General features: G+C 39.8%; 6 protein-coding genes and 1 long non-coding RNA gene across 12 annotated transcripts in view; 5 read left to right on the forward strand and 2 right to left on the reverse strand.

Moving 5' to 3' along the window:
* The first annotated feature begins 676 nt into the window (after positions 1 to 676).
* On the forward strand, positions 677 to 1,504 carry LOC103151958 (beta-crystallin S-1-like). The gene is made up of 3 exons (XM_007572251.2): positions 677 to 784; positions 851 to 1,093; positions 1,182 to 1,504. Exons 1-3 carry the CDS (start codon positions 776 to 778, stop codon positions 1,449 to 1,451), a joined length of 522 nt encoding a protein of 173 aa, XP_007572313.1. The 5' UTR covers positions 677 to 775; the 3' UTR covers positions 1,452 to 1,504.
* An 899-nt stretch (positions 1,505 to 2,403) lies between these two features.
* Positions 2,404 to 4,418, forward strand: LOC103151960 (gamma-crystallin M2-like). The gene is made up of 3 exons (XM_007572252.2): positions 2,404 to 2,511; positions 3,714 to 3,956; positions 4,059 to 4,418. Exons 1-3 carry the CDS (start codon positions 2,494 to 2,496, stop codon positions 4,329 to 4,331), a joined length of 534 nt encoding a protein of 177 aa, XP_007572314.1. The 5' UTR covers positions 2,404 to 2,493; the 3' UTR covers positions 4,332 to 4,418.
* Positions 4,419 to 7,222: 2,804 nt separating this feature from the next.
* LOC103151961 (ETS translocation variant 5-like) lies at positions 7,223 to 15,630 on the forward strand. Of its 2 annotated transcripts, none has more exons than XM_007572253.2 (13): positions 7,223 to 7,343; positions 8,716 to 8,781; positions 8,870 to 8,951; positions 9,042 to 9,089; positions 9,237 to 9,287; positions 11,291 to 11,399; positions 11,603 to 11,845; positions 11,933 to 12,210; positions 12,317 to 12,379; positions 12,936 to 13,004; positions 13,141 to 13,292; positions 13,386 to 13,493; positions 13,589 to 15,630. In XM_007572253.2, the coding sequence occupies exons 2-13, from the start codon at positions 8,734 to 8,736 to the stop codon at positions 13,820 to 13,822; spliced, it is 1,485 nt and encodes a 494-aa protein (XP_007572315.1). In that variant the 5' UTR covers positions 7,223 to 7,343; positions 8,716 to 8,733; the 3' UTR covers positions 13,823 to 15,630. The 2 variants fall into 2 exon arrangements, with proteins under 2 accessions (XP_007572315.1, XP_007572316.1); XM_007572254.2 differs by having other exon boundaries at positions 13,386 to 13,487.
* A 2,654-nt stretch (positions 15,631 to 18,284) lies between these two features.
* Positions 18,285 to 19,968, forward strand: LOC103151963 (uncharacterized). The gene is made up of 2 exons (XR_001658656.1): positions 18,285 to 19,016; positions 19,118 to 19,968. It is a non-coding gene; the product is annotated as an uncharacterized LOC103151963 (long non-coding RNA).
* Positions 19,969 to 20,541: 573 nt separating this feature from the next.
* On the reverse strand, positions 20,542 to 37,301 carry LOC103151962 (voltage-dependent L-type calcium channel subunit beta-4-like). 3 transcript variants are annotated; one of them, XM_016660772.1, is made up of 14 exons: positions 37,124 to 37,301; positions 36,012 to 36,095; positions 29,576 to 29,746; positions 29,324 to 29,446; positions 29,071 to 29,198; positions 26,668 to 26,744; positions 26,209 to 26,228; positions 25,273 to 25,353; positions 24,911 to 24,969; positions 24,047 to 24,156; positions 23,782 to 23,933; positions 23,531 to 23,626; positions 23,151 to 23,336; positions 20,542 to 22,936 (listed from the first exon to the last, which is right to left on the reverse strand). In XM_016660772.1, exons 1-14 carry the CDS (start codon positions 37,184 to 37,186, stop codon positions 22,676 to 22,678), a joined length of 1,611 nt encoding a protein of 536 aa, XP_016516258.1. In that variant the 5' UTR covers positions 37,187 to 37,301; the 3' UTR covers positions 20,542 to 22,675. The 3 variants fall into 3 exon arrangements, with proteins under 3 accessions (XP_016516258.1, XP_016516259.1, XP_016516260.1); XM_016660773.1 differs by lacking the exon at positions 26,668 to 26,744 and having other exon boundaries at positions 26,209 to 26,227; positions 37,124 to 37,300; XM_016660774.1 differs by lacking the exons at positions 36,012 to 36,095; positions 37,124 to 37,301 and adding an exon at positions 32,946 to 33,442.
* Positions 37,302 to 44,205: 6,904 nt separating this feature from the next.
* LOC103151964 (semaphorin-5B-like) lies at positions 44,206 to 61,170 on the reverse strand. Of its 3 annotated transcripts, XM_016660783.1 has the most exons (23): positions 60,992 to 61,170; positions 55,002 to 55,127; positions 53,580 to 53,768; positions 52,904 to 53,003; positions 52,787 to 52,832; positions 52,373 to 52,435; positions 52,185 to 52,283; positions 51,851 to 52,064; positions 51,450 to 51,735; positions 51,176 to 51,311; positions 50,143 to 50,350; positions 49,847 to 50,054; positions 49,361 to 49,478; positions 49,095 to 49,279; positions 48,803 to 48,946; positions 48,557 to 48,704; positions 48,160 to 48,385; positions 47,379 to 47,600; positions 46,923 to 47,093; positions 46,096 to 46,245; positions 45,948 to 45,983; positions 45,329 to 45,540; positions 44,206 to 45,132 (listed from the first exon to the last, which is right to left on the reverse strand). In XM_016660783.1, the coding sequence occupies exons 3-23, from the start codon at positions 53,722 to 53,724 to the stop codon at positions 44,971 to 44,973; spliced, it is 3,279 nt and encodes a 1,092-aa protein (XP_016516269.1). In that variant the 5' UTR covers positions 53,725 to 53,768; positions 55,002 to 55,127; positions 60,992 to 61,170; the 3' UTR covers positions 44,206 to 44,970. The 3 variants fall into 3 exon arrangements, with proteins under 3 accessions (XP_016516269.1, XP_016516270.1, XP_007572319.1); XM_016660784.1 differs by lacking the exon at positions 55,002 to 55,127 and having other exon boundaries at positions 61,000 to 61,170; XM_007572257.2 differs by lacking the exon at positions 55,002 to 55,127.
* Positions 61,171 to 66,506: 5,336 nt separating this feature from the next.
* Positions 66,507 to 69,452, forward strand: part of kpnb3 (karyopherin (importin) beta 3) — a 13,592-nt gene continuing 10,646 nt past the window's right edge. The window contains exons 1-2 of the mRNA XM_007572258.2: positions 66,507 to 66,584; positions 69,080 to 69,160. Coding sequence (XP_007572320.1) covers positions 66,507 to 66,584; positions 69,080 to 69,160 — 159 coding nt within the window. The remainder of the gene's footprint in view (positions 66,585 to 69,079; positions 69,161 to 69,452) is intronic.

The following is a 69,452-nucleotide window of genomic DNA, read 5'->3' on the forward strand; positions in this document are numbered from 1 at the left end:
AGTGATGCCACACTTGCAAGGAAAATGTGAGTAACGAGTAATGTCTGTTTAGATGAAATTAAGGTTTTTGGCCACCATGCAAAACGCTGTATGGTCTAAAACTGACCACACACGATGCTGAACGCTAGGGTGAAACATGGTGGTGGCATGATTATGCTGCATGGATGTGTTCCTCCATGGCAATTCTGGAAGAGGTTGCAAAAGGTTTAAGACTGAGGTGAAGGTTCTCCTTCTGGTACGAGGACAACCCTAAACATACAGCCAGACCTAAATCCAATTTGGGATCTATTGGAAAGTCTTCACTTCACTACCAAGCACTATTTTCTCATCAATTCAGTAAAACTTTAGACATATTATTTTCTGTTTCCAAGTAGAAGTCAACGGTCAGACATGTTGAATGTAAAGCTTTTATGAAATAGCTGGCCCAGTCCAGGGTCTGCACAGCCTCTGGTGCCTTCCTACCTTCCTGCTGGGTCACTGACTCAGCTCTAGGCGCTTCACTACAACCCAAATGTCCTGCGGTGCCCTTGTTTTTGTCAGCACTCTCTACTGGATCCAGCGGCTTTGGGCCGCTTTGTTCGGGGAAACAGGAGTCACTGCTTCAGAACAATGTGATCCGCCTGGATCAATTTTTGAATCGCTGATTGAAAAATCCACTTCGCACAAAGCAAAAAACCATGTGCTTGGCTTTATTGTTCTTGCTCTGTATAAAGAGCATATCGGAGGTGGCAGGTGTAATGTTTTATTTAGCACACCAAACTTATTGATATCAACTATGGAAAAGGTAATGTGATTATTTAACATATACACATGTTAGAGTCACCGACTTAACCTGGTGTTTGTGTTTCAGATCATCTTCTACGAGGATAGAAACTTTCAGGGCCGATATCATGAAAGCGGCAACGACTTCAGCGATCTGCACACGTACGTCAGCCGCTGCAACTCCATCAAAGTCCTGGGCGGGTTCTGGGTGGTCTACGAGAAACCGAACTACATGGGCCACCAGTACGTGCTGAGTCCAGGAGAGTATCCAGACTACCAGTACTGGCTGGGTATCAACGATGCAGTCAGGTCTTGCCGTGTCGTTAGACATGTAAGTGGTTTTTCGATCACAAACAACACAAACGAACCACTTCTTCGGCATTTTTTCAGAGTGGATTTTCGTTTTTGACTCTGCCAAGGTGGGGAACATGTGGCGGATGAAGATTTGGGAGAAGCCAAACTTTGAGGGCGAGTCTGTGGAGCTTTCGGACAATATGCCCACCTTCCATGAGCGCTGGCAGAGCCACGACGTCCAGTCCTGCAAAGTGTTCGAGGGGGCCTGGATCTTCTACGAACACCCCAACTATAGGGGGCGCCAGTACCTGCTGGAGAAGGGCGAGTACAGGCGGTACTCGGAGTGGGGAGGCAGGCAGCCCAGTGTGGGCTCTGTGCGCCGGGTGAAGAACTAAGCTCTAAACTGCTCTGTATGCATCTGGGGAATAAAATCAGAATGAAAATGTGATGTTTTTTATTATCAGTTGTTTCAAATTGATGTAGTTCATAACATATATCAGCCAACAAGAACAGAATAAATTTATAAACTTCTAGTTTAGCAATAAAGGTAGCTATATATTTTTGAGAGTCTGAGTCTTTGCCATCGCTGAAGGGGAATTTTGTCCCACTTTTCCTTGCACAATTATTTTAATTTAACCATAATAGATCATTTTTGAGTGTTAGTTACTACATCTCAATCATATTTTGGTCCAGACTTTGACTAGACCAATCCAAATTATTCACTTTTTAAATTTTATTTTATGTATTCATTTATTTTTAACCATTCAGAAGTGGATTTATACATAATTGACGGTCCTATCAGCTACAAGTATTATTTGTTCTTAAGAAGTGAAAGCACCCCAGACCATCACACTACCACCACCATGTTTGACACAAGGTGCTATGTTGTTGTTTTGAAATGTAGTGGTTTTCACTTCAGATGTAGACATAATGCAGCTTTTAAAAACAGAATATTGGAGGCTGTTTTTGCCCTGTGCCTTTCTTAAAGTTAAATTATGAACTCTGACCTCAACTGAGACAAATGAAGCCCACAGTTCTTTGCAGATGTCTCTTTGTGTTCTTCTGTGATGTATCTTTGGATTAAGTTCAGCTCCATGATTTGTGGGAGTTTTATTTTACCTTGTTTTGCTGGAGTCCAAAAGCCTCCGGAATGGTTTTGTAGTGATTTCCACATTGATAGAAGTTTGTGATTTGGATGGATGTTCAGAGTTCACATCTTTTAGGCGAAATATCAGCATCAACTCATCAAAAACATGTCAGGAAACAACTGCCGAATCAGCTGCTGCATTAATCGAGAGCTCATTTGAATGACAGCAATTGTGCTGGTTTTGCATTTCATCAGCCTTTATATAAAGGTGGTGGATCGGTGATGCAGTGTGAATTAGGTGGGGGGACTTTCATTTGATCTGCCTTGGAGGACCAAAACGTTGCCTAATCATGGAGCGCACAGGGAAGGTGAGTACAGGATCTTTTCTGCTATATTAAAGAGCTTTTTTTTTATTTTTTATTTATATTCTCCACCATGGTGATCAGTTTACCTGGTTAATTGCTTTAAACCACCATGTTCCTGCTGATTCTGGGGTCAGTGACTCTGTTTTAAGTGGGAGAAAGTTCAGAAAAACAGTTGAGTTGAATGAAGAAAACAATATTTTTGTCCTAAATTATGATTGTTTCTTTTTTTTTCTTTTCGAAAAAGTCAATATGCATCATGTTTCTTCAAAATAGTTTCAGAATAATCTCAAATATAGCAATGAATTATCTCAGTTTATTCATAAGGAATGAGCTGTTTCATAATTTTGTAATTAATAATGGAAAACAAATTGAAAAACAATTACATCTAATTTTTGTTAGATCATGTTAATTATGAGTTAAAATTTTATTTTAACTATGTATAATGTAGATATATAAACTACATTATATATCTACAATATCTATATAGTTTATATAATTATAAACTATATATTTTAGTTTATAATTATCTTATAAACTAAAATAATTATATATATATATATATACATAGTTAAAATAAAATTTTAACTCATAATTAACTTAGTATTTTCAAATTAGTTGATTATTTAATGTTTCAATTGTTTCATTAAAGTAGTCAGAATTAATGTAAAGTTATATTTCATGTGTCTGAGAAATTAATTAAGTATTACATTGTGTAACAAAGCAAATACCAAGTGTTTCACTGTTTTCAATGTATCAAATAGAATAGAACAGAAATATTCTTTATTGTCCCACACCGGGGAAATCCAGGTAAAGGTGTAATCGCATTCGATGTGGCATTTTTGATTTCATAACATATACATGTCTAAACCTGGTAATTCTCCTATTTTACCACTAGAGGGCGACATTATACTCTAGTCTAGCTTGAAATCTATTCAAACAGCATAGTTCATTCGGCACAATTTTAATGAACACATTTTGCTCAGTGATCACAGAAACACACATGTAAATGCAATGCTAGTAAAATGTCAGTGCTAGAGAAAATATAAGAAACTTTAAACTTATCTTGACTTGTTGGGTAAAATCTTTAATGCTCTTTAATTAGTGTTTGCTTGCACTCTGGTACTGCCACTTGTTCTGGTACTGGCAGCCATTGTTGTGGATGCAGAAGTTAATCAGGTATCGCTAACTCAGACTTCCACTTTTAGATTTTCTTCTACGAGGACAAGAACTTCCAGGGCCGCTCCTTTGAATGCAGCAGCGACTGTCCTGAGCTCAGCTCTCACTTCAACCGCTGCAACTCCATTCGAGTGGATGGTGGGACCTGGGTCATCTATGAGAGACCTCAGTATATGGGCTACCAGTACATACTGTTTAAAGGGGAATACCCCATCTTCCAAAGTTGGAATGGCTTCAATGACACCATCCGTTCCTGTCGCCTCATCAGACATGTAAGTCCTGGCAGATGTTTTAGGAAAAAGCTTTTGATTTCTAATGAATAACAAAATAAAAGTTCTTATTCTAACTGATTTCTTGATTGTTTACCATGCAAGCCACCCAGCAGGTGCAGGATCCGCATCTATGAACGTCCAGACTTCAGCGGTCAGATGATGGAGTTCAGCGAAGACCTCTCTGACCTGCAGGATCGCTGGCGCCAGCAAGAAGTCCACTCAGCCCACGTCCAAGACGGGCTCTGGATCTTCTACGAGAATCCAAGCTACAGGGGACGGCAGTACCTGCTGGAAAAAGGTGAATACAAGCGCCATTCGGAGTGGGGGGCCCTCCATCCGGCGGTAGGCTCCATTCGACGTGTCGTGGACTTATAGGCCTCTGCTTCAGCTGTGTGATTCCCTTCTCTTATCTTTCACTTCTAAACCTTCATACTAATAAAATATAGACAAACTGCAACAGAATATGGGTGGTTTTTTGTAATTATTTTTCATTTAAAAGTCTTAAAAACGTTAATGTTTTCTAGAGATACCACAGCACCACTTGTGTGGTAACTCTAATTGAGTGACCTGCAGAAATACAAGAAGGTGAAAGGTCAAATCTGGCGGGTTTGTGTGCACTACTGCAGGTATGGGTAAGTTTAGATGTGTGTCTATTTTGTTGTAGCGTCAACACTCGTCTGCTTCACTTGACTGGCATGAGCTCTGATCGAATTAAAATTACAGTGTGTCGCAACTCTAAACAGGAAGGAAGGAAAGAGAGAAACAGATTAAAAGAAACTGAACATGCACATAAACAAATGATTTTTAATAATGGAGATGCTTAAATGGAGAGACAAAACGTTTTTATCCATCAAACTTTTTTATCTCACGAGTTTCATTATGCCCATTTCTCAATTGATTACAACATTTTTTCTTTGATGTAGTCACGGTGAGCTTTGTCCATTGGGAGGTCGCTTATCTGATGTACAGCGGTTCGCTAAGATCACTGTTATTTAGTTTCCACTATCTAGAAGACACTATCTATGTTAAACCAATCAAATCTCAAATCAATATCTTTGCCTTTCTTTTTTCCTTTTCTTAATTTGTAAACAAAAACAAGCGGCGACTTAGACGTCCAACAATAAGGAGGAAAAAGGTCATGCTTGCATCACAATCTGCAGATATGCTTGATAATCAGCTGCGAGACGACAGAGTGCAATTTCCTGTGACAGGATATGTTGTTATATATCATGCTTGTTGATCTGCCAGAACGGAAGAATGAAACGGGCCCATGTGGCGTCGTGCACAGGAGTCGACGTGTGGCGGCCGAGTAAACAGGAGACATTGCAAATCAGTAACAGAGCTGCTGAGCTCAGCTGCTGTTCGAACTGGGACTTTTATCACACGCAGATTCGTTTCTGCCATCTCCCGACGCTGAGCAGGCATTTTTTTTTTTTTTTTTTTTTTTTTTGCGAGGAGGGCAAACGATCAGTGCAGCTCTACAGAGGAAAAAAAGGGGGGGAAAAGTCCACTCAGGTCATCAGACAGGATTCACAGACTGGGAGTTTTTTTGACCATCTATGGGATTTTCAGCTACTAAAATCCCCAATCAGAGCCTCCTCTATTCCTCATTACACAATTTGAATACAAAGTGTAAAGATTCAGCATATTGGAAGGACTCGAATGAAATTGTTTCTTATTAAAGTGTTACCCTGGATGGACTTACAGAGAGGTTAAAAGGACAAAAGTTATGTTTTCCCTTGGCTGTAATCAGTTGGTTCTCTCTCGGTTCTTTATTGATCAGTGGCAGGAACTGAGGATTTTCTGGTATCGCAAAAGCCGCAAAAGGAACATTGGATTGTGCTGCATCATAGCTGCAGCTGACCTTTAATCTTCTTATGCACATATCTGGATTAAAGTCTCCCCTAACTACAGTGGGTTTGTTCTCGCTATTGTGCAGAGCCATCAGTCATGGAGGGGTTGCTGTGTGAGATTTTTTCCCCAAATAATCACGTGAAGCCTTGGCTGATTTCGCTGCAGCTTATGGAAATGAACTGGAAACAGATCAAAGCAGAACTAAAGGGGGAGAAATTCTGCATCTCACATGGCAAAAAGACCCTTCTGCAATACAGGAATACATATTGTAAAGTGTTAAGCTATGGATTATTACCCTGAGTTGCTCCTTTATATGAATTACATGAAACAACCTGTGAAAATCTGGAAGTTGCACAACTTTTTTTTAGGTTTTAGATCACAATAGTTCAATATATCACCACCTCTAACTGACGTAATAAAGCACAACACAACCAAGTACACAGTCAAAACATTGCACCTTGAATTAAAGCTTGAGAAGTGTAGATTTACATTATATTCCTGCAAGCAGTGAATAGGTGATTGAAATAAATTGTGTCTCGGAGTGGCTGCTTGGAGAAAATATAAAACTTTGAGGGTTTGAAACTTCTCTGTGATTTGTCACAGAGGGGAAAGACAGTTTGAGGCCAAAACTAACATTTCAGACACCAAGTTCTGCCAGGATTCAGGAAGATGTTCCCAGTTCTGCTCCAGTTCTGATACCAATGGAAGTCAACTTTCCCACTTCTCTGAACAGCAGAGTCACCAGAAAGCTGTTTTTTCCCCTCCTTAGCTCTACAGTGGTAAGTTAAAACAGTATGAGTTCAGACACCCAGAGGAAAATCATCTATGTATTTACATGGCTTCACCATCCACATCCGTATCCTGGCTTGAAGCAGTAATTGGAAACAGAATCACATATAAGGTAAAGCCCCTTGCAGCTCAAATGCAACTTGAGTAAAAACTAGCTCGCCCACCACAATGTTTACAAATGCCAGCCGGGGAGCACAGTATTTGTGTTTTCTTGTGACGTCATCGACTTGAATACACGCAAAGCAGAAGTAGGAGTTATTTTCATTTTTGCACTTTAAAAAAAAAGTATTTTGTGGAACCCTGGGGAAATCTTCTTGTTTAAATGTATAAAATTATAACTTGAGTTGTATTAAATTACAGTGTTGCGTTGTTGTTCCACTGTGTTATATGAAGATACATATTCAGTCGAAAGATGTTAATTTACGCACATTAATTTTTTTATTTATTCAAATTGGCGGCTCTGGCCCTTTAAGAAAGCTGTGAATTCATGAATGAAACGCAGTCATTCATAAAAAAACAGAACGTACGGACGTCAGAGCTATGTTGAAAGTGATTGGCTCAATTTTCGATTGACTCCCTCTTCAGCCAATGGGAGGGCTGTACTCTGCTTAGCTTATCTGTGAGCTCTTCATTGAGAAAAATCCACAGCCGAGTGTTTATTCGTGGAGCTGCAGGCGATGTAGGGGGAAAAAACTGCGACCACTTATTTTAAATCACTCTTCCAACAATAACTTCACTACCCAGGTATGTTTTGCATTATATTATTGATGGGTATATAAAAGTTGGTCGAAACGTGCTTGTTTTTTCCCCCGTCTATCCAGGCAAACCGCAGAGTCGCGGTTTGTTGCTGGCTGTGAAGGGAGCAGATACTGGTTAAAGAGGCGAACGCCATTTTCTAGCAATCAAAGCCAACATGCGTCCATTTCCGCGCATCTGTCGGCCCCGCAGGACGCTGTTTCTGTTTGCATTGACTGTTCTTTTTATTATTATTATTGTTGTTATTTTTCGTTTTGTTAGCTTTATGAATATTTTTTCCGTTCTCTCTGGTAAATTTCTCAATGGTGAGCTGCCCTCCTCTTCTCCTCCTCCACCTCCTCCTCCTGCTGAGGATCAAGTTTCACTTCATTGAGAAAAACAAGGAGGTCCCACAGCGGTCAGCGCCAAACTCCATTCACAATTTGTCCAATTTTACGTTCGGCTCTCTCGCTTAGTAAATTTGAGTAAAAACAGTTGGTTTTCTTACAAGTATGTCGCAAAACTTAAATACATACTGTTTACGTCGTTTTGAAACGACGTAAAACAAGTTGCCCATCACAAATTATCTGCTTTTGCTGTCAGTTCCTTGAATCTGTATTGTATTTTATTGGGATTTTAGGTGATAAAACTAGCCGAAGGTGGGGCTAAACCTAAGCCGACGTAGATATTTTCCGTATAAACTGAGATTAACTCGTCATTTTGATAAAACCATTTGGAAATTGACTTATCGGGAAATTAATTCCTTATCTCGAAAAAACCATGAGGGGAAAGTATAATGCGAAAACGTCCACTCTCGGCTTCCTTTGGGCTTACATTTTGAAGTGGAAGGGAAGGATAAACAAGAACAAATCTGAAAAGTGTGGTGTGCATTTGTACTCCCTTCAGAAGTCGTCTTGTTAGTTAATCGTGAACATGTTAGTACTTTACTTTCATTAATACAACTGTTCTGTTGTATTTGTGAGAAACTGTATCATGAAGAACAATAATCATGTGTTCGAATGGCCTAGTCAAAGTCTACCCCTAAATCCTCTTGTGCTGTCTGGATATAAATATTTTTGCTTTGCCCATTGACAGTGAGCATTTCAAGGCCACTGTGAACAAAACCGAAAGACATCATGCTTTCTTGCTTTCTCTCATGTTCATAACTCATGATGTCACACAGCTTTTGTTTGCAATGAGGCTGCTAGAGGCACAGCTAAGCCCTGCTGTCTGGTCGCAGAGGTCAGAACAACATAAACCAATTGAGTCACTTTAAGGGGATGATTGTTGTATGAATGGAGGGTTAAATCAGGTGGAAACAGCCGCAGATCTGATGCATTGAAGTGTTTACCTAATAGCGCCCGCTTGTCCTGCCCTCCAGGGTGAACACCGCTGCAACATGGACGGCTTTTACGATCAGCAGGTTCCTTTTGTGGTGCCCGAGAGTGTGAGTTTTTAACCTGCCGATTTTATGTCCCGTTATTTATCGGTTTGTGCATTGCAATCTGATTTGTTTTTACTGCTGCCGGTCGCAGAAATGCCACACAGAGGGGGAGAGGAGTCTCGGCGACAGACGGAGGAGGTTCTTGGACACAGAGCTGGCTCAGGACACAGAAGGTACAATCACCTTGGTCGACTCTGTCTCCGGTGTTGATGTTTCCAAATGCAGCAGTTCACGTGTAAATTTACTCTGCGTTTGTCTTTCAGAGCTTTTTCAGGATCTGATCCAGCTCCAGGAAATATGGATTGCAGAAGGTAAAAAGCAAAGCAAACATTTATTTAAAAATAGCAGCTACAAAAGCTACCTGCTATTAATAAAACCGAACACGCTGCATGTATTGATTATTTTTGGCTCAGCATTTCAGCAAGTCCTTAATCATCCTGTCTTCTGCCGTCTGACAGCTCAGGTTCCTGATGATGAGCAGTTTGTCCCAGATTTCCAGTCCAATAACTGTGAGTAACTACTTCTCCTCTCGTATTTATAGATGTCACCCACAGTTACACAAGCAGCATTTCATAAAAATGACAGTGATTTATTATGCAAACATTTATTTTGGTTGAGAACCCTACATGCAAATCACATTTGCTTATGTAACAGAGCATGATTTTTGTTTATAAACTATGAAAGGCAAATAATGGAGCCATTTTGTTCCCTGCGTGGTGGCGGCTGTGTATATTTAATACTATGCTGTTGTTGCAAATTGCAAATGAAGACGTGTGAAAATAGTCTGAGCAAACAGTGCTGCCCACTCACTTGAGGAAAATAAACTGCTTTCCAGATAATGAGTTTGTTCTATTTATTTTTACCCTGGGTGTTGGACTGCAAGTAGTGTGGAGGAGAAAATTATGTTGTTCCAAAGCTGCCACAATGTAATAAATAAACCATTAAATCAATATTAATCACGTAAGTCCTTAAATGTTACACTTGTACACAGTATTCAAATGTGTTGTTCTTCAGGAAACCATGAGAAAAAGTAAAATGTCAAACATAGTTAAATTAAATTACGATTTGCTCTGTGAGAACTGAATACTCCCTATTTCCATTCATTTGTTGTTGGTCCCTTTTTAGGTCAAGTGGAGAATAAACTAAAACCGACTCAAACCAAAACCACAAACCCCTGACAAACCGCCAACCCATAACTACATTTAATTACAGTAGAAGATTTGATTGTGTACAAAAACTTCTGCTGCCTCTTAATGCATTATTCTTTAAACTTTTCTCACGCTATGACTATTGTTGTACAGACATTTAATGTAAATGTACTGAGATTCCCCACAATCCCACCAAAAAACAATAAAATTTGTTGTAGAATCTGAACATTAGATTATAGAAAATAACAGAAAGCTTAAGTGTAAATTGTGTTCCTTAAATTATTCAGTATTTCATTCCCTTTCCACACATCTTATTACTTTTATATTGATTTGGCTGAATTTTGGCACTTTTACTTCCCCATATTTTGACAGTGAATTGCAGCAATTTTAGCGCTCTATGCTTTTTCATAGAGCTCCAAATTAATCATTTAAAGTTTTCCACTGTTAGAGGTGCATATTCTTTATGAAACTACCACTTGTAGACCTCCATACATTCACCGAATTTTGGCACATATTGCCTTCTATATATTTGATCCTTTTCTGAGATGAGACTAATAGAAACTGATCCAGGAATGTCACACTAGTTTACAAATTGCAGCAAAAGGTATAAAGAAGCCATAAAGGGTTTTGTTTTCTAGAGATCTATATAAAAATATTATGATTACGTGCACGAACAACTGTTATCAGGAGTTGTTTGTGCACAATAATCTCTGTGGGCAGCTGTTGGCCTTTAAAGCCATCACTGCTCCCAACACATTCAATGTTCCATTGTGATATAGATGAACCCAGTCGACCTCTAAGGATACCACTGTACTCTGCTGTGTTTCCAAGCAAAGATTACGCCACATTACCCAGAGACACACAAATGTGTTGGAGCTTTGCCAAATCAGTGCTAGTAGTCACAAGAGCAGGAAATGAGGGGGGTTATAAGACGGCATCTGGGGCCGGTGTATCGATGTTATATCGTGACTCAAAGTAGGTACATTAGGTGCCGTTCCCACACACGTGGCGCTCGTATTTAGTGCCGCTTTAATGACGGCTCCCGTGACTGAACGTCTCCAGGCCGAGGCCATAAAGCCGCCTGCGAGCGTGTCGCACATGGAAATGTTTGTGGCCTGTTGGCGTCACGGCAACATGCTGATGGCAATCTGACGGCTCCTTCCAGGAAAGTTGAGCTCGGATATGAGAAAAACACACAGAGGAGAAAAGGAGAGCGAGCTAAAGAGCTCTGTTGAATCCGAGAAAAGACCTCAGAAATCGTGAGGAATGGAGAAATCTTATCCTTGGACATTTTTTTTCTGTTGTTGCGGGAGCATAAAAAAGTCAAATATACTGAAACATTCTTTTGTAATGTCTGTTTGCAGTGATGCTTCATGGACCGCCTGTCAGCAAAGTGAAGCGGGAGCCCAGTCCGTCCCAAGATCTGTCCCCCTGTGGGACTCCCCAGACTGATATGTGCCTTTACAGTTACAGGTACCAGATAAATGTTTGTAAACGGGATTCCTCTGGTCACTTTTACACATTTTTATGTTATCTTACTACCATACTTGTCATATTGTGAAGAGATTTTGGGAAATAACTATGGAACCAACCTCCAACTTATTTATATTTTGAAAAATAAAAAAAAGCCATGAGGATTGAATAAACTACACTCTTTATGTCATCGTCTCCCTTAGTGCCTGTGAAAACAAACCGGGACCAGCCAATGCACCTGCAACACAGTGTAGCTCCATCCACCCTGCCGGACCCCCACCCTTACGGAGGCAGCTGCAGCCTTCCCCACCTCAAATGAGCAGCCGAGCTCCAACTTCCAACCCCTTCCACCGCCAAAACCTCCCGCAGGCCAGCCAAAACCAGCAGTTTGCGCTGCCGCGTACCCCCATGGGCTGCTCGGCGGCGGCTTTCAACACAGAGCAAAGGTGAGCTCTGATTTTTACCTGAATGTTTGTTTTTGTTTTTTACGTGCATCTCCACGGACGACTCAGACCTTCCTTTGGTCCTCCCAGGTTCCACCGGCAGCTGTCCGATCCCTGCCTGCCCTTCCTGCCTCCAGAGAAAACCCAAAACCCGTCGTACCACCCCTCCAGTTGCGACAGCCGGCCTCTGTACCAGCGCCACCTGTCAGAACCCGTCGTCCCCCTCCCTCCCCGCGCTTTCAAGCAGGAGCTGGTGGACCCACGCTATCCCGACCCGGGGCCAGCCGGTCCAGGTCTGGCCCCGCCCCAAGCCAACTTCAACCACGTCAAAATCAAACAAGAGCCAAGAGACTTCAGCTTTGAACCTGGTATGTTTAAAATGCTTGTTTTTTTTTTGTAATATGCATAATAACTTTTGGGCTAAATAATTTGTGCCAGAAGCTTCCTTGGATCTCTCACTTGTCTCTTTTTCAGAGGTTCAAACCTGCCAGTCGACATTTGGAAAGTCTCCAGTTCTGTTTCAGAAAAACAACGCTGGTGAGTTCTAGTTAATGATTTGCTATTCTGCCTTACGGGAGTCCAAACTGCCACGATTTAATAAGTAAACACAGAGAATCGAAAAGTGCCCTAATTTAGCACAACTGAAGGAATGAATCCATGTTTCAACTGATAACTTAAATAATTCTGTGTTTGTAGTTATTTCAGAACTTGATGATTGGACAGCATCACTTTTTTGGGACTTTATGTTGCAGAGGACTATGAGATTATTAGCTAAATTAAAAGTAAAATAATTATGAATGCTTAATTATGAATTAATAAAATTATGTTCTGTTAACTTACTTTCATATTAAATGTTTACTTCTTTTCTATTTATTTATCGATTGAGTTGTTGCCCATTTGACCGTTTATATGCCACAATTTAAGACATTAATAATATCCGAAATTCCAAAACTAAATGGTTAGTTAGATGCAACTGAAAGATAATGTATTAAAATATTTCATTTATGTCAGCAATAGAAAAAAAATATTCACAAAAGAAAATAGTATAATGACATGCATAACTCAATTTTTTAAAATATTTTTTTCTCCACAGGATTTGGTCCTGACGGAGAGCCTCTTCGGTACTTTGATGACACCTGTGTTGTACCAGAAAGACTGGAAGGTAGGTTACTGGCACACTGCTTAAAAACCCCCTGAATAATTTCATTTTATTCTCAGCCATTAGAAATAAGCGGAATCTGATGGTTTTGGAGGCCGAAGCGAGACGAGTGAACTCAGTGTTTGTCTCTCGCGGCCAGGTAAAGTGAAGCAGGAAGGTTTGCCGTACCAGCGCCGCGGCTCCCTGCAGCTCTGGCAGTTCTTGCTCACGCTGCTGGACAATCCGGCAAACAGACACCTGATCGTGTGGACGGGACGCAACATGGAGTTCAAACTGATCGATCCGGAAGAGGTGGCGCTTTTAGTCTGAAGACTACCAGTTTTAAACCATTTGTAAGAATAGTTCTTTGATTTGAATAATTTTACTGTCTTTTTTTTGGTTCAGGTGGCTCGCCTTTGGGGCATCCAGAAAAATCGGCCAGCCATGAATTACGACAAGCTGAGCCGCTCGCTGCGGTACTACTACGAAAAAGGCATCATGCAGAAGGTAAAGGCGAGTCATCCATCTTTCTCATCTACACAGCTTCACACGATTCTCTTTTCTTTAAAGATTGTTTTTTTTTTCAATACTTTTATTTCCTCCCGCAGGTTGCCGGGGAAAGGTACGTCTACAAATTTGTGTGCAACCCCGACGCGTTGTTCTCCATGGCATTCCCAGAAAACCACAGGCCGAGTTTAAAAGCCGACCTGGACGCGATCTTGCCCCCCAGCGAGGAGGACGGCTTCCCCCTGCCCAGCTACGAGGACGAGGGTCCGTACCTGATGGACGGAGGGGAGCAGTGCGTCCAGGGACTGGCTTTCCCCGACAGCTACCCGTACTAGCAGCTGGAACGGGGGAAAAAAAAACTAAACAAAAAAAAACACAATATTACTGTATTTTACAAAACCAGGCGAAACGTAAAATTACTGAGCAACATTTCAGATAAGCATTTATTTTATTTTATTTTATTTTTCTCGGCAAGAAGTTTAGTTTTTTAAAAAAAATGTCAATGCAACCAGAAAAAGCTGGAAATCTGAGTCACTGAGACTGTTAAACTTGCTTCTTCAGCGAAGAAAACAAACTTTAGTTCCCCTTCAGATGATTGTGTTTACAGGCATTTCAAGGGTATTTGTTTCAGCCGGCGTGGGAAGGGTTGCATTTTTTTAGAGGAAAAGTCAGCTGTTATTAAATTGGGACATGTTGTTTTGCGTCTGCACAAAATAGCTGCAAGAAACCTTAACATTGAAGAGGAAAACGCTGACCAGAAGATGCCCAAACATTTAAAGATATGGTTTTAATTTTAAATAAAAGAATTGCCAGTTTTGCCCCATAAATATTCAGTGGCGGTTCTTGATTACTCGGTGGGCGAGCGTGCATGCGTTCATTCCTTTAGTCATCGTTTTTGTTCTCAAATACAATATTACTTGACTTTCAGAAATCATTTTAAATAATGTTATCAGTATTTAACTTTTCAGTTAAACTTTGTATATACTGTGGTTTTCACGCTTGTCTCAACCTCAAACGTCAACTTTTTTTTTTTTTTACTCTTCTCTAACTGTCGCAGCACTAAATTTGTTGAGGGCACAGTGGACTTAATTTTATTTTTGTTGTTGTTGTTGTTGCCGCCCCCTAACAGAGTGATACCCTGGTTGGTAAGCCACATTTGTCATATCAAAAACCGCCACTGCTGTTAAAGGAATCTGAACAAGTAAGGCCAGATTGTCGGAAACAATGTTCTTTTAGCAATTTCTCTTGATTGCATGATTGAAGCTGTAACTCTACAACTAATGTCTGTAGCATTTTCTTCTAAAGCTGCAGCTGCACTTAAGCACAGATATGCAGTGTTTTGTCCCTCACAAACCTTGTCATCAACTTTTTCTTAGTGTTTCAGTTGCAGCTTTTTCTTTTTTGTTGTTTTCTTGGTCCTTTTTTTTTTTTTTTTTTTTTTCCAGCGGTGGTAATTTTGTAGCATGGCCATCGCTTCTGTTCTCAAATTTGTAAACTCTGGGACCTGTTTGGCAGCCAAAAACAAAAAATAAACCTTGAAGCCATGGCACTCCTTTTGCTAATTTAGTAAACATATTACCCAGAGTGCTCGAAAGGGACGCTCTTGTGTTTTCTGGACCGTATAATCCTGAGACATCTATATGTTGAAAATGTCTTTTTGTGTACATTTTTTTTCCCCTTGGGTTTTAAAGCTAATATTTTTAGCATTATATGGACTTGTATGTATTTCCTATAACGGTTTATGATGAAAGTATTGCTTATATTTTTGGGGGAGAGATCCTGTACGACTGCCACTCTTATGCTTATGAAAGGCATGTTTTTTTTTTCTTCAAAACGCCTCACCATTTAATGTACCGAGATAGTTTTCTGCATTTTTGTATAATTTGTTTGCTTCAGTGTGTAGAGAGAAAAAAAAGTGTATAATTATATATGGATATATTTTTGCAAAAGGCTGTATTTGCTTGCAAATATGTTGCATCAGCTTTCCAAGGAGGAAGAACTTTCTGAATCCTTCAGGCAGAAGATGTTCCTCATATATTTTACTATAGATCCTGACGCTGGTGTGACTTTTACCCTCAGATACTGTATGTGTGCCTTCTGTTTATCTTTACTGATAAAAAAAATAAACTATTTTACTCTTTTATTTTCGCCTCAGTGTCTATCACAAAAAAACATTACGCAAGCCCACTGAGGAGGAAGTTCTTGGATTCTGTGGACATCCTCCAGGGGGCGCAGCTGCTGGGTCAGAGGCTACATAAACTGAAGGAGGTGCATCTCAAATTTTATAATTCAGCAGTTAATTGAACTTATTCAACTAAGCTGAAATTTCATGCTTTTATTTATGCTAATTTAGATAATTATTAACTATAAAAGGATACAACAACTCGATGTGGACGCAATAGAGGCTTTTGCCCGCTAGAGGGCAACCAAACAACCACACAAACGCCCATTCCCTGAAAATATGCTTTTAACAATACACAAGCTATTTATCGTGTATTTCTATATGAAAGTTTGAGGTTTTATTTTTATTTAACAAAAGAAGGGGATAACGTTATTATCTGGATATATTTATTTTATGAAGTTTTGCGCTCGCGTTGATTCGTTGTGCTTACGTCACATCCGGCAGTCATAAGAGAACACGTTTACATCCGGTCTGCGAGACGTGGTCTTTATCCTTCCGTTTTAAGGCATAAGCCCTAGAAAAACAAGCCAATCTTTAAAAACGAGCATAAATTAATAAGTTTTAGCAACGCACATAGCATTTCTTTTTTCAAAGTATCACTTTGGACATTAATTTCGAGAGTGCAGTAGTTGTTCAAATTGACATTTTGCATTTCATTTGACGAAACCACTTGCTGGATAACCCAATCCAAGGTGGTGGTTGAATAGTGTTTGTGGAAAATCCATGTTGTCTGGTGTGACCAGCCTTCCAGAAACATCCCTCTTCTGTTATTATTATTATTATTATTATTATTATTATTATTATTATTATTTATTATTATTATTTCCACCAATCTCAGTAAAAAGAAAACAACAGTGAATACAACTGCTGAACAACTTCTTTATTTTGGAAAAAAGAAAGCCAAATGTCACTTGTTTTGAATGGAATACGTGGATTTCAGGTATTTTCCTCCTTCTTTTCCTTTTTTTTATTATATAAACCCAATTGTACATTATGCATGCAATACTGTATTAGCCACTGAAGATTTCATTTCCACAGAAAAAAAACAAACAAGTAACAACACAAAATTCCCTCAAAAGTCCAGATGAAGCTGCATGGAAAAGGGTGGTTTGGAGAAGCCACAGCATGAGGCCATGTACACAGTTTGCGGTTGTAGTACATGTTCCTCATCTTTAAAACAGCATGCTGCTTTGTATTGCACATTACTGAAACTTTGTATACTGAACCTCGCCGTTGTCCCACGTGAAGTCTAGTCTCATTTTAGCACATGTAACAAATAGCATCTCTCAGAGAAAGAAAATCTTCTCCGTGTGTTTCGTCTGTTGTGATCATCTTGAGGTTTGTCTGTTTCTATCCAAAAGCAAAGTGTATATATATATGTGTGTGTGTGTGTGTGTTGTTTTGTTGTTGTTAGATTCTTTTCTCTTATTGCTGTGATCTCAACAGGCTGAAGTGTACCCTTAATAATTATAAATTTTTTGTTTTTCTGTACCCTGACTCTCATGTTTCTCTTTTACTTTTGTCACTTTTACTGAAATCAATTTTAAAGTCATGAATTTATTTGTAAGAAAATATATTTCTGTTTATGCACCTGTTTTACACCTGCACTTGAATAATTATAAGTGAACAGAAGGAGTGACGCTCTGTGGATCTGCTTCTAATTCACACTTACAAAGGAAATATTAATTTAAGATTAAAAGAGACAGAAGAGTTGGGAAATAATATTAAAGAGCAACAAGGTCATCATTAGCCAATCAGGAACAGGAAACCAATAACTGCTGACATCTGCCATCTAGTGGACACAAATAGGAACTGCCACACAATTTACATTGCATTTCCTTCTACCTGAATTCATCTGTATATTAAATTTCTACATAACTCATTACAACTCCTGCTGTTCACATAACGCATTTAATTTTTTTAATTATTTTATCAGAAAACAATTTAACAGCAATTTAATAAGAATGGGTCAATATTTGGTTTGTAGCTTTAGATCATCTGCAGTTACCCCTGGCTGTCATTAAGAGGAAGTAAAACTGTAGATATAAACATAAACATTGAATCTGTGAGCTCAGCTACTTTCTATGTCACATGCTTTAACTTCAGTATCTATATGCTACATACTGAACGCTAAGGGACCAACGACTGCCTGACTCTTTAGTAGCTGTTAAGGTGTAATTTTGTTAAGATTACTTACCATTCACATTTTATGTCCCGTCACCAAAGCGAAGCAGCAAGCCCTGCAGTTTGGTACAGAGTCCTGCGATAGCAGGGAGTCAGACTCATATGCTTTAGTCAGCGCTAACCATTAGGAAAACATCTTACATCGTCTTACATTGTGAAACAAATTTAACGTCAAAGCAAAACTTTGATTCATAAACAAAAACTTAGAATCGCAAGCAAAAGTTTGAGAAGCACAACCAAAAAATAGAAGATTGCAAGCAAAAGTTTGAGAAGCGCAAATAAAAGTTTATATTTTGCAAATAACTCTTTTACTTCATGAGACAAAAATTAGTGATTTTAATAACAAATATATATAGTTTTTAAACACAATTTTTTGTAAAAAAAAAAAAAAAATATCCTGACAGTTCCAAAAGTTTTGATCACAATTTTATTTTATTTAAATTGACATCAGTTTTTTTTTATTGAATAATTGTGAAACAAATTTAACTCCATATTTTCTGCTGCAGTGACTCGATAATGATGTCGTGATACACGAACCACAGCTTCCCTCTGCCGCCACCTAGTGGATAAAAGCTTGACGTTTTACCGCTTCTACATTGCAACTCAGTGACGCATTGGCCATACCTCGAAACTTCTGAAATGAGGACCTTTTAACATCTTTAAAGCAAAATGAATATCTTATACGATATAAATTAACATCTTTCTTGAGTATAAATCCAGGGCGAAGACCAAAGACTACTTTTCAGCATTTTACGTTGAAAAAACGGGAAAATGACAGCACAAAAAATAACGTGACCTGTGTCAAGGTACAACTCAAACAGTCGCGCGGCGCTTCTTTCTCACACAGCTAACTGCTAGTTTACAATTTTTATTTTTTGGCTAATTAGGTTTTTGCTACAAACGGAACAAAAAAAAATTCAGGACCCTGAAGTTTTCGAGTACCGGGTCCCGCCATGAACTGTTTGTGAAGTGATAAATACGAAGTTCCACATCTGCCGACTGCTTGCGCTACTTCCAGTGAGCGATTCTGTGTCTGGAGCCTCTGACTCGTGTAATAGGATCCATCCTACAGACTACAGACGATGCTGTATTTATCGTCATTGCTCCTGTTTTGTTCTCAACCAACTCTGTTGTTTATTTGACCTTTTGGGAAACATTTCCAGGTAATTGTCGTGACAGACTATATTCTACAACACCTCAACCCCATATTTTTAGGGGTATTTCTGATTCCTCCGAGTACTAAGACGTTTTTCCGGGTTAACAGTTTTTCAGAATATACGGAAGACTGATGTCCCACAGCAAGCAGAGAGCTCGGTGACGGTGGAGGATGTGGACGCGCCTCTCAGGCACAGCAGTGACGGTGGTCCTTGGACAGTAGGACAGCACTGGTGAGTTTGACGTGTTCTTAATTTAAATGGTGTGGTGTCTATGTTAGTTATGGACACAGCTGTTTTGACCGGCTTCTTATGTAGCATTCAAGCGCTAACCTCGTGGTGCATTAAAGTACACCTCGTCGTACATTATAACGTTTTAAAAATAATTTTGCTTAAATGATTTAATTCACCACATTGTTATTTAAAACTTCTTAGCTAACATGATTAATAATGTTTATTCTGACCAAAATTACAATTACTTCTACATTGATTAGTGTTTTAAAAAACCTGAAGAAATGTTCTTTTAAATATGACTAAACGTAGTCTGACAACTTGGGGGCACTCACAAAGCTTTGAAATCTCTCTTGTAGTAATTGAACAAGGAAATGTTGCGGACCTATTAATGATGCTGAAGAACACTGAATTCCACAGCCTTTTCAGATTAAGATTCATGTGACATGTTAATTATATATGGGAAGATAGAAAACACCATAACAGCTCAATGACTGCCATTTCCTGCATGTCATGTCTTTTCCACGTTCCATCTTAGCAATATGTTTCACACAGGAAGATAATTGGTGGTGTGCCATCTGCTACTACATTTCCCCTGTAAACCTTTTCAGTTTCTGTGTTAATAGCTGACATGCTGACATTTACAAATATGTCAAAAGTTGAAACATTTGTAAAAAAAAAAAAAAAAAAGTGATCTCATAAATTTGCGATTGGAGTTGTCTTAAAATGGTAGAAGTCCATTTTGTGAACTGTTAGACCTAGCGTCCAGCTAATCTGAATTTATACCAAGATGTGTTGCAGAGGGAGTTATTGACTCCAGATAAGATATTAACTGCTTCTAATCTTTTTAACTCATTTTAACTTTTTAAGTTTTTAACTTTCCCTTTAATAACTTGAACACGTTAGCCTATATTTTGCTGCTTCTCAAACTCAGATCCACTAAATGCAGGAAGATGAGGAGAATGTCTGGGCTTTGCTACTTTTGAGCTGCTTAGCAACGGGCGAAAATAGGGTTTAAAAAATAGTTGTTGAGCTTTACTCTTTCATTGCTGAAGTGTGCTGTCATTGGTCCTTTTGGGCTCATTAATTTCAATGAATGTTGACTTGGAATAGATGAATTCGTGAACTCAGATATTCTGCACAGGTGCATGCTTAACATCTGTAATATGTGCACAAAAATGATATATTCTGCAGCAAATGATACCCAGACTAGTACATTCAACCAGCTGCATGCGGGACTTTTGTCAGAAGAAATAAAGACAAAGTAAAACAGTACAAAAGCTCAAATAAAGTCTAAAGAATGTGCAATTAATCTGATTCATATTTTAATTTAAACGTTGTACTTTGTACATATATGCTAAAATAATTTTTGCCACATTCTGCTTTGCAGAATGTTGTTCAAGTGCAATAAATCCAAACTCAATAAGTAATCATGTTAAATAATCATAATTTTTGTTTTCTTTTTCTTTTTTTTTCCATAATCGGGCAGTTCTACTACATCCATATTGCATGCAACACCAGACTACAGCCAACTGTGGTTTAGTTTGGACAACCTTCTGAGCTGTGCAGTCCAAAAATCCTTATCTAAAATCATGAAGGTGCCCTCCTTAAATGCAATTGATCTTTTTCTCTTTAAGTGAAGTTTGTGATTATCACACATCTTAATTTAGAAATCACTCTGCGTAGACATCAGACAAAAAAAAAGTCAATTATAATGAAAAGGGAAGTTCAAAAGTGTGAGCACATCCCTTCATTATGGAAAATAACCGAGGAAGTGTAAATTTGACACATTTCTGTGAAACTCCATAAACCTCCTCGAGCAGTCATTTGAATAAACAATTTCCATATAATTATTCTTATAGGCAAACGATCTGTAGAATAAATGGGGAAAAACAGGATATTGAACATAATCAGAAACAACTGCAGCTCTCTGTATTTATACAAAGCACCATATGGGGGTTCAGTAAACTTAGACTGCATGTGATGCCTTTGTGAATTTTCTGACATGACTGAAAAGACAAAACTATGGTTGCGGTGGCTCCAATTGTACATCATGCAACATCCACGTATATTTTGTCCCGTATGCCATTTTTATCAGCTGGAACACTAACCTCATAAATCTTGTTAATGGTTTTCACCTGTTCTGCAGTTTGGGTCTGTATTTTTAATTGTTCTTTACTCTTTTTTTTTACTTTTTTTTTTCCATAGTTTAAAAAAAAATATTGGGTTGAGTACATGAGGTTCTTATTGTAGGGAGCATGCTCTGCAGTCAGGTTGTCATGCCAGCTACAAAAGTGAAATAAATGCAATGCCACTGATCCTGGTATGGTTATTTTAACCCCATTTCAAGAAAGAATAATAGGGACAAACTGATAAGTGTGTGGTTAAGTGAAAAATAGCCACAAAAAAATCTCCATATATGCTGATGATACTGTAATTGTAAAAGATCAAGGGAAATAAAACCAAAGAAACATCCTGACTTGCTTCAGAGGGTCTCACCCTTTTACAAACAACACTAAAAACGTATCAGGTAGCGTCTTAATATTGCAATTTACTATCCTAGACACACAGAGATAGTGCTTCCTTTGTGCTACATGCTCAGAGCAGAAGCTCTAAAGCGTAGCTCGGATCTGATCCCAACACCTTCAGCATCTTGTCCATCTCTGACCGTGAGGGTCTTTACCTTAATGAGATGCTAAAGCTATGCTACAGAAAAGCTGGCCTTGCTCAAAGTGACTTGCAAATAGCAAAGAAATGTTGAGGGACACGGGGATAGGGGATGTGAAGCACCAGTTTTCAAAGCTATCTGCACACCGGACCACAATCCCCACCACTAACTGCTGATCCACGACCGGATGATTTAGAAAATTGGACCTAAACCTTATCCAGAATGCTAGGTACAAAATATTAGCTAAGTGGATGCGGAGGTTGACCAACTATTGGCATGCAATAAGCTAAATGGTGAGAGGATTTATACACGGCCCAGGATAGGGGCAGCAGCCTTTCAGTCAGCAGTCTGTGTGCAGTGGACGTCCCTCCAGTTTGATGTGATACTCCAGGTACACAATGCCTTTATATCACCATCTGACCAGTAGCCAAAACTAGCTTGTTGACAGACGCAACAAGCACAATCCGTGCTGCACATCTGCTGAGCGTTGTGTTAGTACAATCCAAGAAGATCCCCGAAAGATAAAGGAAAAGAATTTTAGTGTTAATTATTGTTGGCATTCAGAATCTTCTGACTTCTTCATGCTTTTGATTGACAGTTTGATTAAAAACAAATACCTGATCAGTATTCTAAGAGAAAAATTGCCAGGCAGGCCAGACAAGAAAGAAAGAAAAAAAAGGTACAATTTGGGGACCATCTTGGCTCTATTGGAGGATTTATTTTCAGTGGAACCTGGGTCTGTAGGGTCCTGGTGGCAGCAGAAGTGGGCTCAGAGCCGCTGCCTGGAATCGTGGCTGTAGCTGCCCGGTGAACTTCGATTGCGATGGGGCTTGTAGGCGTCCTGATAGGGGTCCTGGTAGTCCTGGTAGGGGTCCTGCTGCTCTCGGCTGTGCTGTGAGCCAGAAGACATGCGGTTGCGTCCCTTATGCGCTCGCTCATTGTGGTAATTTTCGTCTGATGTCATCAGGTTGCGCCGCTCATTTGCGGTGGAGTGGTCTCCTGTGTGGTTGCTTTGTCGCATTTTTTGGCTCTGATGATCACATGAATGTACCAAAGAGACAGATGAGCCACTAAAAAAAAAGACTAGACAGTGTTGCTGAACCATTGTAGATAATATATGTACAACAGAAGCTCAAGGCACAAAGAGTTTCCTTTTCTGAGAATCAAAAGTCCCCACATGAGGACATTCAATTGTGCTGTGGACACAATCCAATGGTGTTTCACCTCAAATGCACTGAACGTACCTGCAGACCAGAGATGCTGGTGGAATAAGGGGTGAGAGTAGTGGGCCCCAGGTTCCGACCCATCAGAGGGTTCAGAGGTGTTGCCATCGAGGTATGAGTTGCTTTCCAGTAGGCCTCAAGGTATTCAGCAAGGTGTTCACAGGCGTCTTCCAGCTGGTTTTCATCCAGGATGATGTCAAACATTTCCTGTCGGTAAAAGATGGCAGTAGAGGAAGATGCGCAGACCCTTTTGTTCTAGATAAACTCGGCATCAGGTGTCATTTAAGAAGATGTTATGCAATCCATACTTACGTCTATTATTTCGTGATTGTTTGTTTTCCTTTTGCTTGATTTAGAAATATTAAAAGGGGACCTTTTAAGGTCAAAGGCTGGGTGCTTACCGGTGGACACTGAGACAGTTTTTCTGCTGCCACAAGCTGGACATTTAGGTGTTTGCTCTGCGACTTTCCTCTGGATTTGACTAACCTCTGAAGAACCTGGATGAGGGAGAAGTGAAAGAGTGCCTTGAATAAGAAGAATGCAGAATCTAATCCATGATGACTAAGGAAACAAATATAAGTTTTCAGAGATCTAATTTTGAGTTTTTAGTTAAAATGTAGAATTCTCTCAGTGGACTCTAGTCTCGCTTTACCTTTGGTGAGGAGACTTTGACATGGACAATGATGGGCGCCAGTGAAGTCTTGAGGAGCTGGGCCGGGTGGTTGATGGTGTCGGCGTCCAAGACGACCAACTGAAGGGAGCGCGCCAACTCAAAGATTCTTTCAATCTCACTTTGCACCTCAGCTGTAGACAAACATTTCTCAATTGGCAGCGTTTTCTCAAGTGTAAACCACCGTTTAGTTTTCTTGTGTTTATCAAGATGTTCTGCTTGTAACAATAGCCAGAGAAAATCTTACCTAAGCTGGAACGAGTGTTGGATCTTTCAATTATGGCTCGCTTACTGGGGTTGTTCAGAACGGACCTCTTGGCCAATGAGATGTCTGCAGTGACTCGTGTTATAGTTATCCTAAAAAACAGGGGGGGAGGTACTGTACACAATTGTATGGATGTTGGCAGACATCTTCTAATGTTTTGTCGCCTTTTATCTGAAAGCAGATGGTAGTGAAGCTTTTTAAGTACCCTTTATTTTAGATTGTGACTGACAGTGACTTCCAATTTTCCATGGTAATCATATGTCACTGTTGCATATGACAAACATGCAGCAGTGACACTTTGCAGAATATTTCAATGTCAGTTACTATTAAGAAAGATTTTCCTTTCTTTCATTTCAAAACAACTTTGCTACCATTTGGAGTTTTAGCATCACACTCAAAACATTAGTATTTGTATGCATGGCACTTGAAATACAATATCCAACCTAATATTGCACCTAAGTAGACCATTTCCAATTCAGTATTTTGCACAGCTCTTCTTATTTCATACTTTTCCAGACTATTTGTCCATTTTTGGACCAAATGTTATACCAGTTTATCACCCTCTAGTGGCCCAGCTTTGGAACTTCACTGTATTTAGAAACTTCTGCCTGCCTCAGTCTGATCGGTGATTCCTTTTTGTTGTTGTTGAAGAAAGCAAATCTTTAGCCGTGTAACAAAGACTTCAACAAACATTTTCACTTTATTTTCAATATAAATATGTACAATTTCAAAACTGAGATGTCTTTTGGATTTTGCAGATGCTTTACATCCATTTTTGTTGTTGTTGTTGTAATTTTCTCTTCAAAGTGATGGCTATTCCAAATTATTCTTAGATCTTTTTCTCACCTGCCATCAAATCTGTGCTTGAGGAAGTCAAATAGGGCTTTCTGCATCATGTCTGTCACCTGCAACAGAGAGGATTTTGTCCAAGTCAGGCAACTTCTGAAGGCAAGTTGATGCACAGCAGCAAAGGGAGCTAAAAAATAAAAAGGACTCCACACAAGTTTGTATGTGTTTAAAAAAAGAACAATAATATTTTTGCACTTCACTGTATAAGTTTGCACTCATACACTGACATCACATTAAAGAAGGCACATTTAAAACGGCCAGGTCAGCATTAATTTCCGCTTGTATTTGGTAGCAGAAGTGAGGAGATGCAAGGTACAAAATTCCAATTTTAGATCCCGCCATAAGGAGATCCAGCTTACCTCGTAACCTTTGAGCGAGGGTCCCACCAGCACCACGGGCCTCATGGAGGGCACCACATCATACGGGGGGATGTGCTCCGTCTGTCAACACAGAGTGGCAGCAGCAGATTCGTCACAAACACTGAAAGCAGCCCAGAATAACTCCACAGAAGACGCACACAGCAGATGGTTCTAATCAGCCGAAGCCAAGGAACAGTCACACATAAAAATGGGAAATATGAGGCCATGTTGGCGCACGAAGCAAATGAAGTAATTTGCCTGAAAAACGAGACCGAAACTGATCCACTTGTAGGTGAAAACAAATGCGTGTTAGATACTTATTGATCCACAGCACAAATATTGTATTTGACCCCTGAACAGTTTTGGATCATCAAACAAACCTTAATAAAGATAAGAAGGGAGAAAAGCTACACAAATCTGCAGGACTGTATGTGAAAATATAACAGTTCCTTTCAAGTCATGAATGAGCTGAATTATTATAATTCTGCAAGAAAAGTGGTCCAGAATTCCCATGTTGACGTAGACACAATGACGCCATCTTGCAGAAGCAGATATATTGGCACCAGGTATTGGCTTTTGGGGGAAATTTATGTTGTTTGGACGGTTTCCCCTCGCCTCTTTAATAAATAAATAAATTTCTCTCTAAATTCTTATCATTATATACTAAAATGTTAAGGTTAATTGATTGTCATGTTCTCTCATCTTTCCTTATAATTTACTATTTAAATGTTATTATTATGCATTCTTGCAATTTTTCCAGAATCATGAGTAACTGAATCTGGTATTGATAATTGTGACGATTTGGCTCGGTATTCGTCGGTAAGGCTGAAGTATTGCATGAGCTTGCTGTCAGTGCTACCAGCGCCTGTCACGTTACTTTGACGCCGGCAAAAGTCGAGGAAGGATGAATGGATGAGTTCGCAGCCACCAACTTACCACTTTCTGTTTCTGCTTTCCTGTGGGAGGGGAGAGAAGACAAGGAGGAGACAATCAGTTCCTGCAACGTCTTAGAAACATTTAAACATCAGCAGGTATTTGTAACAGTTCATAAAAAAAATGAAACCTGTCAATGTCTACAATGTATAAAACAAAACAAAAAGTATATCTACAGTCCTAAGGTTATATTCACAAAGTGCAGTTCAGAGGGGGGGAGTCATAGTCTTGTCGTTGGTTAGCCCCAGTCTCAGAGCGCCTGCAGTCCTCAACTGGAGGAAGAGGAGGATCATGGGATAATGTATCAGCGACTCTATGCAGTAACCTTAAGCTCTATGTGGAGACATGGGAAGGCTTTAGATTCTTATGCTATCTATGATTTTTGAGGTTCAGGATGTTTGGCTGTAAGCTTCGCAGGTGGGTCATTAACGCCCTTCTCTCCCCCCTGTCTGATGTTCTCACCTGCTGAGGATATGAGTGGTCGGATAGAGGCTGACACCTCATCCTCCACACTGGAAGAGGAGTTTCCTCCAGACTTACTGAAAAACACAAGAAGGGATAAAAAAAAAGACAGAAAAACATGGTGGCATTAATGTAAAAAAAAAAAAAAGAAATTACTAATTTTTGAAGCTCAAACTCCGAATGTATATTGGCGTTCAGTTAATCATCTTAAAGCTTTTTTTTTTTATAACCCAAGAAATCCACTTTGAAACTACCTAAATTTTGAATTTAGTTAACTCTAGCAAACATTGTACACATGTTATTTCAATTAACAAGGAATTTAAATGTGCTTAATGCAAGAAAGACATTATCACTGCTTTTTCCTGGAGATAGAATTATTAATATCTTATCCACCTGAAGCATTGGAAAAAAAATTTGCTTAGCCATACTGTTTTATGCCTAATCAAGTCACTTGTCATTTATCAACTTGTAGAGATGTTAACTTTGAAATCATCACTTTCTTAAGATAATCCTAAATAATTTTTTGCCAACCGTGACTCTTTTTTCCCCCCTAAATCATATTTTGGCAAAAAAAAAAAAAAAGACTTATGCCATTATTTAGATGATAATTTGAAAGTCAACATCTACAAGTTGCTAAATGATAAGTGACTTGATTAGGGCATAAAAAATATAGCTAACCTATACTTTAGCTCATCTAAAAGTGAAAGGTTTGTTCAGTAACTTGCAAAATGTCCAGTATTTAATCATTTAATCTGTCCACAGCTGACTCTGAATAGGATTCAAACTAAAACTGAAACAAACTGGTAGATGATTAAATAATTAAGCCGACCAACATAAAATGAACTCAGAAATCTGAAAGACTGAAGAACCACATTCTGCTGGGGCCACAAAACCAAGCAATCCCCTGGATTATTTATATTTTGCTCAACCAAATTTCACAGATATGAATTCTCACATCTGAGTCAGCAAACATAAGAATCAAACCTTAACAAACAGCAGCAGCAGAAACTCAAAAAAGTCCACAGGAACAAACATATTGTTTACAGAAAAATTATATAGTGCAGCTTTAATTACTTTAGAGTATTTTGCATAATTGCAAAACTTGAATCATATTTCTAGTAAAGTTTAAAGCAATACCCTATGAAAAAAAGATCAATTTTCAAAATAATGCAAAAGACTTTTTTCTCTTGTTTAACTTTAATGTGAGACTTGCTTATAACTATATGCGTCCATCACTATCTGCCTCCCTTTCAAGCAAGACGCTGAAGCGCTCCATTCCACTAAGATTACTATTACCCCGACCCGCACGGCTAGAGGATGTGAGAGTGAGTTATTGTATTAACTGCAGATGACAGAACATTCAAGAGCAATTATACACACATGGAAATGGAAAGCGGTGATAGGAGTGCTAAGTACAGCTAATTGGAACAAAGCCATGAATAGAAGAGACGACTTAGGTAAATATTTTAACCTAAACATTTGGTGCTCTTCCTCACTGTGTGAGTCGCAGTCGGGCCGAGACCGAGGACCGCTTTAACAGAAAGGCGCTGACAAACTAAGGTGATATTTGGTTGAAAAAATCTATTTGAAATTATTTTAAATTTGTATGTTGAACTCCATCTGTTCAGGAGCGCTATGGAGAGCAGAAACCAAAAGCATCTAGAGCTAAATAAACTTTTTTTTTTTCTTTCTGTTTAACAATGTTAAAAAAATAAAAATCACATAGCAAAACCTAAATACATATAACAAGTCTATGCATTCATTTGTGTTACTTTGTCAGTTTAATGTTTATAGACGGTGATGTGCTTAACTCAAAGTGTGGCCCCAAATCAATTTCTGCTCAGGGCCCCACGCATTGTTTCACCGGCCCTGTTGCCAAAACCATCCAGGACAAACTATTAAACTCAAACTAAGGAAAAATGGTAAGAATGAAATGGTCTGCTGTTGTTTAAAAATAACAATTTTCTTTCAATTAAATTTACAAATAAAAAATAAAATGGATTTATATTTCATGAAGACTATTCTTAAATACAATAGAATATGTTGAATGTAAATATAATTGTTTTATATTATAGTTCAGCAAATATAAAATGCCTCATAAATAGGATTTATTTCAGTTTTCTGTTATAGCGATCTGGGTAAATGAAACTCAAACTCTGAGACTTTCTAGTTTATTGCTAAATATTTTATGTAATGTTTTTTCCTCCTAATATAAACAAAGAAACTGACAGATTGTAAGTTAGAGCAACGCATTTTTTTCCCTTGGAAATATTTTAACCTAAACATTTGGTGCTCTTCCTCCAAGAGCACCAAAGCTCCTATCACATTTTGATTTTTCAGATCAGATGTGTGACCTTTTGTGACATTGTTGGAGAGAGAGTGTGTGTGTTCTCTGTTGCCTACCCTTGGACTCGTCCTCTCTTTTGCTCCTGCTGCAGCCGGATGTTCTCGAGCTTCAGAGGGCTGGGAATGAAGCCGATCTCACAACCCTCTTTTACCAAGCGCCCGATCCACCAGTCATTGTTGAACTTCTGAACACAGCAAAGCAACTCATGAACAACACCTTTTTTCAAAATCTATATATTAGATATATTCTGTACGACCAAAGTTTCAAATGGTGTCTGGATACTTCAGGTGTTGGAATTTACAGACGTGCCTCTTTTATGTGGAGGAAGTCCTTGGCATCAAAAGAGATGGCTGTTGCTGGTACTGGAACATCCTCATCCAGGGCGCCACAGTAGCTGACATTGGTCCTTACAGCAAACGCCACAGGTTTACTCTGGAAGACAAAGGCACAACTAGATTCATTTGAAATCTTCAGTTGAAATTTCTCCATAAATGATCCAGAACAATAACAAAATAGAGCATGTCTTCTGAATATCAGCGATTTTTGTCCGAGGGTCACAACCTTGGCTCTCTCCAGTTGAACGGCAGCCTGCTGCTCCCTCTCCTGACGGCTCTGTCCCGGTCCTTGGCTCTGGCTGGGGCTCTGGCTCTGGACCTGGGCCTGCACCTCGCGCTCCTCCTCCAGAGATACATCTGAGTCTGATGGTCTGCTAGTATATGAATCAGCTGAGCCCTACAAACAGAAATTGTACAAGTTATTGAAACTATTACGGCTAGACATATTTTAGATACCTTAGACAAGTACATATTTCTTGACATTGTTAAGACGTTTACAAAACCTAAAATTAATTTCTTACCCAGCCTTCGGTGTCAGATCAAACTATGAAGCAAGGAAGCTAAAATTAGAGATGACTAGATTTTTTTTTTTTTTTAACACTGATGAGCATAAAAAAGCATAAAAGCATAAAATTCTTTAAATCCATCTTCACCTGTCTTGCCAATTTATAAAAGAAAGTTGCTAAGATAACTGTCTTCCTTGTTGGACAAAACATATCCACAAGCAAAAGAGCCAGCATCTGTTTAACAAAGGGGCCAAGAATTTACTCAGTTTTACATAAGGCACATCAATAAGATCATGAATGGAGGTTTTGAGGTTTGCCGAGTGCCAAGTTTACAGCCTAATTTGGTTCAGTTACATAAAATATGAAGTTACCATTTTTAAAAAAGATTCAAAATTATTTTACCAGTGACTGACATACTGAAAAGGTTCTAAGAGGTTGTGCCACCCTTGGCACCTTCATGCATTTGTGATAACTGGCAACGAGTCCTTTTACTCCACTGTGGAGAAATTTCAACCCACTCTTCTTTGCAGAATTGCTTTAATTTAGCTACAGTGGAGGGTTTTAGTCAGATGAAACTTCATTTCAAAGCCTTTAAATGATTTTGTTTTTGAGGCTGCTCGTTTGCTTTGAAAATTGTCCTGACATGTAACGCAAATGAGCTTGGGGTCAATGTCGCAAACTGATTATAGTCTAGAATTTCTTCCAGAGAGCAAAATTTATGGGTTCATTTTTCAGATCTGAAGGCAGTAAAGCAGCCTTACGACCTGACGTAACTTCACACAGAATATTTTCCCAACAGTCTTGATCACCATACATATGTTCTGTGACAAATATGTCAAGGGACTTGATGTTCTTTTTGGTCAGCTGTGGTTTTAGTTACTTTCCTCAGTCTGTCTTTACTGTTGAATGACAAACTTTGACATTAAGGCAAGAGAGGCCTGCAAAGATTTAGGTGTTGTTCCTTTTGTGACCTCCTGCATGAGTCTCCGATGCCCTGTTGTAGTAATTTTGCTAGGTTACCCCTAGGAAGGTTCCCAACTAATCCATGTTTTTGCCATTTTAGGATAATGGATCTCACTTTTGTTCTCTGGAGTTTGAAAAGCTTTTCCAATTATTTTATTTTCTTTCTTTTATAAGAAAATAACTCTACTTTTTCATCACGCTGTATGCGGTTGCTATAACAGAAAATACAACAGCAGATCCCGTCAGTAAGAGTGAACCTTGCTGAACTCAGGACTCATTTTCTCAGTTTAGTTTGTCTTGTAGTGTCTCGCACACAGTCAGGGAATTTCTTGAGGGATGCAAGGCTTGCAGTCCCTTCATTCTGCATCCCAGTCAGAACCCCTTTATTGCCCCGTTTTAATGCCGGTACACGAATGGATCAAGTGCTTCCTTCTGCTGTTTTAATCTAAACAATCAGCCACTAATGATGATTCAATTAAGGAGGACCATTAGTTCCGAGCTGATCAATCAAGTTAGTCATCACAGCTAAGCAGTTTTTTTGTTTGTTTTTTTTTTTAGGCCAGCAAGCAGTAGAGGAAAACCTGACTTCAGCACACTGCTTCTCTGGATTGCAAGCATTCTGTCTCAGAAAGTTTCTGGGCATGTGGAGGATTTCCATAAAAAAAACAACTAAACGAAATGAGGGGCTGAAAGGTTTCTGCTGGCTGTTCTTGGTTTCAGTTCTGTTAAATAGGAAGTTATAACTCAGCCCTGTCCATTTGTGTCTTTACAGTTTTGGTTATCTTAAATAAAGACCTATCTCTTCCTTTTATTGGGATTCTGAGTGGTAGAATATGTAGTAAGACCTATTTTAATTTGTAGATACAATAACAATCTGAAAAGTAAATCTTAGTCAGTGCAGTTACAGGTATGTCTCTATCAGCTTTGCACATTAAAATCAATATTGTTGCCCTTTTCTCTTTATAACACACTTCAAGATCATCAGATTGGATAAAAAAAAACAAACATTTTTTGAACATCAATTGTCAAGTCTTGTCAAATTGGTCTGCACTTTAAGTAGGCCATTCAAACATGTGAATTACTTTGATCTAAGCTATTCCATTGCAGCTCTGACTGTATGATTTCATATATACCTTACTGGGCAAAGGGTTTGTTGCTCTCTTACTAGAGGGTAAACCTCTAGTACGCCCTATATTTAGCTACATAAATCTGACCAGCTTTCCCACAGCATGATGTTACCACCACCATGTTTAACAGTCCTGTGTTAATTTAGAGCACACATATAACATTTAGCTTTTTTTGGTAAAAGTTCAGTTTTGACCTCATTTTATCATAGCACCTTTGCTCACGTTTGCTGGCAAAATGGACTTCTTGTGGCGTCCGTCTTCACACTCTTCCATATGTGCTAAGGAAATGCTTTCAAGTTTGTGGATCCAATGTGACAAAATGTGAAGACCCCAATAATATTTGTTCACCCTTCTCAATCGAGGTTCTTGTGAGGCAAAGTGGCACTTTGGCATTACTCTTCAGTTCCAAGGAATGCACACAGAAGAGCTGAGGGAGCACTGTAGCATCCAAGCTATTATCCAATGGAGTAGCTTCGGCATGTGACTCATCAGCATCAGAGTCCACTTAATGACATCACGATGCATGTTTCTGCAAGACTCGTCAGAACCAGAACACGGCGCAGCAGCTCGGCCGGATGAGAAATACTCTTCAGGAAAGTGACGGATGCAGGAATGTGACACACGATTTGTCGTCTCGGTGACAGCCCTTGGTGGGGATGGCGAGGGGGTCATTTGCATCTTTCGGTTCTCCTCTGAGAAGCAAAGCACGGTTCTTCTCTTGCATGGGAAGCGTAGTGACTCCTCCTGGTTTCCTTAGCTTTACAGTCAGATTGCAGCCACGTATTCAACCAATAAATAAGGATATATGCAGAAATCATCTAGCCATCTGCCTAATGTGCATCCCCCTCCCCTCCTTTACACACCCACCCAACCCCCTTCCAGCCAAGCATTGCCCAGGATCACACTACACTGGCTAACCCATCAAAGGCCTCTTACGTGTGTGTGTGTGTGCCATCAATAAGCAAACAGCAGGAGAGCACATAAGCAGATTTACACTCACCGCCTCCGAGTCTTCAAATCCATGCAGGTACAAATTGTCATACATGGAGGTTTGATATTCTAACGAGCTCCTCTAGAAAAATGAGGGGGGAACAATGTGAGTGGAGGCGGAGGAGAAAGGAGGGGGCACCGGAGGAAAAAAAAAAGGATGGCTGGGGAAGGGGGGGGGATGACGACAATTCCTTCTCTCTACAGCAGAGACTAATTAAAAAATAAATATCCCCTCCTGTTGGATCACGCCTGGTCCTTTGGAGGCGCCTCTCTAAGACGGATGCAGTTTCTCCCTGGTCTCCTCGCACCGCTGCTGGCTGCCTCACGTTACAGGATGGAGACGGTATCCCTGGAGGAAGCCCGATCCTGGCATTTCATCTCTATCAGACGTCCGCACGTACAAAACCTACACACAGAGGCAGAGAGAGCAGCAGAGGCAGCAGCAGCAGCAGCAGTAGAGGGGCTGTGAATCCTTCCTCAATATCCAAGCCTGATGACAGAATCAGAATGCAAGGAGCCGATTGGCTGGATGGTTGTCCACTCAGCCTGGATGAGCACTTTTTTTTTTTTCAGTGCAGTAAGGTAGACGGATTTGGGGAGAGGGATTACGTTTTAAAGGAGTGGAGCAGCATCCTCTTGTTCTTATTTTACCTTATATATACCAAATCTGTTCAAAAATCTGAATTGTATACACAGTGGTGTAAAAAAGTATTTCTTCCTATTTCGTTTTGCTTTTTTTGCCCCATTTAAATGTTTGAGATCATCAAACAAAAGACAGCTTTCATATGTTGATTTAATTAACAAAGGATTAAAAACTATCCAAACTAGCCATACTGTTGCGATCCATGTTTTTCTGTGTAGTTATTTAGAGGTTTTCTGCGTTTAGTCCTGTCTTCCCTGTTGATTGTTCCCACCTGTTTCAAGTTCCCTGATTACCTTCCCTGTGTATTTAACCCCACCTGTTGTCTCTGTCCTTCGTCAGAGCCTTGTCGTATGTCAGCAGTCAGTTGTTGCACACAGTCGTACTGTGAAGTCCTGTGTCGACTCAGCCCTTGTCTTCAGTCTTGAGTTTTCAGTTGCTACTGGTATTTAGTTGTTGCTAAGTTTTCTGCTGTGTTGCCTGAACTGGGCTGTTCTGAGCTACTTTTCTATTAAACCCTTCATCTTCATCTGGGTCTCCGTGTTCATTCTCACCACCACAAACCACCACTTCATGACACATACCCTGTGTGAAACAGTAAATACCCTTTAGCCTAATAACTAGCTGTGCACCAACAAATCCAATCAAGCTTTTGTTGATAACAGGCAATACATTTGAACATCACTGTGGAGGATATTTGGCTCACTCTTTGCAGGTTTGTTGTAATTGGAATTCATTGAACAGTTTTCCACCATGCCACAACGTCTCAATCGGATTTCAAACCAGGCTTTTGACTAAGCTACTCCTAGTCTTTCATTTAGCTTTTTTTGTTTTGTCCATTTGGTGTGCTTTGACTCATCGTCCTGCTGCATAACCGTTTCTCTTGAGCTTGAGGTCACAAACCGCTTGCCGGACCTTCTGTATCAGTACTTTCAGGCAATGATGCTGGGTTCTATCAGTTAGGACAAGTTATGGATACATTCGCATGATTTCTTTCTATACAAAGTTGACTGAGTTCACACAGTTTTTTTTTCTTGTGTGTACACCCTCATGTGTCCTCTGATATTCTCCCAAAAATACCTGTCACTTGAATTGCAGTTTAAATGAAAGATTCTGTGGACAGAAACTGTCTCTCATACAATCCAATAATCTGCCTATTAAGGAAGAATGGTGATGAAAGCCACTAGAAGTCCTATTTGCCACAAGGGAAGCAAAGCAAACATTTTCAAGAAAATCAAAGCATATTCAAAGCTATTGTACAAGTGCGTTGAAGATAGTTAAATGAATATACCCATCACACTATTGCTGATATGCATTGCTTTTCAGTGTGTATATTTATATAACACTGTACCATACACAATATGATCACCACATATTCTTTATGTGGAAAAACCCAACATTATGTCCAACACAGCTGCCACACGAAAGAAATCTTCAAACTGGGGAAGAGATTACAGGTAGTTTGTCTTTTGTGCTGATGGAACATAGTCAAGCTGTTTGCTTCAAAATTCAAAATTAAGAAACATCACCTGACAGACAATATAAGACAAGGGAAAATGCTGAGAACTGAATTTAAACATATTCTTCCCGACTTCATTAAAAGACATCTAGCCTATAAAGGTTGATGCCCGAGGCAACAAACCTGCATCGTCTTTGAGTGATCAAGAGCATGTGCTGCATGCATGTGTTACTGCTGCAACATTTGCATGGCTGCTACACAAAAATTGCATCATTGACCCAATAATATTACATAATCCCATCCAACAATATAAATGCTCGTGCTAATGGACATTTGCTCACCTCAGGATGTGAGATGCATGAAATTGAAAGTGGAACCTTTTTTCTTAGAGATTTGGCTAATGATCTACCCACCAGGGGGCACTCATTGAGAATTGCCATTTAATTCCCATACCCAGAGGGAATCCTTAAATATGGAAAAACCACTCACCAAGATACCGAACAGTTGGACACACTTGATCCAAATATACACACACTATTCAAGCTGGGACTGCATCAAAAATGATACACACTCCCTTACTTCCTCTAACATCCATATCCGTTGTCTGTACACTCAGGGGAGATGCTGCCTACCTCCAGCATCAATGGGCAGTAGGCATGGTACATCCTGGACAGGTTGCCAGTCCATCACAGGGCAACACAGAGACACACAGGACAGGCAACCATGCATGCATACACACACCTAGGGGCAATTTAGAAAGACCAAGTAACATAACAGTCATAGTTTTGGACTGTGGGAGGAAGCTGGAGCACTCAGAGAACATGCAATCTCCATGCAGAAAGACCCTGTATTTAAACCAAGGATCTTCTTACTGCAAGACAACAATTCTACCAGCTGTGCCATTGTGCAGCAAAAGGAAGGAAGGAAGGGAACCGAATGACAGATTTATTTCCCAGGATTCCCTTGTGGTTCAGTACCTGTCTGAGGATGAAGCTCGTGGATGTGGTGCTTCCATCAGACCTCTTGAGCCGGCTTCTCCTGGAATAAGTCCCTCGGTTTACCTGAATGAAAAAACAAAATCGTAACCTGAATCCAGAGGTTTCCTCACCACATCTGGAGATGCTAACAAATATCCAGATAGATTACTGCATGGTGCTGTTTTCTAACTAAGTCAAATAATTGTAATGCATATAAAACCCCCAAGCAAATAAGACTTCATCCAACTTATTAATGTCTTTACCTTTGAATGTCTTTCTTTTCCTACTAAATGATCTAAATATACCAGCAGAGTTGATCTCAGGGGGACAAACTTAATTATCTGCCTGCGATTTGTCCCATTTCTCCTTTATTCTCCAGAGTTGGTGACAATGTCACCGTTAAAAAGTCTGAGCCTACTTCCCTGTATCTGTGAAACGGGGCCACTAATCTGGGTCAACATCTTTCTTTGGCTCCTCAAGTAAAACAAATGAAGAATGAAGTCTGGTAATATGTTTCTATTAATATGTGCATATTACCCAAAGAGAAAACGGTTATCTAGCAAGGAATGAGGCATTTCTTTCACTTTGACAGCAAGAATCTACTAATTTTAGACATACAGAAGTAAGACACTGTTGACGTGTTTCTGCTTCATATGCTATGTATTGAAATATATAAAAAAACATAGAGAAACAATATATGAAAGAAGACTGAAACAAAGTTGAGATTCAGTTTTCTCTGCATTGGTTCTGCAGAGATAATTTTTTTAAATTAAACTAATTAATAGTTCAGTCAACGACTTTGAAATAAAGTTTGTATGTGAGACTCATTTAAGTTAAACAGTATATTGAAATACTATGTTTTAAGCCATTGATTGAATGTTGTGTATATAATTATCAGTTACAGATTCATATTATTTGGATTCATATTATTTGTTGTAAATGTCCACAGAGATGCAAACATAGCACCAGCAACACTGTCAAAGTTGGAATAAATTATATTGATGTTAAAAATAGTTTCCATCAAATAAGGTCTAATTTAAGATGACTCTTTGACCCTACTTTGAATCTGAAAACCCTATTTCTACAAAAGCAAAAAAAAACTTAAAACCCACCTGAAAGATGGGCGCTTGGATGCCCTCGCCTATTTTGTTCCGGATGTAGATGTGTCGGGACATTTCGGCCAGAACATCGGTCCAGAGGGCGGGCTGCTCCGGCCCAGCCCAGCGCAGGGGAGGGGGGTTCCTGGCTGCGTGCTCCAGCTTCACTCTGCGTGGCAGAACATGAGCGCTCCGCGGCCGCTGCTTCCTCCACTGTCCGCCGGCAGACAGGCGCTCAGAGCCAGCTGTGCTCCACACTGGACGGGTCCAATAGAGCAACATGAGGGGAGGGGAGGACGAGTGGGACGCTCCAGATAGCTGATTTACTTCTGAAAGGAAGATATTTTCTGCTTGAAATGAGCTTTATGGTAACCACCATTATGATTTGACCTGTTTTTTTCTTGTCAAAAGGGGATCCCATAAAGTGCATAAAAGATGTAAAAGTCGTGCTTACTGGTCACTTTATGAGGTACAACTGGGAACTGTTTGAGAAATGTTGACTATGGATACCATTGAAGAACATTGCCATGCTCAGGGAACCAGTTTGAGATTATCTTAGCTTTGTGACAGGACTAGTTTAGCAAATAAATGTGTTGTTTAGTTCTTAATGTTTCTGATAAGTTTAATTAAAATGCACCAGCAGCCTGAGCTGTTGCTACAAAGCAGGATACATTTTTGCTTTCATGTTTATGCTTACATAAACATGATTACATTTAAATGTTTACATGTAAGATTAGATCTTTAATGTAGTGACAAAAACACATGTCTACATCTTGTTCTGATTGAAGCCCCAAAATCAGGATGTTTTTCACCCCCTTTTCTTTGCAACCAATAATTGCATTTCCATGATTTATATGTTGATCAAAGTAAGGAATTGTCACTGTTAAGAAAATATTGATAAAACAGATTCCTTCCCTTGTAGCGTATAATTTTTTGTATGTTATGTTGACGTTTTTCAATGATGATAACTTGCTACAGTCATCCCTTGACTGAGGGAGTGTTGTTTCTTATTTTGTCCAGCAGATGGCAGTATTATCAAAATAAACGCAGCTGCAGACATGCTCTGTATACTCAGTGTGCAGGCTGGGTGATGATTTTACAGAAAAAATAACGTGTCTTCTTCGCACACAGATTGACATGTGTTATATACTTTATGCACTGATAAATTTCAACCATGCTTTAAATCCTAGTAATCCTAATAATTGTTAGTTGCGGTCATGGTTATTAGCATGGGTAATTGTAGTAATTGTAGCATCATCCATTGTTCATTGTTAATTCTTTTTGGACGATTTAAAGCAGATGTATAATTACTAATAACACTGCTTTCTATGTCCGTAAAGTCAGGTCATTATAATATTACTTGTTTTTCATGGCAACTGAACTCAAATTCTCCCCTGTTAGGTGGTGGGTCCATCTAGGGGTCACTTCCTGTACCGTTGTATTTTCGTCCAAGGAGCCAATCACCAGATGACCACTGGCAAGATCCCCAACAAAGACAAGCCAGGCAAGGTACGCCAATACGGCCATGTACATTCTTCACACAACAGAAAAATTTATTGTAATACTCAATTTACACATACATTATTTATGCTTTAAAACATGCAATAATTTGGGTACCAACAGAAGAGATTAACTAAGTGTTTTGTTCCTGTTATAATACTTTCAGTACAATTTATTTTGTGTGCTAATAGTGTTAGCAATAGAGTAGAAACAGACTTTACCAGTATATATATATACAATTAGAGGCAGTTTGCATTTTGGAAATGCTTCACATTTGTCAACAAACTTCTTTATTCCATAGAAACAACACTTGAGTTGTTCTAAGTACTTTAATAATGTATTGTACGTGAACAGTAGGATTGTTGGTGCATTGAGATTTTGAGGAGACTCTCGGGTTTACCCAGAACATCTCGACTGGGACCATTTTCCTCCTGGCCTTTTGAACTCCTTTGTACAGGGAGAGGGATGTTTGTACTTTCCTCATGGACTTGTGATCTCTGCAATCCGAGTATTAGATGAGTGGACAAAGGATATATTGACAGATGTATTATGTGTGAGGACAGTGTTGTAGGCTTCATGCTATAGGAAAAAGTTGGTAAAAATTTGGACTTGATGTTTAACAATCTGTTTTAAACTAGACCTTAAAACTTTAGAAAGTCCAGCAGGAAGCCCCTTCCATTACTCAAACGTCTAAATTTTTGAGTGGCACTTATCTCCAGTTGCTATTTCGGTAAAGTACCTTGCTGCATACACTCACCTGAGCAAAACTGCAGTCACATATCACAGGTTTCAAACTGTGTGTTCACTTTGCTTTAAATAGCTACCTCTGTTTTCATGAAGGACCACATAGAAACTCCTCTGTTACTCAACATTGCACGAATCCATTTAGGAAGACCCAAAGATGTAAACACGCTGGTCCAGTGGCACAGATAACAAAACTAAGTGCAAACTTTATTTTTGGCTTGTACTGGTGAAGCATGTGATGTACGGTGTCCCAGCAGCAACACGTGTTATGTTAGCGGCTGGGCACCTCATATCATCCACTGAACAAGTGAAAAGGAGCCAATTTATCTCTCAGACTTATGTCAGCACATGTTCGGTCTCGCTTTGATCAGACTAATCTAACTAATGTGTATTGTGGATTATGCAACTTAAAACTGGAAGGATTAAGTTGCTCTTTTTGGAGCAGGTCAGAAAGAGCAACTTAGTCCAATAATTAGGTCTTACTGACCTAATTTATAACTGGCATAAATAATGATGGATAAAAACTTGTTTTGTATTGAAACTGTTGAATTGTTTGGTTTGTGTTACCGTAAGTTTAGGAATGATTAAGTAAGTAAAGATGTTCATGCTATTGCAAACAAACAATAAATGAAACTACCTTATATACTCCCTTCTCCAGTAAGAAACGTGCATAAATATATAAATTAATAGGTGTACATACGTTTGTCTATTTTGGCAAGCTGGTGGATTTGCAGGCATTTTAAATTGTCAGACAATAGAGTGTCGCTGCTTGGTGGACTGTGAGCTGTAAACTCTGCAGAGCTGTCTGTTTGAAGCAATATGTGGGAATTGTTTGGGGAGGAAGGGATAGTCTGCGGTCTAACTGTACAAAAAATGTGGCGTAATCTGACCACTGCTATCCATGGAGTAATTGAAACGATCTAAAAGTTGCATTGAAGTGATGGCCAGGCCCAGGAAGAGTTCATTTAACAAAGTTGTCTGGTAAATTTTGAGCCTACCAAGTGTTGGTCTTTAGGCGGGAACCGGTTGGTACCATCATGATTAAATGGCTGAACTGTCAGTGAAATACAAACAGGATTAAAATGGGTGTAGTGACCATGAAGACTTTTGACAAGAATTTCCCCAGGTTTTTTTTTTTTTCCGCTTCTACAACTCTGAAACTTTTGAAACTCTGAAACCCTCTCAGTTCCAGTGGGAACTGAAAACATTATAGAGAAATATACAAAGTCTAGAGATATGATTTTTCCTTTAAAGAGATTTTTAAGGGATCATGATAAAGCAGTTTTCTCTATGGCCTACACAGTATTTCCTAGACAGCATCCTCTAGGTGTTTTTTCATCTGACTTAAACAGTCATGCCACTAATTCAAAGCTATTTCCTAATCATCTTCTGCAGAAAGTATTCTCGTTCACGGCGTCCATTGTGTGTATGTTCACGTTCCTCATGTTTGGATAAAGCCTTCAAGAGGAATCCACTCAATAGTCCTTTTATAATTCATCACTTCAGCACTTCTTACCTGCTCCTGTAAAACACAGCAACACAGTCAATATGCAGCACAAGACAAAAAACAACAAACTAAACCTCCATGTCTACCTGCGTTTCTCGTCTCTTACATGCAGCATTAAATATTTAAGACATCAGCTTACGGAAAAGAAGGAAGATGGATCTCTAAATTTGAGCAGTTTGTTTCTTTTATGTTCATCCACACATTTCTTACTTTTGACCTTTGGAAATATTGTCCAGTTTTACTTGGTGATACCAATGATATAGCTGTTTTAAAAGCCTTATAGCGTTATTGCTGTATCAGTGGCTGTTTTTGAAATGGGCCATTATAGGCAGTTGCCCAGGGTGGCATTAGAAGGGGGAGAACACAAAATACCACCTGTTTGTCTAAGAGATATCACAGTTTTCTGAATCTCACAAATAATACAAAATACTGGCATCATGATTCATTTATTCACCTGGATTTTTTCTTTTTCACAGTATACATAATACAAAAATATAGAGTACCAGAGTACCAAAAGTTTACAGTGTCCAAAACAGGCAGTGTTCAGTTAAATTCACATCAAGCAAGTTTTTTAGGGCAAGAAAATTACTTTGAGGGCTCTTTGAGCAAAGTTTGAGGAGGATACTGAATTAAGTGTTCAACAGATCTCTATCCAAATTAGGCATTTTCTGCTTCTTATCTCAACACCTGCAAAAGTATTCACTCCTCTTGAACCTTTTTCACATTTATGAGGTTGTAACCACAAACTCCAGTTTACATGAAAGACCAATACAAAGTAGTGTTCACTTGTATTGGTCTTGGGAAGAGCTCAATTCTGAAACATAGTAGAGGCAGCATCATGCTGTGGTTATACTTTTCTTCTGGAGAAATAGTACTATGGGATGAAAACTTTTGCAAGGCTCTATATCTGAGAGGGTGTCTCATTATAGTCAGATTTGTGATTTAGACATACACAGTAATATAAACATGGCACAGAAACAACAACAAAAGAACAAAATTTTTTGCTCATTTTGATTTAGATAAAGGACACAAAAATATTTCTTTTTTTTAGTTAAGGTCAGGTATAGTACAAATAGGTGTTTTGCTACATCAGCAAGAAGTGAACCAAATTTGTCACCAACTTAAAAAGGTACAATTCCTTTTGCTATTTTAAAATATCATATAATTTCTAACATATTCAGAAAAGATATCCATCAAAGAAACATTGTAATTTGGCACCAGATACCGAGAAAAATGTGTAATTTCAGCTAAAAGTGCAAAAATGTCCAGTTTGAATATCTCTGGTTTTATTAATGACATCTGTGCTTAATGAGTGCCAACGCAGAAATCCTAGGATAAATTCATACTTTAGAAAAATTATATGATAATTGAATGTTACAACCTTAAGTAAGGCACAGTGCACTGAAACCATTTTTACCTCCTTTCAAATGTCTTCTGTATATACTTTAAACCTTCCAGCACTTTAACCTTTTGTGGTAAATCTTCTACTAATGCCTGTTGATGCATATTCTCAACATACCAAGGATTATATTTTGCATCTTTCTAATTAAATCTAGAATACTATTTGTAGCTCTACTGTTTCACTTTTCTCATGCTGTAATTTTGGCCTTACTGTACCATCTCTGTTTTTATATTTACATATTTTTTTTAACTTTAGTCTGAATATGCATGGATCTATTTACCTTTAATTTGCTGGTGGTACTCCTCAATTTATTTGGGAAGTTAAAGGATTTTTCTATTATATTATATTCTGTTTGATATAAAGTTTGAGTGGTCAGTATACTTAGCAAATAATTTACTTAATTTGCTAATTAATCACTTGAAAATGGCCTAAATTCTTTTGTCTTTTCTCCAAAAAACAATGAAATTAAGCATTAAAATAAGTTTCACTAAAAAAGCAAAAAAAGAGAAAATCTGAATGGGGGCAAATACTTTTTCAGAATACTGTATGCAAAGGATGTAAAACTTTTTTTTAAATTAACATCTGTTTGTGTTTGTTTCTCATGAATCAAACAATGAATGAGCTCTAAGAAATAGCTTCAAATGTTTGAACATTATGCCCAAAAACCTATTAAAAGGCAGCACATAAAAACAATATTTACACACGATAGATTAACTTGATTGTTTTTTTTATTTATGACTTGATTATATTGATTTGTATCTACTCAGTTTGAGAAAAAAAAGCTGAATTGTTTGTAATTTAAGAAAATGTGTGATTCATATATATATATATATATATATATATATATATATATATATATATATATATATATATATATATATATATATATATATATATAATGTGTCTGAATTTTACTGTATCATCAAAAGATATTTCTCAGAACCACAGATGGGGAAACTTCCTTAACCAAATAAATATTCTATATACAGTACAGTTTCATTCAGAAGTTTATATATACATTTACTGTAATAAATGTCAATAACTTGGGGTTTATGCGGATTTATTTGACCTGTTGTTTTGCAAATAAGTATAAAACCTTCAACTGCAACAGTATTTAAAATCTTTTCAATTTACTACAGATTTTACCATTAACATTTGGTCTCCTTTAGCAAACTGCAGACAAACCACTACTGCTTTTGCTTGTGTATAAATTTAAGCCTGTAAGTTTGATTCTGTGTGGATTAAAAACACAATAAATTCAAACCTTATTAAGGATATTTGTTGCGTAACCCCTCTATTCTGGAAGGACATGTTAAATCCATTTTTTAAAACCTTGAATCAAAGAAGTATGTAAACTTCTGACCAGAACTGGAAATACCTCAGATGTAACTTGGTTGAATTTTATGTTCACATCCCCGAATATTCAACCACTGAACACCTGGGAGATAATTTATACATTCTTCTGATATAAACAACATTTAAGTTTTCCATTTCGTCGTCTTTTCATTGTAGTTTTGACACAAAAATTAAAGCAAGTGAGCCACAGATCCGCACGTCAAAGCAGAAATCCATTCAGAGCACGTGTCTGTTACCATGTGTTATACCTTGTGAACCAGTCTGTAGCTCAGCAGGGTGTAAGAAATCCTTATGGTTCTTACTACGATGTAGTCAGTCCCCTCGTGTTGGAGAGTTGAAACCTCTCTGTCACTCCGACAGAACATCAGTGCAGAACGTCAGGAGCCATTTTTAGATTTCAGAGAGTTCATAAAACAACACATCCCGCTTGAAGAGTTCAAGGCTGCAACATTTTTTGTTTTGATTCCCGTGAGCCTTTGGCAGTGACGTCTGGGTGGCTCATGGGTCAACCTGACCAAAGGCAGCTCTTTGTTTATGATTGACATGGTGTCTGAGACCAGTAGAAGGTCTTCTTCTTCTTCTTCTTTCTGTGGGTGCATCTCTACGAATTTGGATATCAAAACGTTTGCTTCAGGAATTCCATTCAAAAAGTGAAACTCATATTTTATGTAGACTTAAACATTTCTGTATATTTTTTTTTAAAATACATAAATGTCACCCAACTGAGAAGTATTCCCACATACTATTTGGTCAGGGCTCCTTTTGCATGAATTACAACATCAGTGCAGTTTAAACTGCTGAGGTGTCCAGGAAGCCCAGACTGCTTTAATAGAACTCACAATGTTCTCATGACTGCCATTTATTATGCCTTTTTTTTAAACTGAACATTTTCCTTCCACTCAACTTTCCAATAATATGTGGTGAAATATGTAGCAAATAGGCAGCCAGATTTCCCTTGTTTCATAGGAATTGTTTCATATCCTTATGAAATAACTGTTTTTATTGGTCTTGCGTAACAATCAAGTTTTCCGAAACTTTTAGGTGTTCATTACATCCAGTATTATCAAATTTAAAAGAAATAAGTATTACTGTCTCAGTGGTGCCTCAAGATATCCACTTTTTGAATTGAATTTCTGAAATAAACAACATTTATTTTCAATGATCTTCTTTATAATTCATAACAGTAGATTTTAACTGAAACCTTTTTGGATGTTTGTCCTTAATTAGGACATTTCTGGTGATTGGGGTGAAACTGCACCTTGAATAAAAAAATAAAAAAAATCCAATGGCCAGGAAAATGTTTTTAGCTTTCAGGAAGTTTTTCCGGTTGCATTGGCATGGAAACGGCTCCTCTCAGCTGTGCATGTAGGACCTGCAGGGCGAGTCGGGGTGGAAGTCGTACTTGCTCACACAGGGAGGGTAGTAGGTGGCGGTGAACATGTTGCTGGACGCCATCGGGGAGGAGAAGTGGTTGCACGACTCGTCGTTCACATGGAGGTTGTTCTTGTTTAGCGTCTGCAGTATAAAGAGAGCGTTTAAAAAACATTCCCTAAATGAACATATAGGATACAGAACACATTAAGACTTAATCTAAAGAAATTCAAGAACAGTAATAGACATTTGTCGGACACAAAAAGTGACAAAAGCTCCAAAGCAGAATGAATCTGTGAGTGGGGGGGAAATCCTAATCGCATCACACCAGCAGGCCCACCTTGAACTCCATGGGGATGTACTTCTCGTTCTTTGGCGCGACATTGCCCTGCTTGTTATACGTCAGGTGGTTGGGTGTGCTGGGGTGGATGGCGGCGGACTCTGCCGACGGCTGGTTCAGGTGGTGGCAGTACGAGTACGCCAACCCCGAGAGGAGAGCTGCAGCAAAGAAGCTGGCTAGGCCCACTGCCACCAACTGGAACAAGGTGAAAGCTGGAAACGAAACGTGTAGCCCAGTGCGGGTGAAATCTCATGTTTCGTTTCAAAGCTATTTAGATAATATATAGATTAGGATGTGTAAAAATGTGGAATGACACAAGAAATAAGTACAGAAGACATGGAAGCAAAGAAGTTGCCGAAATGTATGGAAGGTTAAGAAAATTAATTAAATCTGATTGTATTTAAATACAGAAAGCAACTCTTTTCTACGAAGTATAAAAGAAATATCAGTGAGCCTGTTCACTTCTTATTTCCTATCTCATTTCATTTTATCACATAGAATTTTTTTTTTGTTTTTTTTTTGTTTTTTTTTTATACAGGCATCTCTTTCAAATTATATGTCAAATATTAAGAAATACGTGACCTTAGAAAAAACAGAGCATTAAAAACAACCAACTTGCCTCCACAGCTCTGGTTCTCCTGCCCCGGTAAAATCACTGAAAACAGACAGAGTTAAAGCAAGAAACACTTTGAAACACATTGATTGGGTTTCTGCAGAAATGTGTGCCCTCTTTCTAAAGCAGTGTCCTGATAGAAACACCTGCATACCTGGGACCTCATGTGGCTGACATGGCCTGGACTGAGTCAGGTTTCCCTGGCAGAGGCCGGCCTCAGCCTCCTGCTCCTCCCCACAGCGCCGGCTGCGATGCTGCACACCCTCGTCGTCACACTCGCCCCAGTCCGTCCATTCACCCCAACCTGCAACGCAGAGTTTTGAAACAATAAAAATCCTCCTTTTATTTTGCACAAAATACAGTGCTAGATCTGCTTTTCCCCTCTCCGTGTTTGTCCAGGCTCACACACCCAAATTATTTTCCTTCTCACTGCAAATATTGATCTGTTTGTGGTGAATTTCCCAGCAGTGTTCATTATATCCTTTGATGACATGCTGAAAAATGTGAAAAACCTTAGGTTATTTAAGGTCATATTAATTCCTCAATGGCAGTTCCAGTTTTAATTGAATGAAAAGATAAATGGAGGTACTTATAGGGAAGAACTAATGTGCAAATAATTTTAAGAAATAATAAACTGACAAAACAAAGATGATAAATTACTTGCTTTTATTTGACCTGGCAATGAAGATGAATTTTATGAATTTTATATGTGCAGCTTCACTGAAGAACCTAATCAATTTGAAAGAAATGAATTTGCTAAAGTTTTTTAAAGCATTCACAGCCTTTCAGTTGACTTATATCCCTTCATCGTTTTCACATTCTGACATGTAAAAACAAACTTCAGTGCATCTTATCTGAAAAGTGTGGCGTGCATTTGTTTTCAACCTCTTTGATTCAGTATGTTGTCGAACCACGTTCGTCTTGAATTCCGGCTGCAGGATCATTGAGGTACATCTTTTGCGTTGCGTATGCAGCGGATACCTTCACAGGGGTGTATGTTACAGAGGGCCTCCTCTGTGTGCAGGCCGATGCAGATGTCCCCTCCGTTTGCAGGGGCCGGGCTGCTGCACGTCCGAGTTCGCTGGTAGTGGCCCCCTCCACAGCTGGATGAACACTGGGTCCAGGCAGACCAGCATGACCAGGCTCCACTCACTGCAAAGCATGCGTATGGAAAAGTGGGGTAACAGCTATCGATCATTTTAGGAATCGAATATTCCGTCGATTAATCGGATAAAGAAAATTCTGCAGATTTCTCATTCAACCGCTTTGCCTTTTTACATATAATATTTAAAAACACTTTCTGTTGTTAAAAAAGAAAGTAAACATTTTATTGCCTAAAATTCAATAATATAGCATTTCTTTAGTGAATTTGAACTTGAGGCATTTTGGCTAAAACATATAGTAAACTAGTGAACAGTGACTGAACTGCAGTGTTACCTGGGCAGGGGTGAGCGTTACAGTCCTGATACTCCACTGGAGATCCAGCACAAGCCGCCAGGTTGGCCCTTCCTTCTGACGTGGAGCAGCTGCGTTTTCTGGTCCGGAAACCTCTGGAACACTGCTGGGAGCAGCTGGACCACATTTCCCATGGTCCCCATCGGGCACCTTGGGGCTGGGACGTAGTTCTGCCACTAGTCCGCACCAGCTCTTCAACCAGAGCTGCAAATCCGGGGAAAGTACTTTTACTTTCAGTCAATTGAATTCCTGAGCTCTAAATCAACAAAACAAGTTCAATTCTGGTTATGAGCAGCGTCCAAACATCATAGGAGTTCAGAAAATTGAAATGGTCCATGAGTTCAAATAAAGGGCCAGTGTTTTCCCTGGCAGACTCGGCAGACAGAGTGTTATGAAACATTAATTAATGAGGTGCAATATGGGTCAAACTGAAAACACGACCAGACACCCATAATCACAAATTATTTACATATGAATCCAAAGCCTTCAGGGTTTCAAATTTGAATTCACTTCTTTATTGCAGCCAAAGTAAAAACAACAACAACAAAAAAACGGATTAGGCAATGTAAAAATGCAGAAAGAGAAGGAAATAAAGGAAAAGGGAAAAGTCTTGATTTACAAATATGTCTTCATAATTGATCTATTTCTACACTTTTCCAGACCTGGAAAAGTGTAGAAATAAAGGACTGTGACCTAACAATCAGGACGAAATGTGCTTTTACTGCTTCATCAGCATCGTTGTGCCGTCTTGTCCGGTACTCACAGTCAGTCTGGCAAGCTCCGGAGCCGTCATGTGGGCAGAAGCGGGTCTCCAGCTTCTTCTTGCCCAGCTGGAGCTGCTGGAGGTCGTGAAGTGGCGCCCGGCAGGTGTACCTGAATCTCTGCTCCTGGCGGGACCCGTCGTGGCTGACGTTGACCGGCATCCATGGTGTCCAGGGGGTGTTGCGGCGCACCTCAGGGCAGCTCTCCAGGTTGCAGACTTTGTACTCCTGGAAATCGGTATAAAGGAATCTCAGAAGTATTTAGTTACACTTCACACGCCCCACACAAAGCTAACATAAAAGAAACAGCATTTTTCAAAAGATTTTTTTTAAGTATTTATAGATTTTCTACAGATTTCTTCTCACAAACTTTTGATTTTATTCAAAGCACGTCTGTACCATTGCACATCCAGGGCAGGTGTTCCCATTCTCACAGGTTCTAGTCCTGGACTGGACCCCTCCGCCGCATTCAGCACTGCAGTGAGCCCAGGGACCCCAGGCTGTCCACAACACAGGCAGGGGACACAGCTTTTTCTCATTGCACAGCCTGCAAAAAAACAAACAAAAAAAATCACAAAAACGTGCCGTGTCTTCACTGTCAGTGCTGACACGTTTGTAGCAGCCGCAGCAGGGCGTGTTCCTCACCTCTCCTCCCGACCCTGACCGACGCATATTCGACCCCCGTGGCGTGGCGAGGGGTTGTTGCAAGACCGCTGCCTCACTTCAAATCCGATGCCACAGCTGCTGCTACATTGACCCCAGGAAGACCATGGAGTCCAGCCACCATTTCTAGGTGAAGATTGGGTTAATGTAAGCATTTTCGGATTTATTGGAGTTGATCTTGTGGGCTATCTTGGTTAAATCCTGAGGTTGTTTTAATGGATATTTAGAAATTGTTGTTGAAGTCCAAAAAAATCTCCATGAAAATCAACTTTACCTGGAGCAGTTCGCCACTTGGATGGTTGGACCTTTGCATTTGACCCCTCCACATCTGGCCACCGGGCCATCACACGAGCGGGACCGACACTTGCAGCTGCTGAAAGTGCCCTCGCCATCGTCATGGTTACAAGGCTGCCACAGTGCCCAGGGACCGAACCCACCGTCTTGCGTCAGGTTCCTCATCTCCAAGGGAGTCACATGAGTCTTAGTCACTATTATCCAGGAATGTACAGGGTTACTGTAATATCTAGAACTTGTTCTTACTGGGCATTCGGTGATGTTTTGGATCCAATGGTTCATGTTGGAGCTTCCTTCAATGGTGGTGCAGAGTTTCTGCTCTAGATCCCATCCACAGTAAGGGTCCCGAGCCTCCAAGCAGCTCCTAATGCGAAAGGAAGCCTTGTCTTTGTTTTGTGGTTTGCACAAGCATTCTCTTTAAATCTGAGAACTTAAGCGATTAAATTCTGGTGTAAGTTGATATCTCAGTACACCATTACACAATGCAGATAGTCCTACAATGGATTTTTTTTTAGCTCAAAGCATGTTGATAAAGGTGGTCTAGCCCCAAATCTAATTGAAATTTCATTGTCAGTCAGTTTGCAGATGTCTTCAGCTGGTAACACTTTTCCAAGATACTCTACAACCTGGTAAAGCAGATTCTCATTCAGAAGGCAGGTGGTCAGTGTAACGAGTAACTAAGTTCTAAAACTAGCATATTTTAAATTTATTTTCTTAACATCAGCTTTGTACCGTTCGGCTGGATAACTTGAGCAGCGTTCCAACGGGATCTTCACCAGTCTGTCATCGAGTCCCACAAACAGCGACCTGTCCTTCTGTAGGATTTTCAGACTCTTTATTGTTCCCCTCTGCCCCTCTGGGAGGATCCGGAGCTCTTCAAGGTAGCAGCCATGAAGGCTTTTGTTGGTTGTGGCCAGAACCTTCAGGATGCTGCCATACTCTGATTGGATGAGGCCACATCAAATTTAAAGTGAGAAATCTAGAGAATTATCACATATTTTACTGAGGAATAAATCTCCCTTTGTCACCTGTGCCAATATACATGACGTGGTAGAGAGTGCTCTGGCCTTGCACAATGTCCACCACCAGCTTGGAGAAGCGGACATTGTCCTGGGTGAGAAAGGGGTCGGTGGTGATCGGCTGGACGACGTCGCTCATGAGGAAGAGCCGCTGTGCGTCCTGAAGACTACGCTCCGTTAGGTTCCCGCCGGGGCCGTCTTCCTCCAGTGTGCCGCACTGAAGACCAATAACATGCAAACAGGTCAAAGATCACTTTCTCCTTCCACTCAACCTTACCATTTGTAAAGTTAAGTCTTATTATATTTCGCTCCATGTGTAATGAGTCTATATAATATTTGATCTTCCCTTTCTGGAATGAATATTGAACTTTTTCAGAATATTAACATTTTTGAGCTGTACTTGTAAATACAAGAGTTCATCATGAATTCACAACAAACATTTCTGCAAAGGTGTGTATAAAACTAAAGACCAAAGAGGTGTTTTTTTCCCCCTCTTCTGTAAAAGATGATGTTGCTATCTGTTTTTTAAGACTTTGGGAAACTGTTACATTTCTATTTTTTCTGAAATATTTTATTTACTTTTATGATTTACTGCTTTGACAATTTCAACAATTATGAAATACCAGCGACGGTAAAGCTGTTTGTCTGACCATTGACCATTGTTTTAGTTGCTCATAGCTGAGGCTTTGTATGTACAAGCTAACTGGTTGTGATTGGTTGTTTTCTGTGACTGGTTGAATGTCACTTTCAGAAACACTCACTGTTTTCTTTAACTGTACACCAAAAAAAGTCAGCAGTTTTATCCCTGTAATCCCATGCTTATCACAAGTAATCTATTTTTTTTGTCCATGAGCTGAGTGTATGTGTTGCTTTTTAGTCAAACATATTCATGAGGATTCAGGTATTAACATGTGGACAAAATGACAGGAATTCCTACAATTGTTTACGAGGAATAATTAGTTTAGTAGGAATGAGGAGGATGAAGCAAACAGTCATTTGGATTCAACATGAAATAGATTATCTTTTTCTTTGTGGATTATACCTGGAAATTGGGAATAGGGTTTGGAGTAGAGAGCCAGGCAGTGCGGGGGTTCTCCTGGAAGCGAAAGGGTCCATTGAAAGCCAAAGTGATGGAGCTCAGATTGAAGGCACAAACAGCAGAAGCTGATATGCTGTTCCTAAAGGAAACAGGGAAGTGTTAATTATGGTCTTATCTGAGCAGCTTGACAAGAAAGAGAAGGTAAAGAGTCAAGATGTGAGTCCAAAATTCACAGACTCAAAGTAAAACATGTTAAAAAAAAAAGAATAATCCTCACACATTTGTGGTAAAGATGCCATAAATGATGTCTTGCTCCGGCAAGTGGAAGGTGCTCTGCAGCTCGTTGAAGTAGAAGGGGATTTCACCTGAGCGTGAGCAGTTCAGGCGAGCCTTCATGAAGGTGGTCCAGGTGTCTTCCAGCAAGAAGCGTCCCCCAACGTCGTTCTTACAGACCCGCGCCACCCGAGAGAACACCATCTTCCCACAGTCATTTTCCACGGCAGTCTCTCTCAGGAAGAAGTAGGCAAACCGGCCGATTTCGTAGGCCGACACGAAATGAGGCTCTGGTGAAAAATCAGACAACAACAAAAACAACGAACAAAGCTGGTAAATGAACAAGAGTCATCTAGTTGCAGCTTGATAGAGAGTATTGTCAAATGCATGTGGTTCTGTTCTAACCATTGAGCCATTTGGAGTTGTACTGGGCGGTCCGAAGGGGTGGCATGTTTCCCAGGCTTCTGTAGATGACCGGGTCGCGTCCGGAGAAATCGATCACCGTGGCGGCGTACAGTTCCCCGCTGTGCGTCACCATGGCAGTGGAGTTGTGGCGGGGGTCATAGGGACAGCGGGCGACACCGTTCACCGTGTCCAAAACTTGACTGATGTTGGAAATCTAACAGAATGGAATAAATATTTCTATACATATACAAACAAAAATATACAAACAAAAAAAAAAAACCTAGATATCAAATGAAATATGGGAAACTGTTCAGAAAAGGCCGTGAGTACCAACCTGCCTAGATACACAGACGGGTGTGAAAGCATTTGTTCCACATGTGAAGAGCATTCTCCCATTGGTAAGCAAAACCCGGATGTAGTTTTGACATTCGTCCTGCATGTCATAGGAGAGTAAAAAGTTTGTAATGTTTGAGTTTCTTTGAATGAAAATGATCGACTTGGCCAGATTTTGTAACATATCACCTCAGATTTCCCCTTGCTTTGACACGAGCGCTTTGTGTCTTCATCAGGAGACCATTCGGTTGCCTGAGTAAAAAAAACAGACAATTTTGAGTATGTGTATTATAAGTGCTGGCTGCAGTGTATGGAGCAGTTTTAGCAGTTAAGATTTTAAATATTCAATAGCACGACTATGAATGATGGGTGGACAGTAGAGCAGGCAAGCCTTAATTAGAGGCTTTTTTAAATTTTAAAAGTTAATTCATGTACAAAAAAATCCATGTTGGAATTTCTTTCTCAGATTTTCTGAGTTTCTATAGTCTTTTCTGTCCTAATGTAGATCCTCATCTTAACCCAGAGATTTCTAAATTTGGTATATCCCATGGAATAAAACCTAAAAGGTTAAAACAGAGGAATTATTCTGCACCTCCAGCTTACCTGTATGAGGGAGGTGTTGCTTAAACTCAGCCGGAAGAGGAAGTTTCTGGAAAATGAAACTTCTGATTAGAAAACAGGTTGCAAACAGTGGGGAAGCTGTGTAACGGTTGTACTGACCGTGCCCCTACGATGAGCTGGTTCCTGCTCATATCCATGGCCAGCTGGGAGAAATCCTTCACTCCTGGATAGGAGAACTCAAACATCCTCTTCCTCAAATCTGGAAATCGGAAGACATATCTCAGATGTAAAGACTGACATGTTTAAGTAAAAAGAAATATATCAAAATATAAAATAATTGAAAGGAGTTTTGGGGGATTTTTTTTTTCAGGAGAGAAAGATTATCCAATTTGATTCTCAGTTTCCCTTTATTCCAAAAATAAAAACAGCCCCTTATTATCATTTATTAAACTCAACTCTTGATTTCTGTGAAAGGTTTTTATGAGATCGTGTCCATCAGTTGCGGAACTGCTCTGATAGAGTTTCCAGTTTTCAGGAGAGTTGATCGCATAATGCTTTAGTGAACTTTGCTGCGAAGCAACCAAATGCGGAGTCCAAGCACACGCTCGCATTCACAACACTAATCCTGCAGCTCAGACAGGAAAGTCATTTGTTTTCCAGACACAGACTTGTTCTAAGTCCTCGGACTTTGACCTCTGCGGTGCCAAGACATGCGAGACATTCAGATTGTGCTGCTTTAACGCATATGCATCAATGCCTTGCAGAAAAGCGCACAATGCATTTCGTCAGCTAATCTAAGCTTGAGGACTTTTAATGAGTAAATGGAAGAACTTACCTTGATAGGAAACAACGGGATGCTCCTTCCTGCTGCAATCTGCAAGACTGACGTTCTGGCGCTGGGACAGACTCACAGACCAACCAATGACCAGCATGAGTCCACAAGGGGAGAGGGTCCATGCCCTCCACCCTGTCGTTACCATAGTTACAACCACATTCAGTCCCAATTCAGGTCTGCAAGAATCACCTGCCGAAGACGAAAATGAAGAATTAAAACTAAAAATGTAGATGGTAAAATAATAATAATAAAAAAACATCTATCATGAAGCAGCTTACAGGATTTTTTTCTGCTCCATTCGGCATTCGTCTAAATCAGCCCTGAGTCCCCATGCTGCCTCTGTTTGTCTGCTCCGACAGCCCGGCCTCTCACTGTCAGCAGGACACAGTCACGGCCAATTCACCTCAAAAGGGCCAGAACCGCCAATCTCTTTAAAGCCGCCTCTAAAAACCGAAGGTGCCATTTCTGACTGAGGGCCTCCTCTGAGAGATTCGTCTGGGCTCACAGCCAAACAGGGGGCGTGAACTCTTATCAAAATCCATTTATGCGCATCAAATCTGCTCACTGATGATGACTTAAGGCTCACAAGGGGACTGGTTTGTATCAGTCGTGCCTGTTGGGGCCGACAAACAGCTTTAGGAGTTTTAAAGCTGCGGTAAACCGGCGAGGCCGAATATTTTACATGGATGTTTGCTTGTGTGCTTCTGGAAGAATAGTTTAGGATGCAGAAGTTTATCCAAAGAAATCATAACATCTATGTAGATGTGTAGACATGATAGAAATTTCTGAAGAAAGTGCACATCTTCAACAAACAGAAATTGTAATGGCTCTAAATTGCATCATTTCACATGTAAAGCACAAATAAAGGTGAAACATTTACACAAATTAAATCTGAGAAAATGCAACAAAAACAACAATTGACACCAGAAAAAAAACGCCTGACGATTAAATATCGAATTAAAATTGATTGATTTTAGAGTTAGAAAACAGGAATGCAGCTACCAATAACTTTGAAGAAGTTTGAATTAATTTGAGTTAACAACATTTAATTTCCCTTTCGGACCAGTAAAGTACTGTTTCAATTTTAATTTCAATTTCACATGACAGAAGATAAATTAAGCAAAGACCAGTCATAGAGGAAAACATGAGAGACTAAACAAGCACAGCAAACACCCTAAACATTGAGACCAGAAGTATCTTATAATAGTTCAGAGTATTGAACTGTCCTAGTTGTATTTAAATTTGTGGTGACGCTTGTGATATAAAGTCAGCAGAAATGGCTTGCAACATGCTGTCAGTTTTCATCTTTAGTTTGCCACCAGCCGTGGGAACGAAGGCAGTGAAGATCTGTCCGTCTATTGCTCGCTGCGAGAACTGCATGTGTGTGTGGAGGCAGAGGCTTTTGAACCTGCTGGTTCTTACATTGTTGCTCAATGAAGTGGGGAGGGAAATGCAGATTCCACCGCTGGCCTCGCTTTTGTGCTGCGGCTTTGCAAATGAGGCAGTGCACGGCCCAGCAACAGAGAGGCCTGATGTTCTGGGATTTGTCTGTTTGGGAACAATGCAGGTGTCACACCGATTCTCCGGGGCTGCACAGAAACATACTCATACAGACAATCAGTCTGTGTCTGGTGAAAGTAAATGACTGGTCGACACATTTTTCATGTAAAAATCGCAGACTTTTGAGGACTCAACGCTGTGGAAATTTTGGTATCAATTTTAGAATGAGGCTTTGAATTTGGAGTTTGGAAAAACCAGAAATGAGGAAGGATTGGATGAAAGAGGAAATGAAGGACACAAGAAAGGAAAGAAATGGAGGAAGAGGTAAGTGACTAAGGACCTTTTTATGAGCCAGAAAGAAAAGAAAGGCACAGGGAAGGACTGAACAAAAAATACAGAAAGAAATGATTCAAGGAAGGATGTTAAGGAAAGAAGGACAGAAAGGATAAAGGAAGGAATTAAAGAATGACATGAAAAAGAAAGACAGAGGGACATAAGGTGCAAAGGAAAGAGCACAAGAAAAGAAATACATGAAGAATTAACCAAAACAAGTAGGGAAACCATGAATTAAAATCGCATGAGACTTCTGCTGTCCATTCTTGCAGAAACTCTGTATTTGATGTCTGTCTTGGACAACGGTGGCTGGAGCCTCTTGGTTGTCCAGAACCCTTCTCGACTCCAACAATCATTCTCACATTTTGAAGTTCTTGGTGATCTGGAAAGCTGTTTGTAATGCTAATATGTCTACCAGCAACTTTTTAGGCTATTGTGAAACAAAAATGCAGCGTCCAAAACAAAACAGTGATATCACTGTCAAAAGTTGGTGCTATGACGGTCCATCCGACATGGCCCAGCTGATCAGACTGCATTGTGCATATTTGGAGCAAAAAAACACATTTTGCTGCCAGCCCTGAATCATCCTTGAGCTATTTTGGATTGAACACGCAGCCAGAGTCGAGGTGAAATAGGAAGTACTGCAGGAGAAATTCAGGCTCGGTGCTGTTTCCAAAACCCACCGGCCCGTCAGAGGATTTATTTATGATGCCGCCCGTGTTGGAAAAACACCACAAAGCCATACCAGCTTGTGTGGAGATTAGAAATACAGACTCTTCAATTCATGTGACCTGTTTTATGTTTGCATTGAGGAGGGGGGAAAAAAATCCCACAGGACCTCAAAGTAAAACATGTGACCTCCTCGTACAAGAAACCATGCCATGGTCTTAACTGAGGAACCAGCTGCTGTAAGGTACAGTAAATAACACAGTGAAAGACAGCTCTATGTTTCGGCATCTAATACGGCTCTGTATGCGTGCTGTTTTACTCACTCGGGACTAATCTCGCTTCTTAAATACCTGGATTTCCACGGGGAGAGATTAAAACTCAAGTCACACAGAGCAAAACCCAGATTAAGCAGTAATGTCAGCACTCACTGCTTTGATAAAATCAATGCTCAGCAGACCAAAACAATCGACAGTCGTAGAACTTTACACTGACTGAGAACAAGCTTAACTGGATTGTGAAATACACACTGTTGACCAAAACTAATGTGGACTGCAGGTCATTAGGCTGAGGTCTGTTGTCCATCATCTCCTCTGATGTTAACAGTTTCCTACACCAGAAACAGCTCTGCTTGCTTCCTCTTTAAACCCAATGCCTATATATGGGCAATCCCTTTGTTCTTGCACTTCACTGTAACATTTGTTACTGACACATGATTTGGATAAGTTCTTTAAATACTCACCTCTCTTTGGAGAAAAGACTCAACCCTTTCATGAACCTTAGAGGTTGATGTCTTTACGTTGTAAATTAAATACTTGGATCAATATTTTAACTTTAATTTACATTACAAAAAAAAGCATTCATCTGGGAGGATGTGCATGTGTGCAACGTAAAACCTGGTTTTGCTGAGCAGTAACACAGAGTCACTCTAGAGTCTGATAAATCACAAAGAAGTTCACATTTCCAGACCTCCAGGCTTCAAAAGGACTTGTACTTTTGAAGTTTGCTAGATAAGTCCAGCTGTGGAAATACCGGAAAATAGTGGCAATCCCTTTATGCTCATCGAGGTGAAATAGGAATTACTGATGTAGCAGTAGTTACTGCTACATCAGTAATTAAAATTTGTCCGGCCATGAAAATTTGGTGCTATTGTAAATGGCTCACGTAATCATTTCTCTTTGCATCAAAGCAAAGACAGACTGACTTTGGTGAATTTGTCTTGTTATTTTTTTGTATATTGCCAATTCTCACCAGATGGGGGTGAGGGGGGATTTCACATCAACAACCAACAATTTCAAGCAATTTTCTATATCTTTCTCATAGTTTACTGTACGGAAACCTGGCTCCCAGGTTTAGATACCATGCACGAGAAGGCGGTCGCTTAGTGCATTTTTCTTTTATTATTTGGGTTTGGTTATTTTTATGTTGGGGAGTCCATGATTTGATGGAAGTGGCAAGGAGCAAAACGGTAAGCCATAGGTGTGAATTGAGTGTTCATATTGATCCGGAGCGACTCTTGTGTTTTGGAGCCTCGGTCTCATCTACTCACAAGAACTTTCTATTCAAGCACCCTTGCCTTTGTCTTAAGAAGAAACTGTAGCAGAGAACATTTCACTCTTCTCATGAGCCAGAAGGATGGCCCTCCCTCATTGCGTCTCACTTGAATACCTTCAGCCCACTGCTTGATTATGAATGAAGGCGGGGAGAGTAAGGCATGGATGAACCTCTTTTGTGACTAGATGACAAGCTTCAATACATCAAACAAGCACCTACTGATGCAAAGTCGGCGCTATTCTTCTTTTTTTCTTTTTCTTTTTTTCCTCAGGATGAATTAGCCCTCTTCCCTCATTTCTTGCAGAACCGCCATTAAAGATAATCATATATGTCGCATGATGCCCACAAAAGATGGACCAATTTTCAGACGGACAATCGCGGGGTCTAGAAAACGAGCCTGCTGAGACGCTGGGAGAACACGCTGAGGCGTGCTTCAATCAAATCCAAATGCTTCTCATTGTGGAGATGTATGACAGGGAAATTAATTACAAGTAATTATTTGTTCATTCAGCTGCCCTGTAATTTGTTCCCTGCAAGCATCGAAAATAAAAGCTGGGGGTCCCGCATCTGACCCTCGTATATCAGACTCTTGTTGAAACCAACCGAGTACTTGGACTCAGTCCAGATATCTTGAAAGGAAACAGTGAATCAACCCACTCCTCCTTACTACCAGAAAACCTGGGATTCCTGCTCCAGATTCCTCCTTAATCTGAAAAAAAAAAAAAAAAGATTCACAAGAAATCCTAAAAGCAGATTCCTGAAATTCTTTCAAAGCAAGCAACCCCGCAACCGTAACCAGCAGTAGTATTGATCACCACTGGAGTCGTTTTGTGGAGATTTTCGAATTAGCGCAAACGGATATTGAGAGGGCACCCGAAGCCTCTCCATCAAAATATTCAGAGAGGACCATTTCCGAGGCAGTGTTCTCAGCTCCTTCCTAGTGGGGTGAATGGCCTCTCTGTGCAACCTGCCAACTTTCTGCCAATGGCTGCTCTCTTTTACAAGTGAATAGACTGAGTTTAGCCACAGTTAAAAAGACACACTAACATGCCATGGCTGCCCCAACAATGGATGCTCGGGTTGTGTGCCAAACCTAATGATGGCGGCTTGGCCCCGGCGAGAGGAGGTAAAGAGGAGGAATCCTAAAGAGGCGCACAGCTGCACGGATCATCTCGTCTCTGCTCCTGCTGCCTTATCAGTGAACGCCTTTCCTTTTGCTTTTCTGGAAGAAACGGTCCAGCCAGGGTGGTTGAAGAAGTGTCTCACAACTTTGTGGGAATACATCTTGGAGAAAATCTCTACAAGTTTCGTGCATGATTCCCAGAACATCTTAAAACGTCTTGTTTTAGAAAAAAAAAAAAGTTCAAAGTCTTTGCAGTAACTTTGCAATAATCTGTCACATCACTGTAGAGGGATTTTGGCAGAATTATTTATGTTCAGTCACATTTTTGTTCAATCACTTTGGAGCATGAAATTAGTCTATTTTAACAGGTGTTTGTCAACAAAATTGACATCTTTGTGCACAATTTTCTCTCCACTGTTGCCACATGCTTGCTCAGGATGCTGCAGAGTCAGTAATGCTTGGGTTTCCTTGGATAACTTTGTACTAGTTGACATTTAAGTGATCAGCTGGATTGGACTGCATTGCTTAATAATTTGGATTCAAATGAACTTTATGTAATTGGATCATAATATGATTGGATTGCAATGGGGTAAATTTCACTCATTTCGACCTGGAGATGGCAGTTATTTTTTAAATTGGGGATAGTTGCATTTTCTGTCTTCTTTTGAAAAATTAACCTATCTTGTAACAGTATCACCAGCTGGAGTTGCTCAAATATATCCTCGCTAGTTTGTAATCACAGCTGCTTCACATACCGGACTGTCGTCACCAACACCGAGCAGGGACCGACAACATTCAGGAGCGCCAGAAAAAAAGACAGAATAATCCATTCAAAGCCACCTCACATGACCAGTGTTTGGGTCACATGACAGGACATGACAACTGAGCAAACTTCGTCCATTCAGGAGGACCACGGGAAAGCAAACAGGTGGACGGCTGCTTCCCAACCCCAGAATGAAGAGTTGTGTTTAGTTTGGTGATTTTTATCCTTCTCAGCGCTATGATGTTCAGATGTTTCAGTAGATTTTCTATTCTGTCCAAGTAGAGTAACTGGCTGGATCCTTTCTGGCAACTTTATTTTTCTTTTTTCTAAAGCCAACTGAGAGTTTACTTGACTGTGTGTTTGGGATCCTTGTCCCAAAAACACTGAAGTCTTTAGTAATTGTAAGGTTCTGTCATCAAAAATGTTTCAGTACACTTCTCCTTTCTTCGTTCTTTCAGTTTATTTGAACCTGCCAGTACCATGTTCTTAAAAGATAGCCCCAAACTAATGTCCAAAACTCTGGCCTCATCTGACCAGAGTCTGTTCTACTGGTATTTTATTGATTTGACCAGGTGTTTTGCAGCAAAAAGTGGAGTCTTGTGCAGACCAGGCCTCTCTAAAATGTCTGATTCTTGTTTTTTAATCCTCTGCTAAAATCTTGTAGACAGCACCTGGTCATGGCTGGTTGATAGAAAAATACCTACTTTGAATAACTGTTTCATTTAACTGCCTATGAGGAGGAAAAGAATCAACTTTCTGGTCTTTATCGCCAATCAAAGTATAGATTTGTTAATCATAGCAATATATTTTTTCCTACTTCATGTTGACAGGTTCTAATATTTCTTCAGTCTGACAGTTATCAGGCCTGGGTCTGGCTAGTGAAATTGATTAACTATTATTAATTAATATGTTAACAAGGGAAACAATAATGTTTTCACATAGGGCAAGTTTGGTAGATCTGCTTTGTAGATCAAACAGTTTGAAAACTGCCTTTCACATTTACTTGGTGAAATTCTCTGACAAAGTTAGTTTGATGCTCTGAAACATTTCAATATTTCAAATATGTTTTGATATCAAGGATCATATTGGAAACGGAAACTTTGTGGACTCTTTCAGGTTGGCGATATTAGCATCACAACAAGAGCTTAGACCTCATTTCATCAACCACATGCCTCCTGCCTCACTTCTCTCACACAACTTTGGCTGAAAGGGAGCAACAGAAACATCCACCACACATCACCTGATGTCTTTAACAAATGGGTATCCATGCTGAACGCAGCACATGGAGACGGCGATAAGTTGAAGGCAAAGAGCTTGCAGGACATGCGGTCATTCACAACAAAGGAGAATTACACGCACGGACAGAAAAACACAGCATTTGAACCGACACAGCCAGCTTCTCATGGACCACGTGCCTGCTTAGACACTGCATATTTATAATAAAAAAAATAAATAAAAAAAACCCTCACTTACTTGCTCACCATTACATCCAGAGTCTGCAGGAAAAAAACGAGAAGCAGTGCAGATCCCGGTGCCTCACATGGCGGGAGGGAAAGAGAGAGGTATGAAAACCACGAGGGGAAACTCGGTACACATCGACACACAGCCGCACGCTGACCGGAGAGGGAGCAGGGAGGTGGAGGAAGGCAGCAGTGTGTGTGTGTGCTTGTGTGTGTAGGAGAGAGAGATGAAGGGGGCAACAGGGGAGGACTGGGCATTTCTGTTTATGCTCAACAAACTGTAAAGTTTCTCCAAAAACTGAGCAACCAGTTTTAGATTTAGTTGAAGATTTTGTGTTAAAAAAGAACTGAATTCATGAGATTTGCAGAAAACAGATTCTCGTGTAAATCCATACTTCCCATATCCATACATGTATCCATACATAAGATCATTATGTGCAATGTTTTCTAAATGCCGAGAAAGAATGAATGGAGACTGATAATGTCTGATTCCATGAACTTATCAAGATAATTAATCTATAGATGTACAATCTCTGCAGCCGCTGCCTCCTGCTGGAGTAAAATGTCTCTGTTTCAGGCTTTAGTTTCCAGAACAACATATTTATTTTCTTATTCTAAATACCAAGCTCTGTATTCAGGAAGCTGAATCCCTGCTTTCATTTCTGAGTTGGCTTTCTTGTGCAGTGCAAACCTTACATTTGACCTTTCACCTGCAACAACTATGCTTTTCACCATGTCACTTCAAATTGTCCTCATCAGGCTTTAGACATAGTGAACACAAACCTCTGCTAAATTAAATGTAGCATGTCACAACTTAGCAATTTGAGGGATGTGACATCTTTTGCAGGGCACTGCATGCTAGATTTGCAATACCGCGTCTTTACGTTGACATATTCGTCAACCCGTCTGTGTCAACAAGCAGAAAATATGACACTTTGTCTGAGACATCGGTCGGGCCTGGCTGCAGAATTGGCTGTCAATCTGATAAGGGGGCAGCGGTGACCTACCATTCAGAAATTAATGACAGCAATAAATCATGTGGCAGGCTCATTTGGCTCAACATGTGCGCAGTAGAGCATGAAAGACAAATAACACTTCCCGGCCTCATCCTCCGCTTTCACAGGGTGGACATCCATCTCTCTCAGCCTCAGCCTCGCCACAGCAGAGTCAGCCCCCCAGCCCTCCACTCCCCCACCTTTGAGGATGAATGGCTCGTTTCTGTGTAAACTTCAGGATGACCTCCTTGGGCTGTGTTTTTACGGCGCGCCTGTCACCACAGAGGCTAAAGGATTACAAGCATGGTGAGGGGTGAGCGAAAGTTGTGCTTTGACCAAAACTTCTCACGTCTTCTCACCCGACAGTTTGTCAGTTAAGCGAGTGAAAGTAATCATGGGCAACCACAGTTGTCCATGAATAGGTGAAATCTGTGAATACTTGAGACCTCCTCTAAAACACTTGTAATTGCATATTTTAATAGTTCAAACACCAAACATAACTTAATCTGCCTTAATACGCACAGTGGAAACCATCTCAACACTACCGCAAATGTCTTCCTTACCTCTGCTCTTTAGAATACAACCAATGAAAATGAAATGAAAATGAATGGCAGTGTAAAGTAGCTTTTTACCTAGGGATTTTAGCTTCCCGAGCCACATTTTCTACGAAAGATCTGCAAATAGGCTAATTTTCAATATGGAGTCACGTTCCACAGCAAAATCCATGATGACTGAGCTGCGTAGCTACAGCAGTAGTTTGTTAAATTATTGCTCAGACTGTAAATAAGGACATGTTCAATGGATTTTATCGTAGCTGTTTCCTGACTTTTAAGAAGCAACGCACATCTGCCTTATTTGACATGTTCTTATGTCTTTCCTATGTTGAAAAGCTGCCAAGGAAAATGGTTCTCTGCGTCATATTTGTACCTCAGTGAAACTGGAAGCCATCCATCTGAAAAACACAAATCCTCTACTGGTTTTTGAGACCATAGGGCTGGAACAAGTCATCAATTAACCTGTTGATTATTCTGATGATTAATCAAATAAAAATATTGGCACACTGCAGATTTTTTTAATTTAAGCCATTTTTTATACAATGTAAAAAATACATTAAAATACTGAAATATCCATTGTTATATGGAAAAAAGCCCATCGATCTTGCACAGCCTCATTAATCTATGATCGGCAGCACTGGAGGCATGAAGTGGCGTCCCAACAACACGTAACCCCCTGCGTCAGCCCCCCTCACCTCCCATCTTTCAATGGACGCCTTGTGCTGCACATAGAGCTGCACTGTGAAGCAGATCTGTGTGTCACAGAGAAATATTGACTTTTAATTCTTCAAACATGCAGCTTACTTCGCGTCGAAGACTGGCTGTGTTGATCTTTGGAAACCCTTACGGCCACTGAGGTCCACCTTTCCGTGGGAGCTGTAAAAAACCCAGCTAGCAAGAGACACACACCCACAATCGTTCACACATTCAGGTGGTTTCCACCGGCACAATAATATGCACAGTGAATCATAAATAAAAACTACATGAAATTCTGGAGAATGTTACGAGAAGTAAGCCCAAGACCTTCACATGAAGTCGTCAAAACAAAACATCTGCTCTGCATCTGCCAGTGTGTCCTTTTTAGATTTTATATTTTGCTCTTCTTCTGGTTTGGAAATAAAAATGCAAAATGGCGCAACTGTGGTTTTCGAGAGCAGGTAGTTTGAGCTATTTTTTGACTTTGGTTGGGATCTCATGCAGTTCCACTTGCTGCCCATTAACCCTTTAAAGGTTTCAGAGGCTGCAGAGAAAGCAGTCTTACATTTAGTCTGCACATCATTAGATTTAAAAAAAATATTGTATATTTAAGTGAACAGACGTCATGAACGGCGATACACATTGAGACTTGCTACACTTACATGTTTAAATCATTAAACAAATTTTCAAACAATCTGTTCAAACTCATACCACAACTTCTTAACCTGTCATTCACGAGAGGACCCAAATTTGGGTCTTCTCGTGACAGGGGTGTCAAACTCCAGTCCTCAAGGGCCTCTGTCCTGCAACTTTTAGATGTGCCTCTGCTGCACCACACCTGAAAAGAATAATTAGGTCATTAGCAAGGCTCAGGAGAACCGATCTACACAGGGAGGAGGTAATTAAGCCATTTCATTCCACTGTTTTTTACCTGTGGCACATCTAAACACTGCAGGACAGCGGGCCTTGAGGACTGGAGTTTGACACCCCTGTCATTGTGAATGACAACCTATGAACAACAGGTTAAGGTTCTTACTTTTACTAGGCCACTCCAGAATCTTTATTCTGGTCATTTTACAGGTGCTGCAGATTTTGTGTCCTTTTAAGGGGTGAATGCAGATTCAATGTGCTGAGAATTTCTTGAATCATATCTGCATCACCTTCTGCTGCTTCCCAAACACTCATTTCTATGCTCACATGCTGACGTCGAAACTCTGTTTCCTACAAGAATTACAAGAAAAAGTCTCAACATGTTTGGTTAAACAAATAAAGGTCAAGCACCCCCTTAGAGCCTCCTATTTGTTTTGGCCTGAGTGAGCTAGAAAGGCTAAACGCTCAGCTTCCTGTGAATTACAAGAAACAACTTCAGGCTTCCGCTTTTTCACTTCAGCTTGGTGTGGTGCCAGCGCCCAGCTGTGTTTCTGCAAACACCCAGGCAGGACTCAACAGGAGGTTAAATAAACCCCATGGATTAATTTCAACTTTTATTGATTTATTTACCAACTCTCAAGCAAATACTTGCAGGGTTATATGTTCATATCTGAGGTAATATTTACACTTTTAGCTCAAAAAGATTAGAGGGAAAAAAAAACACAATAAATTCAAACCTGCTCACTCAGTTCTTGTTTTTAGAATCATTGTGTTGTACGTGGCATAATTACACACCATTCCTATGGTGAACCACAGCAGTTGCAGCATCATGCTGTGACGATGCTTTTCTTCAGCAGGGATCAAAACTCTATCCAGTCAGAGGTGCAGTGGATACTTTAGATCTAAAATGTTCTAGTCAAAGCCTAGACCTGAATCGGATTAAGAATTGATCTCCACAGACGCTTCACATCTATATTTGTTGTGGAAGATACGAAGGATTGACTCATGATGCAAAATAAAAATGCACGCCACACTTTTCAGATTTTGTTTAATTGATTAAAAAAAATCAGATAAAATACTGCAAGGTTCATATTTCAGACTGACAAAATGACTGATAATGACTGCTCTCTGCAACCCTGACAGTGGATTTTAGACTCTACCACTAGAGGGTGCTGTGGAGTGAGGCTGAATTGTTAAATAACACATTTTGTAGACACAGACCTTTTGATGTTTCACCTTTCTGTTGTTAGAGATGATTAAAATGCTCATAGTGACAGTAGATACTGTTAAATGCTGTTAAGCTTTACTCATATGATTTTCAAAATCAGAAATATCCTAGACACCTAAATAAACTAAGAGATTTAAGATCTATTGGAATGTTTACTAAAGAAGGGAGTTTGTAAGTTTTTTTTTTTTCTTGTACCAAGCAATCAGTTTTGAAAAGCAATTATAGGTACATATTTGAAGCATGATTTGCTACCATCTAGTGGATAAAAATATATAACATCGTCTCCAAAAATCCTACAAGGTAAAATTAGATATATTAGAATATTGTCTAACCCAAAATTGAGTTTTTCAAAACATTGCATTGTTACATAAGGCCATTAAGAAAGTTACTACTTCCTCCAGTCATTAGGATTATAGATTATCTTCCTTTATTCAAAACACACCTGTTCAAAATTGATTTTTCACTTTACACATGGATTTGAGCTGTTGTCAAATCGTGTTTTCTGATTTGCTTTTTTAAATTAACTGTTTTGTTGATAATTCGTTTATTTGTTCTTCGTAAGGTGGCCTTGGGTTTTAGCAAGGCGCACCCTACAATAAAATGTGTTATTGGTATTATTACAGTCATGAGGCGGTCATACAGCAACAATCTAAAGTCAGAGACCTTTTCAGATACGCTGGAAGACTGACCTCTATCTGAGATCCTTCTTGCCCACAATGACTGAAAATAATTGGATGATATGAATTAGATAACTTTTAAATTCCTTTTAGGATGAAAAAATTATATTTTTAATTGAAGTCACAGATTCTACTATTTTGTTGCGATTTCTGTGGGTCTATTGGAGTCCTGGAGACAAATAACCAAGTTATTATCATAATAACACCATTACATTCATGTTTTTATTCTCTTAGCATTGACGTAATAAACTCCCGCGCTTTGACAGCTCACTGGTAGCCAATGCAAACAATATATTCACGTTTCTGTGTCGCATTAGCCAATAAGGACATGGAGTCCCTATTGGCCAATAGCGAGCGCCCGCTGCTAAGTCCGTGGTCCAATAATCGGTGGGTAGAGTTGCTAGAGCCAGCCAATGGTGCGGTCTCTAAATTGTGCGGCCAAAGCTGCGTCTGCCGGGTTCATTTCGCCGCTTCTCCACCCGGCTGGTCTTTTTTGGATCTAACCGCAATGGCGGAACAGCAGCAGTTCTACCTCTTGCTGGGGAACCTTATGAACGCTGACAACAATGTCAGGAAACAGGCAGAGGTAAGACGAGACACGGTTTTGGAAGAGTGTAGAAAACAAGCTAACTGCCGATAGCCGTTGAGCTTGGCCGCGCGCTGCTAGCTCTCGCGGCAGACTCAGTAGCCCACGTGTGATGTGAACCCGAGCAACGGCCAGCTAATGGCTACCTACTACCGTGTTGCGTAGTTAATGTGAACCCAAACATGTCGTGGGGATGCTAGATATTTTATGCTGCGTTGGAAACGCGTCAGTGTTTGTCTTAGTGGCGCTAAGGAGCGCTGGTAGAAAGCGAAAGGAACCCGTTTCTTACGTCCCAATCTCAAATCTCCAGCTGACAGGAAGTAGCGTGGAGCTAAGCGGCTACCACATCGCTTCTGCTAGCTTCGATTAGCTCCAAGCACACTACTTACAAGCTAAACATGGACATTAAAGCTTAGTGTGACCCCATAGGTTACAATAGGTCTATTATGATACACCACAAACCCACACATGGATGCCGTGATAATAGTCAGATTATTCAAAGGGTGACATATGCTGGCATTAATTAAGTAAACGGCCTTTGGTGTTTTTAACTAAAAACTTGAAGTTTCAGGACGTATCGTCGCTTTTCACTTCATTGCAATGCTACTCATGAAGTCATTTTGTTACTACCCAGACCCGGTAGATTAGTTTGGCTGAGGATTTTGCTGTGCTTGTGACTAAGCTGGCCTGTTCCCTTTCTTCCCCCTCCCCACACACATACACCATCACCATGAGCCTCTTTACCGCGGCAAAGCATTGTTATGTTTCCCTCCCTGGTAGCCGACTTTTGGATGAGGTAGTTGAATCTTATCACCCTCCCCCGTCACTGGGAGTCAGCGCTTTCCTTTATAAAGCACAGCCAGCCTGTCGCAATACTAAGCTCATTGGTATTCATCCGGGATGGAAACTTCCCCGTTCTGTCCTGCACACCATAATGTTTAACTGATCCAGATCTCAAAACGCTAAAACTTATTTTAATAGATGTAAAATAACTTCTTAATATTTAGGTTTTAATCCTGTAGGTGAATGGGAATTGAATGATTTTCAATGTGCCTTTCATTTTTTTATTTAAGCATGTTTGCTGAGTGTGACTGAGGTTAGTCAGGAAGCCTGTTTTTTCAAGAGGATATGCAAAAGTTTAGTTGGTGTCATGTTTTGACCTTTACTCCAGACAAATGAATCCTTCCAATAAAAAAATCAAAATGACGATACAGACATGTTGAGTTATTCAAAGAAATGGTGTGTAACCCAAGTTAATCATTTATGGAAAATGTGAAAAAGTCTGCAAGAATGTTAACAGAAAACCAAATGTGTCCTACTTGTAACTAAGGCTGATGCAATAAGAAACTAATCAATAGCATGCTAAATTTAAATTGAGCTCAGTAATTAACTTTTTCAATACTTTTTAATGGGATTGATTGTTTTTTAGACTAAATTTAAAGCTTTAGTCTTTGAGAGGGTGACCTGACATTATTAGGCCTTTTTTTTATCATTGTATCACTTGAAAATGGTCACAAGACAATCGCAATAAGTACCAGGTCACTTAATCATCAAGCAAAATTGATTGTGAGAGGCTTAATTGTAACAAAGGGAAGTCACTGGCATTGTGCAGCTCATTGAATGTCGATTGCACTTTTTCAAGAATGCAGACATTAAATGAGTTTGACATGAAAACTCTTTGGTACCTCGTAACACTGCAACCAAAAATCGTGTCTTTTACTGGTGTTGCCCATTGTTTATGCACACTGTAATGGATACTCGCCTCAAAAACATTGCTGTTTGAAATTCCATGTGCTTAGTAAGGAATCTGATTTCATCACAAAAGTGTCGTCACACTGGTGCCTCTCCCTGTTGTTTGCAATGCAAACATATTCACTCTGCTGCACCCAGGAGTTAATCCCATTTTTGTGTTTTTGTTCTCTTATCAGATAAAGTTGATTGAATTTACCTTATATTCCACTCATATCTTAACTGCATCTTCAAAGCACACATTCAAGGTACCGCTGCATCCCCAAAGAGCCTCCAGTGTGCCTGCAATTCCTATTTGTTTTTAACCAGGCTAACTGCTTCAAGTTCAAGCTAAACATGATCCAAATACAAAAAATAAAAATATAAATGGCTCTTAAAGTTCAGGATCTGACTTATAAATATTTAGAATGTCACATCCCTTTAGTGCAAAAGAGAACAAAGCTCTACTAAGTTGAGGGAGAAATTAGGCAAAAGAGGCTTACAGTTGCTTATATTATGAATAAATACGGTAAAGTGGAATTTGGTTATCTAAGTAATTTCATGTCTGCTTTTTTCCTGTTGTCAAACAGCTTGTTTTTTGTTGTTTTTTTTTCTTACATTGTATCAAAACACCAGTGATGACGCTTTTGTCTGGCATCCAAGTAATGAAAGAAACTGGATTTTTCTTTCCCCAAAGAGTTCAAAGGAAATATGTCCGACTTATCGCTGTGCACTTTCTTCTTTTTTTTTTTTCTTTTTCTTCGCAGGAAACTTATGACAATATCCCAGGCCAGAACAAAATCACATTCCTGCTGCAGGCCATCAGAGATGCATCAGCTGCAGAGGAGGTTTGTACATTAAATCCAAATGTGTCGAGTTGTTTCAGTCTGCAGCAGTGAGGACAAACCGGTGCTGCCTACAACCAAATGCGGTTATTAAAGTGTCCAGGGAGCACTAAGGGCATCTGAAGAATCCAGTTGTCACATGCGGGATCTCACCACAGCCTGACAGCATGACTCATCGTGTTACCATTTGGTTAAGTTGACTGTGACTCCACCAGCTGCTCGGCCCCTCGTGCTTCCTCCCTTTTCCTTTACCTCAAGGCTGATATTTTTAGACTTTTTAGAAACGGGAGCAGGC

The sequence above is a fragment of the Poecilia formosa genome, unplaced genomic scaffold (genome assembly GCF_000485575.1).
Source record: "Poecilia formosa unplaced genomic scaffold, Poecilia_formosa-5.1.2 Scaffold297, whole genome shotgun sequence".
Lineage (NCBI taxonomy): Eukaryota > Metazoa > Chordata > Actinopteri > Cyprinodontiformes > Poeciliidae > Poecilia > Poecilia formosa.

What these genes read in the sequence shown, in the direction of transcription:
- LOC103151958 (XM_007572251.2), top strand. An exon ending in CTTGCCGTGTCGTTAGACAT is followed by an intron (nt 1,094 to 1,181) that starts GTAAGTGGTTTT and finishes GACTCTGCCAAG; the next exon opens with GTGGGGAACATGTGGCGGAT.
- LOC103151960 (XM_007572252.2), top strand. An exon ending in CCTGTCGCCTCATCAGACAT is followed by an intron (nt 3,957 to 4,058) that starts GTAAGTCCTGGC and finishes TTACCATGCAAG; the next exon opens with CCACCCAGCAGGTGCAGGAT.
- LOC103151961 (XM_007572253.2), top strand. Translation starts at nt 8,734, where the DNA reads ATGGACGGCTTTTACGATCAGCAGGTTCCTTTTGTGGTGCCCGAGAGT. An exon ending in TGTACCAGAAAGACTGGAAG is followed by an intron (nt 13,005 to 13,140) that starts GTAGGTTACTGG and finishes TCTCGCGGCCAG; the next exon opens with GTAAAGTGAAGCAGGAAGGT. An exon ending in AACTGATCGATCCGGAAGAG is followed by an intron (nt 13,293 to 13,385) that starts GTGGCGCTTTTA and finishes TTTTTGGTTCAG; the next exon opens with GTGGCTCGCCTTTGGGGCAT.
- LOC103151962 (XM_016660772.1), bottom strand. Translation starts at nt 37,186, where the DNA reads ATGTCCCGACACATCTACATCCGGAACAAAATAGGCGAGGGCATCCAA. An exon ending in ACTTCCTCCACATAAAAGAG is followed by an intron (nt 29,199 to 29,323) that starts GCACGTCTGTAA and finishes TGCTGTGTTCAG; the next exon opens with AAGTTCAACAATGACTGGTG. An exon ending in AACTGTCTCAGTGTCCACCG is followed by an intron (nt 23,337 to 23,530) that starts GTAAGCACCCAG and finishes TTTTACCGACAG; the next exon opens with GAAATGTTTGACATCATCCT.
- LOC103151964 (XM_016660784.1), bottom strand. Translation starts at nt 53,724, where the DNA reads ATGGTAACGACAGGGTGGAGGGCATGGACCCTCTCCCCTTGTGGACTC. An exon ending in CAGCTCATCGTAGGGGCACG is followed by an intron (nt 52,833 to 52,903) that starts GTCAGTACAACC and finishes TTCATTTTCCAG; the next exon opens with AAACTTCCTCTTCCGGCTGA. An exon ending in AAAGCAAGGGGAAATCTGAG is followed by an intron (nt 52,284 to 52,372) that starts GTGATATGTTAC and finishes TATGACATGCAG; the next exon opens with GACGAATGTCAAAACTACAT.